A 56846-nucleotide genomic window follows, 5' to 3' on the forward strand; every position below is an offset into this window, starting at 1 on the left:
AGTGGAACAGAGAAATGTACAGCTCAATAAAATCAATAATACACACGTGTATGTATGTGTGTGTGTGTGTGTGTGTGTGTGTGTGTGTAAGTAAATCGAAGGCTAAAATCCCCAGGCCCCCATTGTGTCTGCAGATCTCTCCGTCAGAACAAGGTGTTTCCTCTCAGCACACCTCCTGTTCCATGCAACAGGACACCTGAGAACCAAAGGTTGGACAGCAGGCAAAAGAAAAGGTGACAGTCTTCGGGGATTGTCATTCTTTGCCAGGACAGAGTTCTGCTAACAATGTACAGGTTAACAAGAGAAAACCAAATCAAGTCGGCTACCCCTGCAGCGCACAGCACGCCAGGGAAAAGCCTGTCTCTTTGGAGAGCTCTCTCACTCCACCCAGCGGCACAGGATGATCACGGAAATCCTATTTTAACCACGAGAAACAGTGAGTCCCAGGGCAACGAGACAAAGGAGCAAGGGGCTTCAGACTAGAGAATAAAGCCAGCTGGATACCACAGACAACCGCTGGGCTCGCATCTGGACAGATGAGCAGCTGTCTCCAGCGAGGGAAGCTCTGCATCTCTCTGAAGGGGTGCGTTAGAAAGACCTTCTGTCTGTGCAGATCACCACTTGCCTCCCTGCTTGTCTGGCAGGCCCTTCTGAGCCCGCTAGCCCCATGCAGGCAGCACATGATAGCATCCTTTTCCTAAAAGGGCTCGCGAGCCAGACACAGATGCTTGCCCCATGCATCCTTTCCTAAAAGGGCCCGCGAGCCAGACACAGATGTTTTCCGTATCTTGTCAGGGGTCTCCACACAGCTTGATCCCCCACACTCAAAAGAGGAGCTGAGGAGAGGCTGAGTTATGGCTTTGTTCTAGGTGCCCCCACCGAGGCTGGCAACCCGAGGGCTCCCTGCAGAAGGCAGTGTAAATGGGACTGAGCGGGGAGCCAGTTTCCAGCTGGTTTTCAACTTTCAACCAGCTGAAGCCTGGACCGCGAGGGCTTCTCTCCACAGTCACTGTGCCCTCTGGCAGGCACAAGCTCTGAAGAGTTCATCTGTGCTTTCTCAGGAATCCCTGTCCCCAGACATTCTTATCAGGTTCCTAGTTTTCTTTTTTTTTCCAGCACCCGAACCAGCTGATTCGTTTAGAAACACTGTCCACACGTCTGTGCTTTCCCCTACTTCAGGCATTTTCTCTTTCATGTGAGATGAACAATTTCATTCTAGTTGGAGGCCAGCAGCTCTAGGAGGCCTTTTGTGGCATTGTCAAAAAAACATCCAAATTTCTAACCTTATGGAAACTGGTTCCCATAGGCTCCATGGTTGGTGTGTGACTAAGTCAGGCAGGGAGGAGCCAAGGAACCATGGCTGTAGGAAACCTCTACAGAGAGATCTGAGCCATGAGCTGTCAGAGTGTCTGAATCTGATACTATCTATAAATATGAATACGAATGTCTGTGTGTGTATGTATGTGTGCATGTTGTCTATATATGTGCATTGTTCTGTGTGGCTGTGTGAATTTGTGTCTGTGTATTGTGGTGTGTGTGTGTGTGTGTGTGTGTGTGTGTGTGTGTATGTGTATATCTGTATATGTGTTGGGTGCTGTGTGTGTGTGCATGTGTGTGTGCCTGTGCTTTGTGTGTATGTATGCATGTGTATATGCATAGATGTATGTGTGCATGTGTGTATTTGTATGTGTTTCTGTAGGCATGTGTTTTGGTGTGCGCCCATCAGATTTGTGTTATTATACAAAATACAGGAGACAGACCCTTAGTAAGAAGAGAGCTTTATTAAGTCCTCGGATTGAGATGGCCAGTGGCTAAGTGTCTGCACATGCTAACTCAATGTGGATACTGGAGGGTGGCATACCATGGCTGGAGTGCGTAGGCTAAGAGCAAACTCTTTAGCAGTGACGTGGAGAAACACTAGAGACTGGGATTCCACAGGCACAGTGTTCCCACCCACTATCATCCAGCCACGCTGGAAGCACCGCACTGAATGCACTTCATTCTTTCAAAGTCCGTAGGCAGCCTGTTTCCAACAAGAATGACATAATTTGAACGGTTCTTTAAGTAATCAGGCGGTTGATTCTCCAGCTAGGATCTGGAAGATGCCGAGATGAAGAGAAACGTGCAGGCAGGGGGCAAGACTCGTACAGAGCCTCTGCAGAAACGAGACAGCAAGTGACGACATGGACGGGTTGATGGAACATCTCTGTTGACCTAGGGGTGTCCATGGAGTGCACCCTGACTCCTATGGGCACTGGGTCTGGTTACTTAGGAAAGTGGAAGCCAGAGCTGGGGATTCAGGAAAGCACTACGTAAAGGAGAAACTGCTCGCTAGGGACTAAATTTTTACAACAATTATATTTCAAAAGGCGGGAATCTCGGAATTGAAGCAGTTTGATTTAATAGGCCCGAATATTACATTCACAGAGAATTTGTTTAAACCTGCAGGTTGCTTTCTGGCCTCCTGCTTGGAGTTTGAGGGAGACAAAGAAGTATAAAGGCGCCATCTAGTGGACAAATAACGAACTGTTAAAATAGTTACAGACTGAACAGCTTGCAGAGGAACTGTCCCTAATCCTCCGTCCCACCCCTCAAAATGGCTCTCTAATTGAAAGACTGTTCCTCAGCTGGTGGCTTCATGGTGGGATGTTCTGGGAATTTTATGAGGTGGGAACCACCTTGAAGAAGTAGGTCACTTCTTCCTGTCCTGCCATCTGATTCGGGTCCACCATGCCACAGTGTTGGGGCCAAGCAACAGTAGATTGGACTCAAAAGCCATGAGCCAAAATAAATCTGCCTCTCCCCCCACACCCTTGTTAATGTTGAGCATGTGTCTCAGGGACCAGAAAAGAAGCAATACATAGTTTCAAACAGTAACATTCTACAGGTGGAGGCATAACAATACTGCAGTGAAATTCATGTTCTGTGACAGACTAAAGAGCTAGCTCCAGGAGAGGGGGTTAGAGGAGACAGTGCTGGGCACCACACAGCTCCTGGTGTGTGGAGCAGTGAATCTTCTAGTACATTTTGTAGCCCAGAGCGTTTTAATGCATGAATCATGGGCAGGTACAAAATATTCAGAATTAAGATATTGCACATAGCTAAATACTGAAAAACTAAAATGTATACCTTTCTTAACTACTTCTCGGAGAAGACAGAAACACCTCCTTTCCTTCACAACTGCATCCTCACATTGTTCTATGTGAAATACAAAATAAACGGGGAATCAAAGATGCTAGCCTTTGCTTGCTGATTGCGAAGCCGGGACAATGTTCGAGCCCAGTTCCGTTTTATTCTAACAAGCATTTGGGATCCGTTACTTTGATCTTTGGGCCTTGTTGTCTTTGCTTTGGCCTGCTTGGAACCGTTTCTTCTTCATCACACGCTTAGCTTGTGCTTCTTTCTCCTCCTTCATCTCCTAGGACCCTTTGCATCCTACTTATTTCTGTCTGGGTGTGTATTTTGTACTATTTTCTGTGACTCATACTAAATAGACTCTGAGCTTCATGAAATGAGGAATAATTTACTGACAATGCCTAAATTTCCAAAGCTCCATGAGACACTGGCACACACGTGTGCTCAGTAGACGTTTGTCACTTTGCACAGCTTGTATAGTTATTGAAAATGATGTCATCTCAGTTCAAACACTACGCTATTGCCCCATGCCTAGACAAAATCAGGAATACAGGGAGCTGTTTGAGGATGCTGAAGACTACCCCCAAACCATGTTGGCTCCTAAATTACCTTTTACTGTACTACGCATGGTTTCGACATTCATTTCTGCAGAACACATTCATTACTCAGCTCTCTGTAGATTTGCACTCTCTGGTAGATCTCAGGGAGGCTTTGGCTTTCCCATCTCATCTCCATCAATCTGTTCTTTAGCAAAATATTGCCAATGGGAGCATAGGTTGTGCTTTTCGAGACAAGCACATCCAGATGAATCATCAAGGTGCCAGCTCTTGGGGAACTGCTCCTCCTAAGCACAGCCCTATGGAAATTATGGAGTCTGCTTTCACACCATCCACTGTGCCTGTCCAGACTAATTTGAGAAAATACAGAGAGAACATTGAAAAGGCCATGGGGAACTCCGTCTGTCAAAACGCTTGCTGGGTGTACTTGAGGACTGGACTTTGATGCCCAGCATCTGCGGGAAGCCAGGCCAGCTGGCTTGACACGTGGCTAAATCGGTACAGATATTTGCCACTGAGACTGAACACCAAATGCCCATCTCTGGATCTCACAGGGTGGAAGGAGAGAATTGGTTCATGAAGACCACCAAAGATTGTCTGTAAACCTCTACATACACTTTATGGTGTGTAGGTGTGTGTGTGTGTGTGCATGTATGTGTGTGTGTTGTGTGTGCGAGCACTTATATGCACACAAAGAGGGAGAGGGAAAAAATGAAGCTGGGCACGACGGCATGTGTTCTCGACCCCAGCTTTGGGAGGTAGAGACAGAAAGAACTCTGGACTTAGTGGGTAGCTTGCTTAGCCTAATTAGGTAGCTCCAAATTCCGTAAGACTCTGCCTCGAAATAACAGCGTGAATGCCTCATGAGGAAGAATGCACAGGTTGATCTTTGCCCCGCCTCCACCCCACCCCTACACATCCATGGACACATACAGAGACATATACACACTTAAAAATCTAACAGACAAAGATTCTAGGTTTTTTTTTCTTAAAACCCATCATTGAACTCTGTCAGCCTCCCTAAGTAGCCAGACCCAGTGCCCATACGGGTGAGTGTGCACTCCATAGACACCCCTAGGACAGCAGAGGATCTTCCATCCACCCGTCCATGTTGCCACTTGCTGTCTTGTTTCTGCTGAGGCTCTGTACCAGTCTTGCCCCCTGCCTTCGCATCTCTCTTCATTTCGGCATCTTCCATATCCGATATAGGCAGAGAAGAGCAGGTTCCTATAAGTGGTCTTTGTGTGCTCTTGTCTGCATTCCTTCTGATTGGGATTTTGCAGTCCTCAACCTTTATATGGTTTCTTGGCATTTCCCTCTGATCTCTTGGTGCCTGCTAAGGTTCGCATGTGAACTGTCTCCAGTCGGGGGTGCGATCTGGGAAGGAGTGGGAACTTTACAGATTGGGATGTCACCGGAAGAAGTAGATGAGTGGTACTGTTTCCTTAAAGGACCCGTCTTGTCCCCAGGACTTTCCTGTTCCCCTTTGCTTTCTGGCTACCATGAAGCAAGCAACTCCTCTTCCAGGCTCCTGTTGCTATATGCTTGCCTCACCTCAAGCTAAAGCAATGGAGGCCGTCAAGCAGATCACAGGCTGGAGCCTCTGGAAAGGTGGGCAAGAGAAGCTTTTCCTCCCCTGAACGGCTTCAGGTACTTGTCGCAGAGACTAAAAGGCCAACAGGACCTCTGCTCGATACTTTCTTAGGATATCTGCTGTATTTTTATTTTAAAAATCTCTCCCAGCTGCCTTTGTTTCATTGAGCAGAGGACAGATGTGGGAAACATTCTACGATTCTTGCAGATCAGGAGTTCTGAAAATAAATTTTCTTTCTGTATTTTCTTACATCCATCAAGCCCCTTCGGTTTGTTACAGCGGAGGATACGGTATGCCAGTGTCCTCGTCCCTGGGATCAAGCCCTCTCTGGTGGACTAATCTTCCAGGGCCACCAAATGATACCCATTGAACTCTTTCACAGCGTTTGAGTTTTCTCTAAAATCCAGTCCACATACTTGGCCACGTTGGTGTAGACACCTGGCCTTTCCCTCTGGCCACAGCCTTCACCCCAGCTTGTGATGCCCACCAAGTGCCAGACCCCATTGTGCTTACAGGACAGCGGCCCTCCAGAATCTTCCTGTGGAAGGCAAGAAGAGGAAACATGCACGGACCACTTCAGACACTTCTGAGTATTAAAAAAGCATTGTTCGCAGCAATTTCTTTCTTTTTCTTTTCTTTCTCTCTCTCTCTCTTTCTCCCTCTCTCTCTCTCCCTTCCTTCCTTCCTTCCTACCTACCTACCTACCTACCTACCTACCTACCTACCTAAAATTCTAGCCCTGTTGCAAGGATCTAAACATGCAATTGCTTACCTGCCTCCAGCTTTTCAATTTTAGGCATAACCTCCCTAAAACCCACCCTGTGTCCTGCTGGTGATGATGGCTAGTCTGATCTGTCAAGCTCACACATCTGAGAAGAAGGAACTCCAGCTGAAGAGCTGGCACCATCAGATTGGCCTGTGGGCATGTCTTGATTGCTAACTGATAAATAAATGTTTACAATAGAAAGTTGCCGAACATGAGTTTAGAAGTAAACCAGTAATTGTCATTCCTCCGCAGTCTCTGCTGCAGTTCCTAACTCAGGGTGCTTCCCTCTACAGTGGACTGTAGCCCGTGAGCGAAACAAACCCTTCCCTTCCCTGAGTTGGGTTTGGCCAGTGTTTCCTCACAGCAGCAGAAAGCAATCTAGGGTAGTGCTGGGTGTGGGACTGTTTTTTTTTTTAAGATGAAGTGAGCTCTCACCCCGCATCTGATGGAGCTGATTGCTTGAACACTCTTACCTTGCACGCGTCCTTTCCCCCTTCTTTGTAGCCTGCACAGATCATCTTGCTGGTTATTTTATGATTCCTGTATCTTGTCTGACATTCTTCATTTGACACCAATGGTATCTTGACTTTCTGAAGAGTATTTTGTACTTCACCTGAAAAAGGTCATTTTAGTGGAATAATATTGTATGTGTATATGCAATTATATTTAAAAGTCAAAATTTTACATAAAAATTACTAATCTTAATTAATTTTTATAATTATGGAGTGTAAAGAAGACATTAGGTCCAATATTGTATATATCATCTTATTAATTTTAGTAAGTTTAAAATTAGTTATGACACTAAGTAGAATTTCTTTCCATGCAAAATAATTAGAACCAAGCTAGATTTTTTTTTTAACGGAGAGTGTTAGTTCTTATACTAAAAGTATTCAGTTAAAATAGTCTTGAGAGAGGGCAATCATATTTAATATTTTTAATCAGATACATTGGTCTTTTTATTACTCTTCTTGTAATTGCTTAGGGTTCCTTTAATCACATTTTGGTCATGTGACTAGGGAGAAAGCTCCGTTACTAGATTTCAGGATAGAGCAGAGATAGATGAATTCTTTGTTACCTCTTAATCTGGCATACCCCCATCCAGTCACCCAGCACTCTGTGTACAGTATGTTCTCATCGCCTTTGGGAGGTAGGCATATCGGCCGCTGAGAATCTAATCGTGGAAATCATATGTTAGCTATCAGAAGCCGCTACCGTTTGGATCTGAAGTGTCTCCCCAAAAGTCCATATTTCCTAAACTTCACTCCAGTCTGTGACACTGCTTGGAGAGGGTGGAAGGTGGGCCCTCTAGATGGACTATAGGTCAGAGAGGGTGTGCCCCTCATGTTAGGACCCCAGCCTTTTCCTTTCTCTCTTTCTGCTTCCCAACATCCATGAGATGAAGAGTTTGCTCTCTCGTGTTCCTCACCAAAGGCTCCAGCAGAGCCCTCAACCCCAGGTGGGAGCCTCTGACCGTCATGAGAGCCCAGATTACCTTTCTTGCCTACAAGGTAGTTCCCCCAGGTATTTGATCAGTGATGAAAAGCTGGCTAGCCCAAATGCAAAACCAGCCATTCTCCCCAGAAAAGATGGCTGCTTTATTTGACATTATGTGTGCTTTCTCTATTTATGATATTCATGCTATCTTTTTCTCATATATTTTTATGTCTTGTGTTCAGTGTTGAATATAAAATATCCCAAGTTGGGGCTGGAGAGATGGCTCAGTGGTTAAGAACACTGATTGCTCTTCCAGAGGACCTGGGTTCAACTCTCAGCTTCTACATGGCAGCTCATGACTGTCTGTAACTCCAGTTCTGGAGGATCTGACATCCTTGCCCAGACATACATGCAGCAAAACACTAATGCACATTAAAAAATAAATAATAATAACAATATAATAAAAGCATCCCAAGTGAGAGGGGCAAGGAAATAATAAGACATGCATCTGTATATAAGCTTTCATTTTAACCAGGTTTAATATTCTGTGGCATTTGCTTAATCCTGTTGTCAAGTCGTTTGTCCCTAAAGCAGAATGTCAATCTATATTGTTCTTATTATTTCTGTATTTTATAAAATGATATCATTCTGTGTCCCTGAAGAAGCCCGGAGACAAATCTCTTCACCTGCACTGTCAGAGTGTGATCTAGTGTTCTAAGACAAGACCATCAGTCTCAACAGAGTGAAGTCGTCTTTCCAGCCCTTTCTTGGTCTTGCTGTAGCATGGCCCTGGCTGATGAGACTGTGATAGCTCCAACTCTAGGTTGCCTTTGTAGGTCACTTTCCACCAAATGTTCTATATACCTGTGTAATTCATGGATGACTCCAGTTTCAGCAGGGCAATATCATACCCACTTTCTGCCGCCTTATATTGATCATGAATGATGATTTCTTGAACCCTGAAGAAAGCCGTATCTTCATTTATTTCTGATTGGTGTACAATGTCACCATAGACACGCAGGTGCTTAGATGCCTCTGCCCTAAAGAACAAACAACAGAGTGAAAATCAAAAGATCTCTCGGCAGCCAATTCCCAAACACCGGTGCTTCATGGGTATCTGTGCTCTGCGATCGTTTCCACCTTTAGGTGAACAAAAGGTGATTTTATTCTAAAGCAAACTTAGTCAAGTATTTCCTCTACAAAGAAAGCCCTGGACAGTGTTTACTTTATATTGAACACATTAAACATAGGGTCTTTCCATCCTCCAGCATATCCACAAGCTCAGGAAGAGCGGGGTTTTAGTCTCAACTTTGTCACTGACAGAAAAAAAAAACACAGACTTTCTGTGTTTCCTCATATGAGTTCCTAAAAGGACTGCTGACCCCAAGTGCAGCATTAAGTTATGAGTACGTGTGTGCACGATGAAAAAAAAAATATATGAACAAAACCAAATAAATCTGCTAAACAACTGAGAGAACACTGAAAGCAGCCGAGAGTTTTGCTCAACCAGACTTCCTTGGGATGCACACACCCCCGGCGGGAACATTCCCATTTGGACGGTACTAAAAATAATGAAAGTAAGGGCTCCAGCTTGACGGTGTGGACGGAACTCGGTGTGTTTTGAGGCAGAGAAAGAGAAGGGAAATACGACTCCAAGAGCAGGAAACTGTGAGCTTCAGTCTGGCCCTATGCAGCAGGGTCGGGAAAGGATGTGGAGCCTTTGGGACTCATTCACATCAATGGTCTGTTCCGGCACCGGCTCCCAGGCTGCCAGATGAGGAGCGGTTGACTCTTCCGTGCAGCCCGCCCTCCCCACTGAGAGAGAATAAGTTTGGCAAGCAGGATCATCTGTATTTTCAAAGTATTTATTTACTACTATGAGGGTCCCAGATTTCACCCACATCCAACGATGGCGTCCCAAGGAGGACAGCCGCAGTACTAACCCAGAGAAGCAGTGAGCGGCTGTCAGTATCCACTGGTTTCCAATGATGGAGCCTCCACACAGGTGTCTCTGGGCGGGCGAGGTGATGTGCAGGGCCACCTGCCATGGCCACTCACCATGAACAGATGCACTTCCTCCCACAATCCTGGACTTGATTTTGGTTGTGCATACTACAGCAGAAAAAGCACGGTGAGTGGTCACCTATGGCGTCATTGTCGTGGATCCTTCTGTGACTTGAGAAATCTCTAGGGAACCTCCCATCCCATTAGCAGGAAAGCAGCCTTTAGGTTAGTGAGTGAGCAGTAAGTAGGACACAGTACCAGTAACTCAATGAAGCCCTTCAGTAAAATTTACATCTGAATGTCTGTTCCATTAGTTTAAACAGGATGATCAAAGTATACAGTGCTCAACATTGCATTTGGGATTAGGAAACACGTCTTTTAGTAGCGTTGCTAGGTGTCTTTAGAAAGTCAAATTACATTGGAGACCAACCACAGTGTAAAGATGACAAACACCTCAGTGAGATGTGCCCTCTCCATGAGGGTATTATGTAGAAAACATTGCATAGTGCTACCCGCTTCTCTAATTTACACCCCAGAAGGCAGACTGAAAGGGCATACAGTTTTATTTGTCTCCATACTTTCTCCTCTAGCTATCAATCTGCAGCTGATATAGTCTGTCACTTCCACAGGCCAGAGTCTATAAATTCAACAGAGAAGAACGTAATGAAGGCAGAAGGGGGTGAAAAACAGAACCTTCAATTTATCAAGGTGTCATATCTGGAACTCGGTTTTTAAAGCATGCCCACATCACTTAACAGTATTTTGTAATCGTCCTATCTACCTCGAAGAAGTAGAATTAAGACAATACTTGGTTTAAATGTTCCTTCTCATTAGGTAAATTTATCATGAGGAAAATAGAGGACATGTGAACTACAACTTAATTCACTTCCTTAAGAGTCTTGGGTCACTCGGAGATTGCCGTGAAGCCTCTGAATTCTAGGAAGGCGTGTTTTCTAGTTAGGACGTTAGAACATCTGAGTGTGCTATAAATCAGTTGAGCATCGAGTCACCTTCTAGCACAGCCAATGATGTGACACAGAGTTTGTACTTCTAAAACTGTCACAAGGAGGGAGCAGCATTGCGTTTTGTTCATGAAACCAGTTACATCACAATTTACAGGGCATCAATACTGGGCATTATGCAATACATATAATCTTTATGCTTCACTGAAGGATCAAGTGGGAAGAAAATGAATGATTTAATTAATGTACTGGTTGATAGCTTAATTAATGAGAATTACAACAAAGCAAAATTCTTGATATGTATAAAAGCAAAATTCTTTTGGTTTTGAAAATAAAAATTAGCCCTTTGGGTCTGTCTCTTCAGGAAATTCTTCTTGAAATGACTGAAAAATATATTTATATCTATATAGATGTAGCTATATAAATATAATGTATATTCAAATCATCAATTCATGTAAGATTTAATGGAGAATTGATTAATATACTTAAAACATAGGAAGGTTGGGAAAAAGAAGCTAGAATAAAAGAAAATTTCTAAATTTGTTAACTTCCAAATTATCCCTCTTCTGTGTCTATTTTCGTTGTCCTTTTAAATACAGGATCTTCTTATCTAATCCAACCTGGCCTCACACTCCTGATTACCCCCCCCCCCAGCCTCCTGAATGCTGGAAATATAGGCTTGGGCCACTGTTTGCACCCCTCTGTGGTGGTTGTTTGCTAGCTCTGTGTCGACTCATTCAGTTGAATATTTTCCTTCAGTTGTACTGTCTTTAAATACTCACCATTATCCATTTTGCACAGCCTCAAAGTATATCCAGAGATGCCTCCCCTCCCATGAAGTATTCTAGTTGGAGATCCATTTGAAGACAGTTTTAGGGAGCACCTGCCCCTACGGTTGAAAACATACAGATAAGCATGACACGGTCTACAAAGAGGTGCCCCAAACACACCCACCTGACTCGTGCCTTACTTCCCTTCATTGCGAGATCCTCCAAAGGGGGAATAGGTAAAAAATTGGCAGCGGACAGCATTGGTGCACGTTTTCTGGCAGGTTTCGTGGCCTTTCACTTCAACATTATCCAATTCTTCTCCCAAGAAATCAGTGTCGTGGTAGAAGGACGGATGGCAGAGTACTAGACAACAAAGCACAAGGCAGGTTTGAACCACGTGGCTTTCGCATTCATTCTTCTCCTCGGGACCTTTGAGAAGAATGCTCACTGTTTACCTGGGGTGCTGTGCTTGCAATGCTGGAGACTGAAGCCAGAAAGCGTATTGCTCTTTGTGATGCGCGAGCTTGGTAATCCACTTTCAGATGTTTTAAGGAGGCAAAGATGTCTACGGGGTAAAAGGAGGATGTATAAAGAAATCCTGAGAAATCGTGCAAAACATACTCAAGAGAAAGATCACTCTTACAGTGTGTTTGAAAAGTCAAGTCAGCTCATAGCATTTAATAGCAACCACGTCCCTACCACCTCTCTTGAAACACTGAATTACATTCCGTAAACTGTATGCCACTGAGAACTTATCAAAGCATCTTGGAATTTGCCCTATTGTGAGTGTTCTTGGAGTCCCCCCCCCCCCCCCCCCCCGCTCCTGGTGATGTCGCTTCCAACAAGTCCAGCCTATCTCAAAGGGCCTGTTGCTTTGAGATCTCCTATCTTGTGTGTGTAGCATATTTTTATTGCCCTGTTTAAAAGAGAACAAAAGTCACCCTTAATGGCGACTTCTTACCTTAGAGATTCTCTCGGCCACTCTTGGGAAAAGAATGTAAAAAACAAACAGGTGGGGTGATGCGTACAAATGCGTCGACAGACAAAGGCATCTGGGGCCTGCACTCTGTCAACATTGAGGTCGGCAAGCTCCGTGTTCGGGAAAATGTCCCTAATGCAAGCTGTACGACAGAAGAAGAAGCTGTGTTAGGATGTCAGGGGGTGGGCAACGTCATAGACACTCCAGACAGCGGTTGTTCATTTTATTAAAAAGAGAAAGTTCTTCCAAAGATCTTTACCTTTTCATTTATTAAAAATAAGCAGATTATCAGTGGAAATTGAAGAGGAAATTCTTCCCAGGACATAATGAACCACATCACATGAAGACAGCGAAAGGTGATTGGGTCTGCTTCAGCAGGGAGCATCAACTGTTTTCAAAGTTTGACCTATTGCACACACCCTCAACATTCTGCAGGCTTAATGTGCAAACACCTCATAGAGAAAACAATAGTTACCCGCGTTAGACAGTCCACAGGACTTCAGTGAAAATCCTGATACCACGTGATTGAGCTTTGTTATTCTGGTTGGTGTCCCCGTTTGGGTGTACTTCAAAAGACAAGTTTTGCTAAATAGAACAAAAACGAAAAATATTATTCTTTCCGAGTTTATAAGAGCACAAGAGGATAAGAAATTACCATCTGCAGGGAGGAAATGGCTGTAATAACAAAGGAATTGCTCCGAGGAGTGTTCACCTGCAGGGCTAGTTGAATTCTGGAAGCTCCTCTAACCACAGGGTGGCCCTGTGGACTCAGGAATAATGTCATCTCTTCCATGACGCCCTGAGAGGCCTGGTGTGGTGTGAGGGGTGGGGTGTGAAAATGGGTCGTTTCTCTAGACCTTTGCAACTTTAGCCCTCTAAGCGTGATTTTTTAGAAGCCCTTGGAATGTTTTCCTGACCTGCAGTTCACATTCTATTAAGTCTAAGACATAGAAACTGTCCTCTGAGGGAAGTACAGAGAACCACGGAAGGCTATTTTCCATGTTTTATTACTGACTTTTGAATACATCTTTAATGCTTTGCTTCCTTCCATTTCTTTTTCAAAACTGCAGAAAGCAGATTATAAATATAAAGCGTTAAAAAACCCAACTATAAAACAATAATGTTAATTGTACAAATCTGGATTATGACAGAGTCCTAAATCGAAAAATGAACGTTGGGAGTTCTGACCTCTACAGTTACCCATACATATGTGCATCTATACACACATTACCTACACACACACACACACACACACACACGCACGTGTGCAATCTTAAAAAAACAAATCATATAATTTTAATAAAATGTAAAAGCTAAACATGCAGATTTAGTCATTTAGTGAACAGATCACTTTTATATTATTATGCAATAAATTTCTTCCTGGAAGATTTCAAAACCCCACAAGAAACACTATAAAACTTTGTTCATGGGCTTCAATTACTTCATCATAGGGAAGGAACAGAGCTGTATAGCCAGCTAGATGGATAAATAGATTTTATTTCTGATTCTTTAGGTCAGAACGGCTACGTTTGTTAGACTGGGAAGAGCGCTGCCAATCAATCCACTTATAGCTCTCTCTGAACTACAAATGTAAAAATGTTGTGTTTTTGAAATTAGTTCGAATATAGGGTAAGCATATGTATGCTTTACAGCAGTGTTGTTAAAACACGGAGTCTGTGAGCCTGCATTATATGTATTGTGTATGATGTGTATGTCTGTGTGTGTGGTATGTGGGTATGCAAGCGTGAATGTGAAGTCTAGAGGAGGACTTTAATGAGAGATGGAATTCATTAAACCTGGCACTGGCCAGAGAGCCCCAATAATCCTCTTATCTCTGCCCCTTCACCCTATCCCCAGGCCCCAAGCACTGGGGTTAAAAGCAAGCACAATGGTATCTGGCTTTTATATGGGCACCGGATCCAAACCCGGTCCTCATCCTTGCACAGATAGAGCGTTTACACATTGAATCATCTTCCAGCCCTGAAACACACAATCTTGATCATGAATTAAATGTATGCTTATTAGACATTTGATGAACTTTTCATGACAAAGCAGTGATTGCTATTATGCAAATGTCTCAGGGGGGGGCTATGAAAATTTAGGCTTCAAACTGATGAAAATAACTAAGGAGCCTGTGGTTTTCTTGCTCCTGGCACTCCTCTGTCCTGGAACTCGGACACCCGTCCACTCACCGATGTTCCACACTGGGAAAATGCCCTGTTGCGTATGTGAAAAAGTGGCAATGGGCGTCATTGGTGCACCTCTCTTGGCACTCCTGAGCGTTCTTCACGACCGAGCTGTTGTAGTTCAGGCCCTTCATGTCTAGGTCCTCATACACATCTTTGCTGCAAGCTGGAAATGAAGGCAGGAACATGAACGGCGACAGAACCCGGGGGCAGCGACAGCAGTGTCTGCCTCCGCAATGGCCCCCTAGACTCAGACCTTTCCTTTCTTGTCCACTTTCCCAGCGAAGTCACTCGTTTTGTTTCACTCTGTGTAATGTAATTCCTACTTCCTCTTGGAGGTGTTTTGAGGAAGCTAATGTCCTTCTTATACTGGAACAACTTTAAGCTTGGAAATCTGCATTTTGTCTTTCTGACCTAAAGCCTAAACTGCACCAACTAATGTTAATTTATAGAAAGATATGCATTTCACTATTAAGACATGTGCCCAATTCAGTCTTTGGGATTTATTTTCCTTTTGATTTGGATTAGTATCTATAATCAGGGCTTTTGTGGACAGTTTCAGGCTGGGAGGAAGAAGTAAATAAGAACTAAGGACTGTGCGCTGACATGACTTTATGAATTGAGAAATGCTCATGACTGAGAGTGTGTGTATGCGGGCGAGGTGGGGGGGGATACAGATACCCACAAGCTCTACTCTATGTAAGAAGGTCATTCCTTAGTGAGGGAATCTTAATTCTGAACGGTAGTGTTTTATCCTATGCCCCAAAATTGTATCAGAAGCAATTCCATGTATCAACTATAATGGCTAGTATTTATGACATTTGCTAAGAAATCGTACCACTTAATTGCTGAGGGCACTGCTTGAACGAATATCCAGAAACTGCTCCTGTCATGTTTACTGTTGGCAGTGTTTCTGTGACGCTGTCCTTCAGGATACAAGCAAACCTGTTCTTTGGGAAAAGATAACATTCCTCAGTGGGAATTCCCATGTTTTGGAAGAGTGGATCCTTGGGTGAAAGAGAAGGAAACAAACCACTGGGTCTTGGGCCAAAGCAAATGTTTACTTAACAGGACTCTGACTTTGCTTTAATTTCAACATCCCGACGCTTAAAAGAACACATATGACCCTCCTCTCCAACAGGACACGAACAGGAGCAGTGGACTCTGAACTATTGCTAAACTGTCGTTAAAAATCTACCAGTGTTATCTGGTCAGTGAGCTAGAATGGTTTTCTGTTTTACAGGGCTACATATTATAAAGACTCCCCCCCCCCCCCTCTCTCTCTCTGTGTGTGTGTGTGTGTGTGTGCGCGTGCGTGCGTGCGTGCGTGTGCGTGCGTGCGTGCGTGTGACATGCATAAGGAAGCCAGCAGAGGGCAGTGGAACACTTGGAGCTGGAGTTACAAATGATTGCAAATCTCCACAAGTGGATGCTGGGGACAAACCTTGGGTCCTCTAGAACAGCAGCCAGTGACCTTAACCACTGAGCTGCCCCTCTAGCCCCTACATGATTACATTTTTTATGGTGTTAAAAATATAGAATGTTCTTCTATCTGCAACTGGTCCATCAGAACCTAAAGTTTTATGCCTGGCCTTGCTCATAATAAGAGGCTTGCCAATCTCTGTTCTAGCTTTCAAAAAAAAATAATTCATGTTTATGGTACTATGTGGAAATCTGTGAATCCAGCAAGAACAAACAAAGATAGTGTCAAGTTAGTTGTTTTCATAAAAGGTTATATATTAAATTTCAAGTTTGGCATAAAGACAGAAATGGATGGAATGCCCAAGATTTTAAAAATATGAATAGGGAGTCAAAACAGTCATAGGGAACCTGTGAAATATGATGAGAATTTAGCTGCTATAGATAATATTTGAAGTGTGTAATGGTGTAGGGTAACATTGTTAAGTTTCTTACACTTCCTCTGTTGTGAAATGTTTGTTGAAGTATTTAGAGGTGCAAGGCTATGCGAGTTTAAAATCATTTCCAGTATTTAGTTGTGAATACCCACAGGTTGGTAAAGCAAACATAATAGGATATTAGAGAGGGCAGGAGATTATTGTAATATTTCTTCATGGTATTCTTATAAACTTTTTTTATAATTGAATGGTTAGAAGACAGTTCTAGATGATAGTAGCCACTACCACTAACCAATAGCAGCAAAAAGACAAAATATAAGACAAAAACGCAGAAGAAGAGAGAAAATATGATCTTAACATTGAGATCTCAAGAGGCATTACAGTTTTTCACAAAGGTACCTAGACCTCATACTTCCTGTAATTTTTAATAATTCAGGAAGGAGAACTCATTTTCCAGCTGGTGACGTCACATTTCACAAACTGACAGGAGGGAATTTGTGTGCAGGTAATTGGCAATGGTAAGTAGTAACTGGCCTCTGAAATTAATTGCTCTTCAGAGAAATGTAAGGAGTTACCATTTGGTAGGATCATCCGAAGATGACTCAGCCATGAATGTGAAGAGCAGGCACCGTGGGTGGTATGTGCAGACCAGTTGGCAGTACTTGACACTCGGTGTGAAAACAGTACCAATGTCACCTCCTTGAAAGCAGGTGTCTTTGAAGAGCTTAGTGACACAGCCTGCGATGAGACACACACGACACACGTTACTGTGGATTTTGGGAGGCACTTACTGTTAGATAATTCGATAAAGTCAACGCTACCCTGCCTGCTTCCCGTAAACTATGCCTGAACTTGGACATCAGATCAATTAACACTGTTATCTTAGCTTCTGTAGTGAACAGCCCCAGATGGAAATAAAACCACAAACCCTTGGGGGCACGACCGTTGTGAGTGATTGTTTTGGGAAGGCTGCAGCAGCAATTCTATGATTTCTCAGATCTTTGGTTCATAAAACGTGATCCTCAGGAAAGCCCTCCTTCATTGCTTTAACACTGCAACATACTAAAAGCCAAGATGCATGGCCTCTCCTATGATGTCATGCTAACGTTAAAAATGGACTCATTTACCAGCGAGAAGAATAGAGCCCAGGAAAACCCGTTGAGTCAAATTGAGTTAAAACCTCAGATAAGTTTTTCATATAAAAAGCCAAAGTACATAAAAATTTAAAAGTCCTTTGTTGCTAGAAAGAGATACTTAATAATCCATAGGCTCTGTGTCCTTTGGGACTATTCCCTAGTGACTGCATAAAAGGTTACAGGTCTGCCGGGCGATGGTGGCGCACACCTTTAATCCCAGCACTCGGGAGGCAGAGGCAGGTGGATCTCTGTGAGTTCGAGGTCAGCCTGGTCTACAAGAGCTAGTTTCAAGACAAGCTCCAAAGCTACAGAGAAACCCTGTTTCTACAAACCAAAACCAACCAAACAAAAAAAGGTTACAGTTCTTCATGCAGCCATATAGTCTCATGGAGAGAGACTGCTAGTCCATTTTTCTTTGTAACATTGAAAATAAGTATTGAACTCTTGTGGAAATACTTCAGGAAGAATAAACTCTAACTCAAATATGAACTGTTGTAACCACAGTCAGTAAATGCCTGGAGAGGACTGTAGATGCATAGCTGTTGAAACTGTCACATGAGGTTCATAGGACTTAGACAGTCAACTAAATCACAAATCCTCACCTGGCTTTTCATTGATCCCTACGGAAATGCGGTACATACTTGTGTTATTAATATCAGTGCTTATCTAGGCTGCTATCGGTCGTGTGATGTATCTGCCACCGTGACAACAAATAGAATCCTTATGACTCATCGCCAGTTTGTCAGTCATTTCTATTCAGTTTTACAAAAATAAGAAATGAAACTTATGCCCTGGCAACACTGAAGCATGCATGGGCAGCCCGGATATGGTGGTTCTGATGAACTTGTCCATATTGGATTTTGTCATCTAAATTGATGAGGATGACTGACCAGGTCTCCTCAAGAGAGCATCAGATCTCATTACAGATGGTAGTGAGCCACCAGGTGGTTGCTGGGAATTGAACTCAGGACCTTTGGAAGGGCAGGCAGTGCTCTTAACCACTGAGCCATCTCTCCAGCTCAACACTACATCTTTTCACATAACATCCTACTCAGAACCACACCTAATTCTTTATTGAATATTTTCCATTTTAGCTGATCATATTTCGATATAACTAATTCCTCCATAAGCCTATCTATTTTCAATCCATGCATTTAGAAACATCATTCCACGAGTAGACCCCACAGCATGCCTGTAGCTGCTGAAGGAATCAATGAGGGGAAGAACATCTCCACCGCAGAGATGCCTCCGAAATTCAACAGAGGTTGGGCAGGGAGCATGACTCTCTCCATCTTGACAAGTATCCCAGGAGAGAGATGTGGAGCTGACTTTTTCCATGTTCCACATTGTCTCCTACCAAAGCACACTGTGGCAGCTTCCAGCTCACCAGCGGCCTGTTCCTACCTCACACTATGTTTGCTAAGCCTAGAAATTCAATGTCTTCATACAAAGCAGGCATGACACCTTAAAATGTTACGATCAAGAAGCATAGCAGGTTTGGATTAACTTTTAAAGAATTAATAAACATACAGTTTTACTTAGGAAATAGTGACTATTCAAATCATTTAGTTTGTCGTATTGATTTCCATAATCTCAGTATAGTTCCCAGTACTGGTGAACATTGGTTACTGTTTGTGTATCAAAGAGTTTGTATGAAAGGGCCTCAAATGTGCCCGCTACCTCCGTAGCTCTGAGATTGCAAGTATGTCGCATCTTCAGACTCTTTGCTGATCTACCTAAAATAATCAGTATGTTCATTACTTTGAATTTTTCTGTGTGTAATCACATTTTACAGGAACAATCCTCTGACTTTCAGTTCCTTTTACCTTCCTAGTGTGGCGAGTAGGATCTCTCTGACAATGTATACAGGAAGTGACAGTAGATATTCTCTCACAGCATTGATTGGCATAAATCCATTGTACTTAGTGATGGATCTCACAGACATTTGCATCAAGTGTATCATGTGTTTTTACTCTATTCATTCTCCAAACCATCCCATTTCTCTCCTTCCTCCTATTCTCCTTCATTCCCCTAGACTCCAGGGTGTAAAGAGTCTCACTTCAGTTTTCATGACATATATGCACAACTTTATGTGCTTATATAAAGCCTAGAATCCACAAATTTGAGGAAACGCGACATTCATCTTTCTCGATCGGATTTATTTCACTTAATATGATGATTGCCAGTTGGATACATTGTCATACAAATGGCATGACTTCATTCTTCATCAAAAAATGAGGACACAAAGTTTGGTGGGTTTGAGATGGAGGGTGGATGTGGGAGGAGTTTGGGGAGGTGGGGTGAATATGAGCGAAATACAATGTACAAAATTCTCGGAGAATTAATAAAAACTTAATAAACTTTCTCAGTAAAAAACAGAACCCTTCCTCTCAGTGTTCATATGTTCAGCATTTTCCTTTCACATCCATCTATTGGCAGAGACCTAGGCATTCTCCCTAGCTTGGTTGTTGTGAACAATTCCCCTGCTGGTGAGGCCATAGGAAAAACAGAAATCTCTAATGAGATTTCACAGAAAACTGAAAAAAGAACTGTCTGACTCCTGAAAATATACGTGAAGGACTCTAAGTCAACATACTGAAGATGATCGCTACAGCACCACCGCCCGGAACCTTAGCACACCTTCATTACACGCAGCACAAGAGGCGTGTGAGCTAGTCTTGGTAGGAGGTCATCAAGAAGAGTGAACACAGCCCATCCAGTCCCAGCTGGGTTGTGAGTGTGTCTGTGTATCTATCCTTTCTTCATTCCCTAGTCTCCCTGGTTAGTTTTCCAGGGCCAAGTCACGCAGGACCAGGCAAAGACATATTTAGACATCAGCATTTATTGCTGTTTTCTCTGTATATAAATAACATGTGTGTATATCAACACAATTGTTTAAGTGTTTAAGACGTCAAGACAGGCAGGGCCATGGTGGCACACGCCTTTAATCCCAGCACTTCAGAGGCAGAGGCAGGTGGATCTCTGAATTGGAGGCCAGCCTGGACTACAGAGTGAGTTCCAAAACAAATCAAAACAAAAGACAAAAACTAACAAATATGTCAAGACAGTACTGACAATTTACCAAGGGAATAAAAATGGAATTTCAAACAATGACAATGAAGGAATAACATGAGTAGCAATCTTATCACAAATAAAAACTAAATTATAAACTGTATAGTTTAATCTTTTGCACAGTGTTTATTTTATTAAATCCCTACCTATATTTGCCATTTTTCATATGTGCAACACCAAAAAGAATTTACTTTGGTTAAAGGCCAGTGACAGTCTCAGAGAGTCAATGTAACATAAATTACTTTTAAAAGAGTCTTTAAAATTTCATTTTAAATAAAAAATAAGCATGGGGTGAAAATATTCATATTAAGTTGTTATAACCAATATTAATTAAGTTACAACTGTGCTAATTAAGTCTACTGAATATTAAGTAATTAATAAACAAATTCAATAGCTAAATTAACCAAATGGGTTAGCTGTACATTAATATTTTGATAACATTTTCAGCCCAGAATTGGTGTGTGTGTGTGTGTTGCTGGAATGAATGCCTTATAGAAAACTAATCAGAGAGGTGACTCAAGCCTTTAGCTTTCTAATATTGCTCTTAGGTACCACTGCAATGTGTTATATAGGTAGATAAAGATGCAGGTCTATAGAGAGACATAACCATCACGCAGATGATATAGGCGTAGTCTCTTTGTAATCCTGTGCTTATATCTCTTTCTTTCTTTGGACCCCTTAAGTGGAAGTCTTGACTGGAAAATAAATAATTTTGCTTCCTTCCCTGGAGTTAGCAGTATGGAATTAACCCACAATATGTGGGGATTGGCATGCAATTTCTCTTCGTACGCTTATGTTGTTTCCCACTCTACAGGTCAGAAAATGAGCTATTTCTAGGCCATATTTAAATATTGAAGAGAGTCCTTAAAAACTGTGATTGAGATGCTGAAGTGTAGCTCTTCACAGTCGATGGCTTCTGCCAGGGAGTGGGGAAGGACTCGGTGTTCTTTAAAAGACCGGCCACTGCGAATCTGACCGTGTTCCAATGAGTACACTGGCAACACCAATTGGACTTGGTGAGGCTTTTTGGGGGGAGGTGATGCAAAGGTGTGAGGGTGGACCTGTGGGGAAGGGGAAGTAAGTGTGATCAGGGTGAATTGCATGAAATTCCCAAATAATTAATAAAAGTAGTATGTTGGGAAAAAAATAAAGCAACACTTACCATCAGAAACTGAGACAAAAAAGATAAAATATACCACTTGATGTAATGAGGTCATCCTACAAAGAGAAGAATGTCAATGATTTTAGAGCTTAAAGTGCAAATATATAACCCCCTCCCTACTCCAATTTTCCATCTTTATTTTCTTTTCCAACTCATTTCCTTTGTTTTCGGTTTTGAACTCTCTCTCCCTCTTTCCATACATATATGTATGTATGTGTATATATATACATATATTCACACATATATAAATAATTATCCTCCTTACAATTTCTATTTCTGAAAATACACTAAAAATTTGTTAACATATTGTCTTGGTCCCTTGTAAATATTACATGCCCTACTAAATACTGAAAAAGCTGTTAACACACACACAGAGACACACAAACACACAGCCTCATATCCAGTTCCTGTATTGCTCTTTAGTTTTTTTTTTTTCTTGAAAAAGACTTACTGACTACAAGCTACTAGTCTTCTATTTTGCCTCCTCTCTCAAGTTGACTGACTGTAGAGGGTGACTAATTGCATCTACAGTGTAAAATCAGATACCTTTTAAAAATCAATCTTTCCATACAGGAAAAGTTAAGCCCTCATTGAAGAAGAGGGGACACGTGGTTGAGAAAAATGTCCAGTTTTAAAGCCGTACCTGCAGGTCTTCGCTGCAGTCCTCAGTTGGGGTGATTTCTCTCTTCAATGTAGTCTTGTTCCCCTCTGAATGATCTTGCGTAGGACAACGTTCCTTAAATAATTATTTGTACTGGTTTCCTTTGTCGTGTGACATCCTGTCTTCGCACAGCATGCTCAGCGTGTCTGGTGTCGGAGAAGGTCCTTTCAGTCCCTGCTAATGAAACGTACCTCACCTACCTCAGGAGAGCAGCAAGCTCTTTCAACACACCAAATGTGTGCTTTCTTTCCACTGTGTACCCAAACAAGCAGCGCACACCAAGATGGCCAGAGAACCTGACCTTGCCTTAGCAGTTGGGCAAACTCAGATTAAAGGTGCCTGCCTGCCAAATGTATATGTACTCATGCTTTGAAACACCAGCAGGGCACCGTTAATTCTAACTCAACTGCAAGCTGAGCAGAGAAAGACAACAGAAATCAGAAGGACTTGGAGATTTGCAGTAAGCGAAGGGAGGAGAGACATCAGGAGTTAGAGGCTGGATGCTGGGGCCTGGAAACTGGGGACTGGGGGCCAGAGGCTGGGGGTCAGAGGCTGAGCACACAGATCATCAGTGAGTATCAGACTTGGACTTCCAGTTTTGTTTTTTTATGACATCAACTTTTCAGATGCCGACAGAGATGTGATTAATGCTGAGGAACAAAGCGCGTTATTGCCTTTCCGTGAATACTGACGATGAAAAAGAAATCTATAGTCATAGCCAGTTCTCACAGGGTTTCTGGCAGGGCTCACTGAGACTCAAATGTCAACCTCCAAGGTGGTATGTGCTGTTACGCGTATGCCACCGACAATAACAAAGCAGGGAGGTTCCCTGGAGGATGAGGGACTTTGTACACACAGGGGCTTCCCAAGGGTAGGGCTTGCTGCAGTTTATAACGAGGAAAGCCATTGCACACAACTGTATTTCTGCTAAGGGGTCCCCTTGAGCTGCAAGAAGGATCAAGTGTTCTTGGGAAAACAGGACGCTTTGTGTCCTCTGTTACCAGACTTTGGTTACGGGTCACGTCACTGGAGCAAAAATAAGTTACTAGAGCTGTGGTCTAAAGCAGTGGCTGATGGGTACTTGCCCATCTGCTTTGTTTCCCTGCCCTTCTTGTCTCTCATTTTTAATATTAAATACTAACTAGCCAGGTGCGGTTATACCAGCCTGTTAATCCCAGTACTAAAGCGGCAGAGGCACGTGGATCACTGAGTTCAAGACCAACTTGGTCTACATAGTGAGCTGGAGGACAGCCTGGACCACATAGATAGAGAGAGCGTATTTCCAAAGCAAAACAAAAACATGAGCTAGCTGTAAAGACTACTTCCTGGTCTCTTGAAAGCTCATAAACACACACACACACACACACACACGCACACATGCACAGGCACGCCCACATGCGCTCACACACACACACACACACACACACACACAGAGGACCTGATTCCTAAAGGTTGTCCCCTGACTTCCGAGGGTGCTCTGTATCAGATACTCATAAATAAATACACGTTTTGTTTTGTTTTTCTGAAGTCTGATTTAAGTGACTTTCAGAGAAAGATGATTGAAGGTTCTGGAAAGGCTCCCAATTTCCTACAGAAAATCTTAAGTATGAGCTCGTATATACTAATCCATCTTTAGTTAAAAAATCATTCTGAAGACCAGAAAGAAATGGGATCTGCTGAAGCCACATGTACCAGAGGAAACATGCACTTATTTCAAAGACAGTGCCAACATCAGCTTCTGAAACTGCCAACTTTCAGAATTTCAATATTTGGGGACATGGAGAACAGTCCCATTTTTGTGTGTCATAGCTGTGCCGCTGGGGGCTTTCTGAATAGATTCTAAACCTGCCAGATAGTCATACCTTTATGGAGAGATGAACAAGGGTATGAAATACTAGGCAGCCCTTTAAAACACTCTTACAAGGCCTGGAGAGAAGGCTCAGCAGTTAAGAACACTGACTGCCCTTCCAGAGATCCTGCGTTCGATTCCCAGCAACCACATGGTGACCCAGAACCATCTATATTGGGATCTGATGCCCACTCCTGGCATAAAGTCCATAGAGTGCTCATACACATAAAGAAAATAAATAAATCTTTAAAAACACACACTCCTATACAAAGAACAAAACAGGTGGAACGGAAAGGAAGAACTTCCTGGGGAAACATAAAAGGCATCATCAGCTTGATAGTAAATTTGAAACATTCTCCATAGAGACATGGAAACATTTCTGCTAGGGCAGAAAGTTAAGGTGAACAACTTCCTGAGGGTGTATGCTGTCTGTATGCATGCATGTGTGTGTATGTATGTGTGTGTGCATGCTTGTGTGTGTGTCACTTAGCAGAGATCATGGCATGAAGTGCTACTCCACTTGCCTTGCTATGTTAGAAACCAGTTGCATTTAACTCAGGAACTAGGTTTTGATCTGTTGTTGCCAGGCACCGCTGCCCACATAGCACACCATCACACATGCACATCAACAGAAATGATAAAAGGAAATCTAAAAGAAGATAATTGCTACTTCCCTAACCATGTGCTGTGCTGACAGAAGAGAGCAACAGACAGACAGACCCTTCTTCAGTTGCTAATAGTTTAGTAGAGCAGATAGGTGTAAACAAGAATTAGAAGGAAAAAAGATAAAGGTAAGAGGCAGCCCTTGGAGCTTTGGGCTGAGCTTTAGAACTCAATGAACAATGTGCTCTGTGTTCCCCATATGTGACACAGGAAGAGGAGGGTTCTTCCTCGGAGCTGACATGCCCTTTCTTGGGTGGATCTGCCAAAGATCTAGGGCCTTGTGCCCTCACTCTGCCTCACATGAAAGTGACATTATTCACCCTTTCTTTCTTTCAGCCTCTTAAGCACATATGAGACCCATGAGGCTCCTTTGTTTACTTTGCGTATGAACACATGATAAAAAATAAATAGAACATTCCAGTCCAACTGACCCCCAACTGGCAACTTTATAATGATACTTTATGCCACGGGAGAGCCTCATATTTTAAAACGCTGCTTTGCCCAAATGAGGCCATTCCTTGAGAATGCACACAGTAAGCTCTGCTGACACCCTCTAGAGTTACCAAAACCACAACCTGAGAAACAAGATTTTCACTACAAACCACTTCTTTCCTTTCAAGTAGAAAACAACTTCCACACAGCATAAGACAAAACTGTTTATTGTGTACAAAAGTAAAAGTTGAAGCTGTGTGCTTCAAAAGGAAATCATCTCATAAAGATCCAGTCAGATCTTACAAAAGTCATTTGCTCCTGGGGTAATTCCTACCTCTTCACTTTCCATCGCCAAATTCTGTGGCTAACCCATTAACTTTTCCATATTTTTTTTAAAATCAGAACAGTCTTTTTAAAAATATTTATTTATTTATTATGTATACAATATTCTGTCTGTGTGTATGTAGCTTTTCCATATTTAACCCCCTGAACTACTCAACAAGTCTTTCAACATGCAAGGAAAAGTTTAATCCTCTACAGAAAATTTCACTTTTCTGTTTATCTATTGAACTTGTGCAATAGTTTGTAAATGGCCAATTCCATGTAAATATTAATCAGCTTAACTAAATGGAGTTATGCACGTACAATCCACTCCAGGAATAGGTGGCAAGCTGGGAATTTGTATGACGTGAGGATTAATGGCATCTATTCCAAGACAGTATCTCTCCACTATCTCTCCACTCAGTGGCAAGCCTGGATTTTAGATAATACGTTATATCCAATGATACTTCATGAATTACTCCTGCATATACTGAATGCAGTATCAACGGCACTCCCAGGGTTCTCTTGGAGATTCTTATCAGATTCCCTGCCCGGAGTGAGCACTGCGTGATCAGCCAATGCAGGAGCTGCACACAGCAAGAAAAATACAGCATTACAGGTTTTGCACATACAGGTAGCCAAAACTATGTGGCAATGGCCAGGAAGGTGGTTTAGATGGAAAGGTGCTCTGTACCCTCATGCTCAGGTAAGCCATCCTTTCATTTAAAAAAAAAATGTCACAAAGGTCTCCTCCTTCCACCAGACAGAACCGGGTTCCTCAGTCCTTTGAGCCAGTTGAACAACAGCATTGGGGTCTAATGAACGAATGAGTGAGGTGGACAGAAGGTAACTCTGAGATCTGCGGGGTCTAGTCTGAGATCTGCGGGGTCTAGAGTCAGAAGTTAGATGAGAATGATCTCAGGCATTGTGCTAGAATCTTGTTTTCAACTGCTTCAGATCAACCATTGTACTACCTAATTAGAAAAAAAAACTTTGATCATTTTATTTCCAAACAAGCATGATGCTTCTTGTATGGTTCATGTTTGGAGACCCTGTTATTACTCAAGGCAGGAAACATTCTTCTGCAAGACATTGTCTTTGGCAACTGTATCTACACTGTGATTTTAATCCCATGGCCGGGATGTGAGGCAGACAGCATTATCCACATTCTGCAGAAGAGAATTCTGGGTCTCTCTGTTTGACTTGGGAGCAGGTGGTACAATGGTTGTCAACGGAGCTCTTCCTCGCTACCCAGCTTCCTCATGCGGGAGACACCCCCAGAGGGCTTCCGCCACTGTGTTGTGTCTTCTCCAGGATCCAGTCCACGTACTCGGCAACCTTAGTGTAGACTCCTGGGTGATCTCTGCGGGCACAGCCTTCACCCCAGCTGGTGATACCCACCAGCTGCCATATTCCATTGTGTTTGCAAACTAAGGGGCCGCCGGAATCTCCCTGGGTCACAGTGGGAGGAGAAAGGCAACGGTAGAGTTACAACAGGGATGATTCAACTTAGGAGCCAGCCCCTTGTTCAAAGACAGATGCTGCTAACATCTTCAGCACACTTTGCACACCACACATGTGGCTTCTGAATGTCCTGGCATCCCTTTAGCCATGAACAAGGCTGGTTACAAGGCTAATTTATTCCCTTTCCCGTTCTTGGATAAACCCAACAATCTTAGCATCTTTTCCGATGTTCAAATAAACCTACTTTTCTTGTATTTTAGCATAGCCATGACACATAAAACAAAATGTGTAGCTGTACTGCTTGTGACATGCCTGCCATAGTCAATACAGATTCGCATGCACCTATTATAAGTAATACATGATATAAATTATTATGCTTAATTTGTTAAAAGTTATTTATAAAGTTTTCAGATCATTTAATTCTGAACTCAAAGCTAAAACTAGCGGACTGTAACATTGGGAATTTGCTTTTGAATGAACTGTCTCTGGTGCACGGCCCTGTGTTTTTCACAGTCTGATACATTACCTTACAAGCGTCTGTCCCGCCTTCTTTGTAGCCGGCACAGATCATCTGCTTGGTTATGACATAATTTCTGTATTTTTTCTGGCATTCTTCATTTGGTACCAAAGGAATAGTTGCCTTTTGTAGAGTATTTTGGATTTCACCTATGAAGCAATCAAGATAGACCTTTAAAAGGAGAAAATACAATAAACAGAAAAAATAAGACCAAAGTTTTAAAGGAAGTCAAAATGGTCCACTTTCCACTGGGGTCATGTTTTGTTCAAAAACTGTCGGTGCTTTTTTGTCAGGGACACTGTCGAAGAGGTAGAATTATACATACAGAAATGAGAGGGAAGGGTAGAGAGAAAGAGAAAGAAAGAGGTGTAAGGAGAAGAGTAGGGGAAGAGGAAGAAGAGGAGGGGGAGAAAGAGGGAGAAGAGGAGCGACAGGGACAGGGAGACAGACGAGAGAGCCATCTGTATTTCTTTCCTTCTAATGAAGCTTTTCAGCAGCCCTATCACCCAAGCTACCACAGACATGGTTTCTATTGTCTTTACCATCCTTCTGTTGTGGAATATCCTAAGGTAACTTGTAAGCCCAACAGACCCAAGCGCTAGGTAACTTCTTGGGATGCTGGGAGTTGTAGTTCTTGAAAAATAACAACAAAGCCTCATGGGAAAGTATGGTGGCCAAATGGGTTTGTCTTTATAAGTCTTAAGAGCCACAGTCCCTTATGCAGTATCACCAACATAATCTCTATTATGAGTAAGATGCTTAAAGCTTAAAGCAAAACATCAGTTTTGTGAATCAGAAAACCAATATATTGGGATAAACACAAAGATCAAGAGAAAGGATGGTTGAGGAACTGATCTACTCCATGTGCTTTAACATTTAGGACAGGAACATTCCAAATGTCACGCTGTACCTCCTTCCTTTGTGTAGCCCCATCCAGTCACCCAGCAGTTGGTATAAATTGTATTTGTGTCATCCTTGGAAGGCAGGCATATTGGTTTTTGGAATTCTGGAAGGAAATTTCATGAATAGATTAGAATTAATTAAAGCCATAGATATTGACTTTAAAAATTAATCTCTCTCTCTTTTCCCTTATTCGTTTTCTACAAAGCAACACAGCAAGAATGAGCCTTCTGGGACCAATTGGAATGAAGAGTGGGAAAGGACCAGGGAGGGTGAAGGGAGGGAAATGCAGTCAAAACCCACTGTGGTCATGCTTGAAACATAAGGGAACTCATTACGAAACTAAAGAGTAACGAGAACAACCTCCAGCCTTCTGATCAACTTCTAAAGCCCATGATCCAAGGCAATTCTCACATTTTTGTTTGGTTTTCTGGCATGAAACTTCCCCCCGGGGAGGGGAGCTCCTCCACCAAAATTTCTTGACAAACATATATCTCCATTCTTGTGTTTTGTTTAATATATACTCTGGCAGAATTCAGAGTCAGAGTAAAAATAGCCATGCTGTTCCAGTGATTTAACTGAATACCTTACTTAACTATTGCAGCAAAGCAACAAGGAGAGCAGCACCCCTACAGCAGATATGAGCAGTGGAAGGAGCTGTCTGAGGTGACAGGGTTGACGCTCACAGTTAAGGTGTTGCCAGGTGTTTAGTTTCTGTGGAGTGGTGTACCTCCAAAGGCAGTGACATGCTCCACTTCCCCTATTGTCTATCCAGTGTGTTCTTAGCAATTAATTAGCTTAGGGATATAATTGTATATCCTAAGTCCAAGCAATGGTAATTCTGCCAATCCTGTCAAAAGATGCGCAGTGTCCCCAGACAGCAAGAGCTTTCCTATACCTCTTTCATTAGCATACATGTAGCTCCATACCAGGCTGAGAAAGTTACTAAGATTCCTTGCCCATTAAGAAGCAGAGATTGCATGGCAAATCTCAGGATCTTCACTTCCCAGGCAGCCTTGCCTCTCCCTCAAGCCCACCAACCAGAAAACAAAGGCGGCAGATCTGTTTGCTCACTCAAACTGAAGCGGGAATTGGCACCGATACAACTCAGTTGTGCAGTCTTCCCTTAAAATGTGCTGCATACCAGTGTAATTCAAGGGCGTCTGGAGCTTTATTAGGGCAATATCATAGTTGCCTTCTCCGACCTTGTAGTTCTGATGAATAATAAGGTCTTTTATTTTCGAGAAAGATGTCTCTTTTGTGATCTCTGATAGGTTAAGAATCCCACCGTAGATACGCCACACATCTGGGTACGGAATCCTGGGAGAGAGACATGCAAACCAAAGTAACGTTGGCATTGTTCCTTGTTCATTTTTCTTAGCACTTTTTCTTGTGGGGAACAAAAAAAAGAAAGAACATATTCCCCATTACCTAGTTCTTCCTCTGCCAATTTATCATCACTTAGAGTTGGATTTCTGAAGATTTAGTTTAAAATAAAACTTCTTTAACTTTTATTTAAGACCGCCTTTATATTGAAAAGGGTTGTGTGTGTGTGCGTGCATGTGTGTGTTTGTGTATGTGTGTGTATTTGTGTGTGCGTGCATGTGTGTGTTTGTGTATTTGTGTGTGTGTGTATGTGTGAGTGACTATATGATGCAGGTATACATATTAAACATTTCCTGATAGTATATCATAAAGAAATTTACTTCAAAACAATTCTTTGGTATACATATAGTTTTACCACTTATTAATGATGAAAGCAAATTCACATATTAATGGAATAAATGTGCTTCTATTATAAATAATAAAAACATGTCTGAATATTTCCTACTAAAAGGCAAAGAATATCTTCAATGACTTTAAGAGTTCCTCAATATTTTGATTTTGTAATCAACAATACTGAGAATGTCACTTCATACCAAAAGGCAGATGTAGGCTTAGGACCACTAAAAAAAAAAAAATTGGAAATTCTATCCAATACCCAAGCTAAAGTTCATTCAATGAGTTTTTTTTAAATAAAACTCAAGTAATCAGTTCAAACAACAATATTTAAAACTAAAGTCTAACACTATACAATCCAAAGCAGACTATGACAAGAAACATTTTTAAGTTTGTGGTTTTTTGTAATTGAACTGTTATGTTTCTGTAAGAGTAGAAAGCTCTGTGCACACGGTACACACACTGTGATTCACAGCATCGAATAGTCTTCAGTCCGAGTTGTGTTTCGGGTACCATCTGTTGGTACTGCACGGCATGACAGCATGCATAGTGCACACATAGTGCGAGATAAGCGTGCTATGTTTTAGGGAAAAAGGCTGCAGTGGAGTCCTGTGACACAGCACGGGCTAGGACTTCCAGAAGGCCTTGGGTTTGCCACGTGTTTCGTTTGAATTAATTTTGGTCAGTGTACATTCAGGGACCTTTTAGTGTTGCCAGAATTTCTGAGAGCCCCGTATTCTGTTGCCCTGAGTCCATATAAGGTTACACCTCACAGTACTAGAAGTTGTGGCTGAAAATATTATATATATATTATATATAAATATTATATACATACATACATATATATGTATATGTATGTATATATAATATGTAATTACCTCATGTTTATTACAAATAAAATATGGGACTGCTTCTGTCACTTTCCAAGAAGCTGTGGGGAAATCAAGTTCAGTTTACCAATCCTGAAAGCAATTGTTTTCATTACATTAGAGTTATCAAGTTGCTTTATTAATTAAGATGAGCCAAGTAGGAGATTGAATTAAAGACGCTTTGTGGCTTAACACCTGCCTACCCATCGTTTGAATTTTAACTTAACCACGTAAAAGATGTACAAACTAAATTTAAAATAATAATTTTTAGGCAAAGACTTGGAAACTTTTCTCTTCATCAAAACATACGTCAGAGCCAAGGACATGGCTTGGTGGGCAAAGGGCTCGCTTTACAAGTACAAGGATCTGAGTTCAGATTCCAACACTCCAGGAGACAGAGCAGGCAGATCCCTGGGAGTTGCTGTCTAGCCAGTCTGGTCAAAGGGGTTCAGTGAGAAATGCCGTCTCAACAAGTAAGAAGGACGGTTGTACCGGTTTGTTTCTTTTGGGCCACAGACCAGCTTCCAAATCATGACACAGTGACTTATTATTAGTTATGAATACTTGGCCAAGCTTAGGCATGTTTCTGGCTAGTTCTTTTAACTTATATTAAGCTGTTTCTCTTTATCTACCATTTGCCTCAGGGCTGATTACCTTTCTTACTTCTGTATCTCTTACTTTCAGTGCTTCCCTATGTCTGCCAGGCTTCTTGTCCTGGGTCTGACCCTGATTCTCTCCCCCTTCTTCCCTTTGGGTTTAGATTTCTCCTCTTATTTATTCTCTCTGCATGCCAGCCCTGCCTTTCCCTTCTTCTGCGTAGCTATTGGCTGTTCAGCTTTTTATTAGACCAATCAGGTTCCTTGGGCAGGCAAGGTAAAACAAACATAACATACCTTTTCATAATTAAACAAATACAGCATAAACAAAAGCAACAGGCCTTTACAAAGTAAAGGTAATATTAGGCATAAAAATGTAGTTCAGGCACATATGGAGGGAATGTTGTATACATAATAAATAAATAAATCTTTTTAAAAAATGTAGTTCCTCTTTGCCTCGTTAAAATACTATTCCACAACAGACAGCAATGTAGAAAAGACACCTGACGTTGACCTCCACGTGAGCATGCACACGTAAACATGTACACATGTGCACACACACACAATGGATCTGAAACTTACCCATCAAAGCAATGGGCAGCCGTTATGATCCATTGGTGTCCAATGATGGTCCCTCCACACAGATGATTCTGAGACACCACTTTCACCTGCAGGCTGACCTGCCATGGCCACTCCCCTAAAGAGGAGTTTGTTCCTCCCACAATTCGTGAGTTTACTTTTGTTGTGCAAACTGAAAAGCGTTGAGATGCGTGGTCAGAATTAGACACAAATGAGCATCCCCTCCATCCAAGGAAACAATATAAATAGCCCCAATCACGTGAGACCAAGCCATCAGTCACCACAACCCAGACTTCCATACAGTTTCGGAACCAATGATCTTCACTCACTAGAGCTGTCCACAGCTTTACACAATCGCAAAGAATACCCAGAGATCTTCTGTGCACTGCTGGTGATCCTAGTTGGAGAGCCATCCACAGATAACCTTAAGGAACATTTACACCTGGACAAAATGAACAGAAGAAAATCAGACCCGCAAAGAAAACTATAAAATAATTTCCTTGCCGGTGATCAAAGAAGCGGCCCCCTCACCCCTCCACATTGCAGTCTTGTGGAACCGATGAGTGGGTAAAGAACTGGCAGCGAATCATCTTTGTACAAGTCTCTTGACACACATTTGCTCCTTGTACGAAGGTCACGTTCAGCTCTTCTCCTCCAAAGTCAACTCCGGAGTAAATTTTGAAATGGCAGGGTTCTGCAGCATGTAAAAACATCCAAGGATATATAATGGGGCAGGAAATAAGCCATAATAAGAATGTTCCTAGTGTCTTGAGAATAGTTTCATCAACTTTTAGAAGACCCCAAGATCTGATGCACCCAGTGGTGGTTAGTGTTTGTCAACTTGACACAAAATAGAGTCACCAGAAAAGAGGGAACAGCGACTGAAGAGCTGTCTCCATCAGACTGACCTGTGAGCATGTCTGTGGGACATTTTTTTGAATTAAGGATTGAAGGAGGAGGACCCAATGCACTGGGGGGCAGTGCCACCTCTAGGCAGGTGGTCCTGAATTGTATTAAAACAACAACAACAACAACAACAAAAGGTAACTGAGCCCATCACAGGAGTCAGTCAAAAAGCAGCAGTTCTCCATGGTCCCTGCTTCAGGTCCTGTGTCTGTTTCTGCAACACAAACTTTCTTCTTCCCCAACTTGCTTTTGGTCATGGTGTTTGTCATGGCAACCAAGAGGCAAACTAAGACAATCGTCATTCACCATCATTGTCAGTCATTACCAGGGCGAGCTTTTCTGCAGGTGAAGAGACTGTGTCCAGACATAGCATTATCTTGAGGAACAGAGGGACTTGGAGTACCACTTTTAGACATCTTAAGAAGGCAAACATTCCTATTTAAAAACAAGTGAAAAAGAGAAAGAAGTGTTAGAGGTGTCAGACAGATTACAAAAATGCAGCTCCCTTTTCTTTTTATTAAAATGCAACTGAGAAGATTGTATTCTGAGAAACTCTCTTCAGTCAATCAGATGGCAAGATTCCAAAATACCACAGGGATTAAATGTAAATGGAGTCCCTTCTCCCTCTGGCAAAAACCAGAAGGCACGGACAACCAGAAGAGGTGAGAGGGTAAAATTCCACCCTCTAATTAGAAAAAGAAGAAAAAGGATCCAGAGAACAAACTGTTCAGAGTTAAGCTGCCTGCGGTATTGTATCCACACATCCTTCTGCGGGCCCCATGTTGTACATAAAGGAAATGGGAAGCTGCCGAAAGACGAAGAGGTCAGACTAGAGCCTAGATCAAGATAAACAGGGCTCTGATTTCTCACAAGATTAAAGGGTAGGCTGAAGCAGCAGCTCTTAATTCAAGCCAATCTAAAACCTTAATGCTAGTGAGAAAGCTGTCTGATCCCTTTGCCGGTCCACTGTTGTTTAACTCAATGGTATGTTTGCTTTATGAAGGGAAAGTATGTAGATGGATCTGCTAATCTCTGAAGCAACTTGCCCCTGGCAGGAAAGCACCCACTTAAACTCCAGGCTCTACCGCTGTCAGGGAAACCAGCAAGGCACCTGCGAGCCTCCGCTGGCGACTGGAAAGGCTAGGAGCTGGCACGCTCTGCTCACACTCACCTCTCGGATTCTATCTTCCTTTCTTTCGTGTAGAATGTAAAGAAAAGGCAGGTGGGGTGGAAGGTGCAGATGGTACGACACACGAAAACATCGGGGGTGATGACCCGGCCCACATCGAGGTCTGCAAAGGCAAAGTGCTGGAACATATTCATGGGGCAACCTGTGAATTCACCGAAGAAGAGCATTCCTCAGTGACACAATGCCGAATTTGCTTGTGCTTTAGCATAGTAACCAGGGCAATGACAATTGAGTATTCGCAGCGCTAACATCCTGAGTTTAAAATCTCCCACTGAGAGACCCAGGCGCATGCACGGGGCCTGCACAGGTCTGCACCAGGTCCTCTGCATACACAGTAACGCTTCCAGTTTACTGGGTTTTACGGGATTCCCGAGTATACGAACATGTGACTCTCTGAATTTTATGCCATTGATATAGAAAGATTCTCTCAATTGGAATTGCTAATAGTATTGACTCACTAATCGGGGCAGATGTGGTTACCTCCAATGCTTTAAAATCCATGAAGGAAACTGCTGAGAACTAGTCTTTAAATACAATTCATTTAGAGTCGTTAGGCAAGAGGCTGAACATTTTAAAGGGAGGGCAGGATATTTGTGTGACTTTAAGTGACAGGACTGCTATGTGACCTTAGCATATGATTTTATCCCAGGAACTACCATTTTTCATCCCTAAAGCTAAAGGCGTGCCTGATGCCATTAAGGACAAGGGTGTGGTGACGACTAAAAGTCACCCCTGCCTTATGAATTTAATTTAGGCCTGTAGGCCGAGGACAGCCTTTCTGGGGCTTTGGTTGGCACGCAAGGATTGTGAAAAGACCGGCCTCTTAAAAAAAGAAAATCATGGCCGTTTTCTGAAACGTGCAGGATTGTTATCACTCAGTGAAGGGACGTTCAGTCAGAACGAAGAGATGTGTGACCTCATTGCAGCTCAAAAAAGTCAAGTACAGGGCAGCCTGAGACTGGGCATGCATGATACTCTTTGAGGCTGTGGGCAGCGCCTGGGATGGGCTTGAGGCGGGACCAAAGAATCTTGTCAGTTTTTCTCTATGCATAAAAAAAAATCCTTGCAGCACTGTGCTGTTAAGACTGCGGCGTGGTTTGCACCCAGCAAAATCTCCTAATGTTGCTTGTTCTCCGGCGTGGCAGTGTTGGGAGGTATGACCTAGTGGGAAGTCATTGACTAATGCTTCTTGCGCGAGTGAGTTCCTGCTCTCGGGGAACTAGATCAGTTATGCCAAGGGCAGGTTGTTTTAAGCCAAGCTTCTACACGTGCTCGACCTGTGTTTTTGTACCGTGCTGTAGTGCAGCATAAAGTCCTATGATGATGAAAATTATGTCCAGAGGATAAACTGACTGTGCTAGGCTTGTAAAACCGAAATTGTTCTTTTAACTTGTTCAATCCAAGTTACTCCTACCTTGAACGTACCCTGTCAGCTGGCCCGAGATGGACCACTTCCTGGAGCAGTTGGGCTATTCTAAAGAAATTTCTGATTGTTACAAAATATTTCACTGTCTCAGCTATTCCTGCAAGGTTAACAGGCTACCTGCGGTGTTCTGCCTTTGTCTGAAACGCTTGCTGGCTTGGATGGCTGACACACCTGCTGGACGTCTATTACAAAATCAAGCTTTGCCTGCACCCAGATGGGGCATGAGTTAATTTGGTTTTCCAAAATTATAACTCTGTGGCTTTTGCCTTTAAAATTCCTTGTCTAACAATAGCCAGGCCTTACCTCGGGAACTTTCTCTGGTTTGATCCTAGCCAGTCCTTTTAATATATAAAAAAGTCTCTATTATACTAAAACCAAAACTTGAGTCAGACTGGCGATGAATCTCTGAATGCCCCCCAGACTCACAAGAGTCTTGGTCAGATACGACCATCCCTTCCTTAGATTCCTGGCCTGCAGAATCATGAGCCAGACGAGCCTTTTTATCTTTAGATATTTCCCAGTCATCTGGCATTCAGGCACAGTTGCAGACAAGCAGTCTAAGATAAATATGTTATTTAGAACAGAACACATTTAAATAAATAGCCCTATCTCTTGTAGCCAAGTTTTCAAAAGCTAGAAAAAAAATGGATATTAAAACTAAATAACTAACACATTGGAGCCAATTGGATGTCACAGCACGCAGAGGATACTTCGAGAAAAGAAAAGACAAATAAGAAAAGAGTTAAATTGTTTTGGACTTCTCTGTCTTTCATAGAGAGGTCGTATTCCAGAACTCAGACCAATACAGGACACGACATAGAGCAAGTATTCCGTATTTGGCATGATTTACTCTAAGTGATCTGATTTCAGTAAATCTCACCACTGGTACCTTGATGTATTAAGTATGGCACTTGTCTGGATAGTTCAACTGAAGCTACCTCTGTGTCTGAAATTAGAGGGCTTTGCTGACTCACGGCAATATCCCCTTCTAGCCAGACATGGACACTGTCGAATGACCTCGTGACTTTCTCTATAGTGGCAATGTACTTTCTTTCCTAATGCTATTTATTGCAAGAATATTACAGTAAAACTAGAGGTTTAAGCAACACAAATTCATGCTCTTTTAGTCCTAGCGATCAGAAGGCCAAAGTACACCTTACTAGGTGCCAGTCAAAAGGTTGGCTTGGCTCTGTTCCTTTGGAAGGGCATGTAGGGAGACCTGTTCCATGCCCTTTTCTTTTCTCCAGGCCATGGCATCCCTTCACTTTAGGATTCTTCCAGCTTTAAAGGCAGAAACAACCCTTTCAAGTCTTTCCATCTCTGACTTAGACTCCTCTGCTTCCCTCTTCACCGTATAAGGACCCTTGAGCCTGGATAGGGCACATTCTGGTGATCCAGAGTAATTCTTATTTCACAGTTTTTCCATCCAATCACATCTACATAAACCCTTTGGTTTATATGCATCGTATTCCCAGGTCCCTGGGCGTGGCACATGGATATGTCCGGGCCCTCTCGTTTAGCACATCACAATCACAGTAGAACAGTCATCCTCTAATTACCGATCTCTGAAAGGGCACAGGCCTTCAGTGAGAATCCGGATACCAGGTTATCCAGCGTCTTTATGCTGGTGGGCGTTCCACTGGCGCTGAGCTTCAGCAAGCAGTTGTTCCTGAAAGTCAGCAAAAGATGCCACGCTTCTTAAGGTGCGCAAAATTGTGCGGGTAACATTTGCTATTGAAATGATAACCAGCGTGGTACATGGGTGGGATTAATCAACACACACTCTTCCCTTCAGCAAAGGGCCCTTTAGGGTGCGAACGGGATGGCAGACATCATCGTCAGACACTACACTTTACTCCGTACACAGCTTATAGGTAGACCAGATGGAGTTTACTATCTTTGGAAATGCCATTGGAATTAAGTATATACATAAGAAATATATGCTCAGGACTACCCTCCCTTTGCTCTTTAGCTGAAGGAGAAACAGACTTTTTTTTTTCATGAAGCTGTTGAATCATGGTGTGTTCTCATGAGACCCATTCAGCCACACTCACCGGTACTCGGGTCTATGAAATGCATTTGTAGCGTACGTGAAAAATTGGCAGTGAATATTGTTTGTGCACAATTTCTGGCATTCTTCAACACTGTTGGCCTTAGATATATTAAAGTTGGACCCTCTCATATCAAGTCCTTCATATAGGTCTTGGTGGCAAGCTGAAATGAAACACATAGAGACATTTGGCCAAATTTCTTAGCGCATTATCTAAATTATCAAACCCTGCTGGACATTAGCACACCCCAGTGTGTTTACCTGACCTCTATCACACCACCACTGAAAGTGGGTCCATTTTGCTTCCTAACCTGCAAGGTATATGCAACAGGACAGTTTCACATTGAAGTTACCAGCGGCATTGATAAAGAAACAAGGCAGGAATAACAAGGTCCGGACAGCAGGTGCCAGAGATTCGAAGGATTTGACAAACTGGTGTACCTTTAACTTCTGGATCAAACCAAAACCAAAACCCCCAAACAAACAACAACAACAAAACAAAAACATGATCTATATCTATTTCCTTCCTTCCCCTACTCTGGTCTGATTGTGATTTCTGACCGCAGGTCTTTTTACCGTTGGCATCTGTGTTAAATCTTTTACAGAGGGTGGGAATTTATTTATATGCATGACAAAACCATTTTCCTTGTTGCTTTATAATTTTCTTAAATTCTACCACTATCACCACCACCGCCTTGCCCCCTACCCTGTCTTGCCTTGTAGACCTGGCTGATTTGGAACTCCTGTGGCTACCAGAGGAAGTCCTGAGTCAATGTGTAAGGAGCTGATGAAGTCTATTAACGCGGGCACAGCCATGTGCAGGACCAATGCTTCAGACCCATAGAAAACTGGCAAAGCCTTCCCTGGTGTTCAGGAACAACTGACCAGTGTGTGCAAAGACCAGCAACTTCAGCATCCTCCTCAAGGATGTTGACAGCCTAAGGGGAGAGACTCCCTGCCATCGGAGACCTCCCTCTGAGACTAGTGAGCCCCTCCCCTGGGCTGTACATAGTTTGGGTTTGGGGGTTCAATGCTTACAATTGAACTCCCTTCTTTCGGCATGTTGGCCCGTGTGTCTGTCCTTTCTTATTCCCCTGATACCGCTAGTCAGTTTTCTAGGACCCAAGCCATGCTGGATGTGGCAAACTCCCATTTCAGACAAGATGAACTTGAAATAATGACTTTGAACTTGAGATGATCTTTGCCTCTGCTTTCCTAGTGCTGGGATTCTAGCCATGTGCTAGCACACCAGGTTTAAAAATGTTCTTCAGGGGCGGCGGAACGCGGCCGGAACACCGGGCGGTGGAACGCGGCCGGAACACCGGGCGGCGGAACGCGGCCGGAGGACGCCCAGTGCAGCCGGCGGGGACCCACTGGGACCAGAGCGGCAGCAGAAGACACAGGCTGCTGGCAGCGGGAACCGTCCCAGCAGCAGAAGCAGGCTGCAGGGACTGCGCGCAACACCAAGAACAGATCGCCCCACTACAATTAAACCAAAGAGGTAGGCCTTCGGTTGGGGAGGTCCCTGGCAAAGGAGGAGCCGGGTCCTATTCCTGAAGACCTTTCTGAGGGGTGAGAGGGATCTTGGCCCCCGGCAGGAACCAGGAAACAGAGCAAGGGCATTTTGTAAGAGGAGCCCCTGGCCAGCAGGGGAACCTGAACCAGTTTTAAAAGACCCCTTAGATAGCATTGATAGGAGGAGATGGGCAGGCGCCAAGGAAAGAATTCACCCAATAATCTGAAAAACAACATGAAAACACCAGAACCCAACGATCTTACAACAGAAGGTCTCCAACACCATAACACAGAAGAAGTGGAAAAAATTGACTTTATGAAAGCTGTAGAGTCCCTTAAACAACATGTGAAAAATGCCCTTATAGAAATGGATGAGAAGTATAACCAAAAATTTGAAGAAATGAGTAAATACGTACATAATACCCTGGGAAACCAAGAAAGAACGATCAAACAGGTAATGGAAACAGTTCAAGAATTGAAAACTGAAATGGAAGCAAGGAAGAAAACACAAACTGAGGACCAGCTGGATATGGAAAATCTAGGTCAACGAGCAGAGCCTACAGAAACAAGCATAATCAATAGAATACAAGAAATAGAAGAAAGAATCTCAGATTCTGAGGACAACATAGAGAAAATAAACGCTCTGATCAAAGAAAACTGCAAAGCCAACAAATTCTCATCACAAAACATTCAGGAAATATGGGACACAATAAAAAGACCAAATCTAAGAATAATAGGAATAGAAGAAGGAGAAGAGTCACAGCTCAAAGGCCCAGAAAATATTTTGAACAAAATTATGGAAGAAAACTTTCCCAACATAAAGAAAGATATTCCTTTGAATATTCAAGAAGCATATAGAACACCAAACAGACTGGATCAAAGGAAAACATCCCCTCGCCATATAATAATCAAAACACAAAATATACAGGTTAAAGAAAGAATACTAAGAGCTGCAAAGGAAAAAGGCCAAGTAACTTATAAAGGTAAACCGATCAGACTGACACCTGATTTCTCTATGGAAACAATGAAAGCCAGAAGGTCCTGGATAGAAGTACTGCAGAAGCTAAGAGACCATGGATGCAAGCCCAGACTACTATACCCAGCCAAGCTTTTGTTCACTATAAATGGAGAAATCAAGACATTCCAGGATAAAAACAAATTTAAACAATACGTAGCCACGAATCCAGCCCTACAGAAAGTAATAGAAGGAAAATCGCAACCCAAGGAATCCAACATTGCCAACACTGCTTACAATAACTCAGGCATCTAGCGACCCTTCACTAGCACAACTCAAAGAAGGGAGACACACAAATTCTACTTCCAAAAACAATAAGAATATCTGGCGTAAACAACCACTGGTCATTAATATCACTTAATATTAATGGTCTCAATTCACCTATAAAAAGGCACAGGCTAAGAGATTGGATACGAAAACAGGATCCAACATTCTGCTGTTTGCAAGAAACACATCTCAACCACAAAGACAGGCATCTACTCAGAGTAAAGGGCTGGGAAAAGATCTTTCAAGCAAATGGTCCTAAGAAAAAAGCAGGTGTGGCCATATTAATTTCTAACAAAACTGACTTCAAACTAAAATCAATCCGAAGAGATCAAGATGGACACTTTATACTCATAACAGGAACAATTGGTCAGGATGAAGTCTCAATCCTGAATATTTACGCCCCTAATATAAAAGCACCCACGTATGTAAAAGAAATATTACTAAAACTCAAGGCAGACATCAAACCACACACACTAGTAGTAGGAGACTTCAATACACCTCTCTCAGCAATGGACAGGTCAATCAGACAGAAACCTAATAGAGAAGTAAGAGAACTACTGGAGATAATGAAGCAAATGGACTTAACAGACATCTATAGAACATTCCACCCAAATAGGAAAGAATATACCTTCTTCTCTGCAGCCCATGGAACCTTCTCGAAAATTGACCACATACTCGGAAACAAAGGAAACCTCCACAGATACAAAAAAATATCAGTGTCCACCTGTGTCTTATCAGATCACCACGGATTAAAGTTAGAATTCAACAACAATCCTACCTCCAGAAAGCCGACAAACTCATGGAAACTGAACAGTCAACTACTGAACCACACCTGGGTCAAGGAAGAAATCAAGAAAGAAATTAAAGTCTTCCTTGAATTTAATGAAAATAAAGGGACAACATACTCAAACCTATGGGACACTATGAATGCAGTGCTAAGAGGAAAGTTCATAGCACTAAATGCCCACTTAAAGAAAACAGAGAAAGCATACATCGGAGACTTAACAGCACACCTGAAAGCTTTAGAAAAAAAAGAAGCAGATGCGCCCAGGAGGAGTAGAAGACTGGAAATAATCAAACTGAGGGCGGAAATCAACAAAATAGAAACGCAGAAAACAGTCCAAAGAATCAATGAAACAAAAAGTTGGTTCTTGGAGAAAATCAACAAGATCGACAAACCCCTATCCAAACTAATTAAACGACAGAGAGAGAACATGCAAATAAATAAGATCAGAAATGAAAAGGGGGACATAACCACAGACACAGAGGAAATTCAGAGACTCATTAGATCTTACTACAAAAGCCTGTATGCCACAAAACTAGAAAATGCAAAAGAAATGGACATTTTTTTAGATAAGCACCACATACCAAAGCTAAACCAAGACCAGGTAAACGATCTAAATAGACCTGTTAGTCGCGAAGAGCTAGAAACCGTTATCAAAAATCTACCTTCCAAAAAAAGCCCAGGACCAGATGGTTTCAATGCAGAATTCTACCAGAACTTCCAAGAAGAGCTAATACCTATACTCCTTAATGTATTTCACAATATAGAAACAGAAGAGTCATTGCCAAATTCCTTTTATGAAGCTACAGTTACCCTGATACCAAAACCACACAAAGACCCAACCAAGAAAGAAAATTACAGGCCGATCTCACTCATGAATATCGATGCAAAAATTCTCAATAAAATACTGGCAAACCGAATCCAAGAACACATTAGAAAAATTATCCATTATGATCAAGTAGGCTTCATCCCAGAGATGCAGGGCTGGTTCAACATACGCAAATCTATCAATGTAATCCACCATATAAATAAACTGAAAGAAAAAAACCATATGATCATTTCATTAGATGCTGAAAAAGCATTTGACAAAATTCAACACCCCTTTATGATAAAAGTCTTGGAGAGATTAGGGATACAAGGGTCATACCTAAATATAATAAAAGCTATTTACAGCAAGCCGTCAGCTAACATTAAATTAAATGGACAAAAACTCAAAGCCATCCCACTAAAATCAGGAACACGACAAGGCTGTCCACTCTCTCCATACCTCTTCAATATAGTGCTTGAAGTTCTAGCAATAGCAATAAGACAACATAAAGGGATCAAGGGGATTCGTATCGGAAAAGAAGAAGTTAAGCTCTCGTTATTTGCAGATGATATGATAGTATACATAAGCGACCCCAAAAACTCTACCAAAGAACTCCTACAGCTGATAAACACCTTTAGTAATGTGGCAGGATACAAGATCAACTCCAAAAAATCAGTGGCCTTCCTATACACTAAGGATAAGGAAACAGAGAGGGAAATTAGAGAAGCATCACCTTTCACGATAGCCACAAATAGCATAAAATATCTTGGGGTAACTCTGACCAAGGATGTGAAAGATCTATTTGACAAGAACTTTAAGTCTTTGAAGAAAGAAATTGAAGAGGACACCAGAAAATGGAAAGATATTCCTTGCTCCTGGATTGGGAGGATCAACATAGTAAAAATGGCAATTCTACCAAAAGCAATCTATAGATTCAATGCAATCCCCATCAAAATCCCATCAAAATTCTTCACAGATCTGGAGAAGACAATAATCAACTTTATATGGAAAAACAAAAAACCCAGGATAGCCAAAACAATCTTATACAACAAAGGATCGTCTGGAGGCATTACCATCCCTGACTTCAAACTCTACTACAGAGCTACAGTATTGAAAACAGCTTGGTATTGGCATAAAAACAGAGAAGTTGACCAATGGAATCGAATAGAAGACCCTGACATTAACCCACAAACCTATGAACACCTGATTTTCGATAAAGGAGCTAAAAGTATACAATGGAAAAAAGAGAGCATCTTCAACAAATTGTGCTGGCAAAACTGGATGTCAACCTGTAGAAGAATGAAAATAGATCCATATCTATCACCATGCACAAAACTCAAGTCCAAATGGATTAAAGACCTCAATATCAGTTTGAACACAGTGAACCTGATAGAAGAGAAAATGGGAAGTACTCTACAACACATGGGCACAGGAGACCACTTCTTACGTATAACCCCAGCAGCACAGACATTAAGGACCTCATTGAATAAATGGGACCTCCTGAAACTGAGAAGCTTCTGTAAAGCAAAGGACACTGTCACTAAGACACAAAGGCAACCCACCAACTGGGAGAAGATCTTCACCAACCCCGCAACTGACAAAGGTCTGATCTCCAAAATATATAAAGAACTCAAGAAACTAGACCGTAAAAGGCTAATCAACCCAATTATAAAATGGGGCATTGAGCTGAACAGAGAATTCTCAACAGAAGAACTTCAAATGGCCAAAAGACACGTAAGGTCATGCTCAACTTCCCTAGCGATCAGGGAAATGCAAATCAAGACAACTTTAAGATACCATCTTACACCTGTCAGAATGGCTAAAATCAAAAATACCAATGATAGCCTTTGTTGGAGAGGTTGTGGAGAAAGGGGTACACTCATCCATTGCTGGTGGGAATGCAAACTTGTGCAACCACTTTGGAAGGCAGTATGGCGGTTTCTCAGGAAATTCGGGATCAACTTACCCTTGGACCCAGCAATACCACTCTTGGGAATATACCCAAGAGAGGCCTTATCATACAACAAAAGTATATGCTCTACAATGTTCATAGCAGCATTGTTTGTGATAGCCAGAACCTGGAAACAACCTAGATGCCCTTCAATGGAAGAATGGATGAAGAAAGTATGGAATTTATACATATTAGAGTACTACTCAGCAATAAAAAACAAGGACTTCATGAATTTTGCATACAAATGGATGGAAATAGAAAACACTATCCTGAGTGAGGTAAGCCAGACCCAAAAAGAGGAACATGGGATGTACTCACTCATATTTGGTTTCTAGCCATAAACCAAGGACATTGAGCTTATAATTAGTGATCCTAGAGAAGCTAAATAAGGAGAACCCAAAGAAAAACATATAGGCATCCTCCTGAATATTAACCTTCAGCAAGCGATGAAAGGAGACAGAGACAGAGACCCAAATTGGAGCACAGGACTGAAATCTCAAGGTCCAAATCAGGAGCAGAAGGAGAGAGAGCACGAGCATGGAACTCAGGACCGCGAGGGGTGCACCCACACACTGAAACAATGGGGATGTTCTATTGGGAACTCACCAAGGCCAGCTGGCCTGGGTCTGGAAAAGCCTGGGATAAAACCGGACTCTCTGAACATAGCGGACAATGAGGACTACTGAGAACTCAAGAACAATGGCAATGGGTTTCTGATCCTACTGCACGCACTGGCTTTGTGGGAGCCTAGGCAGGTTGGATGCTCAACTTACTAGACCTGGATGGAGGTGGGGGTTCCCTGGACTTCCCACAGGACAGGGAACCCTGATTGCTTTTCGGGCTGGGGGGAGACTTAATTGGGGGAGGGGGAGGGAAATGGGAGGCGGTGGCGGGGAAGAGACAGAAATCTTTAATAAATAAATAAATTAAAAAAAAAGAAAAAAAATGTTCTTCAACTCCATTTAAACACCTCTTTCATTGAAGTTTCAAAGGGACTTTAGCCAGCCCAACCTGTCCTTTCAAGTTTATCTCATATGTCAAAAATATAGTTAAAAAAACATAGTTAATTCTTTTAACAGAAAATAAGCCAAATAAGGCTCTTGTGGGTTTTGTTTTTAAGACAACTTAATTAGATTAGCTCTGTGTTTGTGTTAGCACAAAAAATATTCTATTGTACATAGCTGTAAGTGTCTAAGAATCTTAAAATTAATTTATACATGGAGACTATGTATACACCGACTAATAGAGAAGTATTATGTTAGGGTGTAGGGTGCTGAACACTCCCGGCAGTTGATACAGGGCAGGAATCTATAAATCAGAGAATGAGGTTCCTTTAAATTTGCTTCATTCAAGACAGGAAATGAGGCAGTCACAAATAAAAACATTTTCTTAATAACGATCTGTAAATTTTAAGCCTGCCTCTCAATAGTCTTGACTAAAATTGCTTTCCGACACCATGTTTTAGCCCCACCCCCCACCCCCGAGACAGGGTCTCTCAGTGTAACCCTGGCTGTTCTTGAACTCACTCTGTGGACCAGACTGGCCTTGAACTCACAGAGATCCACCTGCCTCTGACTCCAGAGTGCTGGGATTAAAGGCCTGCACCTTGCCTGCCCAGCCTGGGACCACTTTTTAACTTGATGATATTTGGGAGAAAGTTAGGAAGGAACTTTAGAGTCAAACTCGGTGAGGAAGATTAAGCAGGGGAAAAAGATAACAACTAAGCACCTATGGAAAAGACACAATATTTCTATTTTTTAAAATCGTGTTATCAGTCACAATCACAATATATAAAATTTAATCAAATAATGTACATTATAGTAGTATATGGATTTGGTCGTATACCATAGGAAAAGTATCTTGTTTCAGGTTAACTGTAGCTCTTACACTGGTGGGGTACTGTTTATATTTAAGCCATTGTCACCCTTCATTAATTACCTAAAATTCAAATTGCAGACCAAGACTGTATGTTATTGGGAAAAAATGAGGACTCTGGAAATTTGAACCTAGGGAGTGAACTATGAAAAGACAATAGCATAGTTCAGAACGTTTCTTAAGATTCTTCCGGCATGCCACCTCACTCTTTTTAGTGAGTCCCTGTGGTATTAGAGAAATGTCTTCTTCTTTGTATGAAGCCTTTAAGATAGTGTAGAAATTGTTTCCTATCAGTTGCAACGGATGTCAGAAATAAAGCTTTCTAACATACTAGTGTTCATATTCCTTGTAAGAAATATTATGCTAAGCATGATTGACAGACCTCAATCCTTCAGTCTGGGCTGAATGGCAAACAATATGATTTCTTAAGTCAGCTGACTTTAATGTGTAGGCCACAGTTCCTTTCAGGGCCAAATGATCCTTTCACAGGAGTAGCCAAAGACATTGGAAAACACAGATATTCATGTCACATATCACAATTCATAACTGTAGCAAAATTACCATTATGAAGTAGCAACAAAAATAATTTTTTGTTGGGAGGTCATCACTATGTGAGGAACTATATTAAAGGGTCATAGCATTACGAAGGTTGAGAATTACTGTCTTAGACCCTCATCAGTGACCTAGTTGTGGCCAGACAGTTCTGAGTTGTGACTTAGTGCTCTGTGGCCTGGCAGAATGTATTGCACCAACTCAGGCCATTGCCATAGAGAGTACCAACTTCTCTACTTGTAAGGATCTAAAATGTCTCTAGACTTTGACAAATGTTCTTTGAGGTGAAAAGGACAAAATCAATTCTAGTGGGAGGCACAAATTTCCCCGAAGTGAACCCGGGGATAGTTTGTCCCCTGAGTCTTCTCTGAAAAGTCTTTTCTGGAAACAGGGAAGTTCTGTTGTTTGAAGGGGGGCATTCCTTTATCCAAATCTTACATTGTATGTGAGCACCATAGATAACAGAGGCCCATCAAAGCTGTGCATTATAACTAATAAAGAAAAGAACATTATCTAGATGTATGGAACCTCTTCTTATGACAAAGATGCTGCTCCGTCTTCATTATGTTTCTTAGTGTTCTCTTTTAGAAGTCCGTGATAGTAAAGTCTATGAGCAAAAGCTGCTTTGAGTAAGAGTGTCAGTAGGCAGTGGCGGGAAAGAGACAGAAATCTTTAATAAATAAATGAGTGTCAGTAATTCAAATTTTGTTGGAAGAATTCACCTCTTACCACTTATTTGATGGCCGCACTGCTTTAAAGAATAACCAGAAATGGCACCTGCACGATGCAATCTTGGCAAAGTTCCTGTAATGCTGTCTTTCATGAAGCAACCAAACCTTGTTTAAAAAAAAAAGGTTCATTTTTTTTAAAGGAAAATGTAATGACAAACACACATTAAGACATTATCCAGCATTTTCGATGTGCTAATAAATAAAGCCTGGGGTCAGGAAACTGATAGCATTTCCTTGATACTTGCTGAAAAGACATTCTTAAGACAATTCCACTCTATCTACACTACGGGTTTTCTTTGTGTTCATGCCTTATGCCAGAGAGCCAGCCATCTTTAAGAGTTGATGGCTATGCCTGCATTTGAGCTTCCACAGATCCTCTTCCCAAAAGATAATGGCTTTTGTTTCTGTTTTATGTGGTACTGAAGAAGAAACCCCGGGTTTCAAGCATGTTAATCAAGTGTTCTACCCCCAGCCAGTTCTTCCCTCCCATTCCACCCTGCAGCTTTTATTTAGTTTATTTTGAAGCAAACAGACCTTAAACTTATGATTCTCCCATCTTAAACTTCTACATTTTCTAAAGTGGCAATTATTTTTAGAAGTATTTTAAAAAATTGAATCGCCTTTGAGCTGGGGTTGTATGTGATATTCACCTTGTTTATTGATTCCTGGTAGTTTCCCTCTAGTGGGAGGATTTTTCTATCTTCAATATCAACTTTGTGTTAGTTTACTATATATAAGAATCCTAGTGTCTAGTTCAATTTTCAATTCAGCGAATGTCACATGTAGTTTGTGTTTTTCTTCAGGTTAGCACGTAGGGATTAGAGAATCAGTGTCAAATTTCTAATTCTTAAAATCAGATAGAGTGAGAAGGCAAGTTATAGGTATGGAAACAGAAGCAAAATTTACACTTTGGCTATTGATTAAATGAAAGAAAATTAAGGTAAAACTTCAAACTATATTTTTAATACTTGCATTTGTCAAAATTTCCAGTTAATAGTAATCCACACCTATATGCACACACACACACACATACACACATGCACACACACACAAATGTACGTTCTAAATGTGCAAACTGGGTCACTTCAGGTACTATTGAGATGTGTCTACTAGATCTTAAGTCTATTATCGACAAAATTCCTGGCTTATATATTCTCAACTTTGTTACTCAAAAATATAATAAGTCAAGTAAATATATTTCTTTATGCAGGACAAGTAACATTTTTGAAAGCAAAAGAATAAAGTCCACTATGAAGTTCTATGGCTTCCCTTTCAAGTGGCTACTGTAACTGAATAGAAGTCCACTGACTTGTACAGTCTTTGGGTCTGGTTAATGGGTTTGTGATTGTTTTATGTGTGGCATTTGTAATACATTTTAGTTAATGTATAATAAATAATGAATAAGACAGAAAATATGTAAAGAAATGATACTCAATGCTGAAGAAAAATGAGAAAATGGATAGACCTTGAATATCTAATATTAAGTAGAATCACAAAAAACCACACATGTTGTTCCTCATATGCAGAACCTAACCAATAACATATTTATATACATAAACAAATGTGTATGTGGGAACATGTTGAAAGGTGAACCAGAAAGGTTAAATATTATGGTATGAGGACGGACCCTTTCTTGTTGCATGCTCTTCCTTCTGGGCCCTGGCTAGAGCATCACTGCCTCCCTCTGCTGTGAGCGAGAGGTGTGGTTGTTGAGGATGTCTGTGTCTGTGGTCAGTAGTCCAGTCGTCTGCTTTGCAAAGAAAAGATCTAGGAACTTTTGATGAAAATGGTCTTTGATCTCTTCGAGGAACCTGACACCAATTTTGCAAACGACCGGAAGTAGCTTGAGAAATGTCTGACCGGATATGACAAAATACCACCTCTTACCTTTTATTGGGATCGTTGGCGGGAGCGACTGGGAGGAAGCTGAAGAGCAGGCACCTGGGGTGGAAGGTGCACATCTTCTGACAGTGCTGGGCATCCGGAGTGTAGATGGCAGCTATATCCCCACCTCGGAAGAAGCTGTTTTTGTACAGTTGATTCAGACATCCTGGGATACAACCATTAAAAGGAGATTTAGAGAAAAGGGTTACAGTTTCCATCTGTTTTGTTATTATTTTTATTCACCCCAATGACTGCCTAAAGATCTTTACAAATACAGAGCTGGAATGAAACAATATGCCAAGGACTTTAACAGCACAGCTATTTAAAGTCATCTTATGGGAACTTAATGCGGAAAACTTGATTCTTTTTTATTACCTACATAATAATTTGTACATAAACTATCCCTGCTAAAATAAAGTGTGAATTATTTTCTGCCTGCTGTATAACATGGTGTGAAAACATCTCACCTTAAGAACTGATAGACAATGTTTTTTTTAAAACCCTTTAGGGAGCAACAACACCCTAGATTCCTTAACACTTTAAGGGGAGATTGAGATCTGGACCATTATTTTCATGAAAGAAGTCAATAACTGAACTTCAGAGTTCAGCCATGATTACTATCGCACAGTGAAAAGCATCTTGGGACATAAACTCATTCCGACTCTCAGTCCTGTCTGTCCTTTGAGCATGCAGTGTTATGCGCTGCTGTCTGCCTCGGTCTTATCCAAGCAAGCTCATTATTGAGTATTGATCCCTTACCAGTTTGTTTTTGGATAAGGAAAATGCATTTGCAGAGCTCCACACCCAGACATTATACATACACAGAGAGAGTCCTTGGAACACACCACTCTGAATGGGAAGTCTCCATTAAACCCCTCCCCTCAGGGTTTAGGGAATTCCACAGAAGAGGAAGCAGAGAGTGCAAGAGCCGGAGGGGATGGAGAACACCACACCAGGCCCTTTGCATCTATTGAGCCAGGCGCTTATGAATTCACAGAGATTGAAGCAGCAAGCAGAGGGCCTACATGGGTCTATCCCCAGTCCTCTACATACATAGTTTAAGTTTAGTATTTGTGTGTGTGAACGAGTGGGTCTCTAATTCTTGTGCCTTCTCTTACGGTTCTTCTGTTGGTTTGCCTTGTCCAACTTTGATGTGACGGTTTTTGTTTTATTATGTGGTATTTTGTCATGTTTGGCTATCATCTCTTAGAAGCCCACTCTTTTCTACTGAGAGGCAGAAATGGGGGTAGATCTGGAGAAAATGGGAGATGGGAAGAAACTGGGAGCAGTAGAGGGAAGGGAAACTATAATCAGGATATATTGTAAGAGAGAAGAATCTATTTTCAATAAAAGAGAAGAAAAGTCTAAATAAATAATTTTCACATAAGAAACATGGAAGAGCCCTCTGGAGCTAACTGGAGAGCAGACCAAAACGCGCTGCTCAGGCTGACTCACGGCTCTGTTACGTGCAGTGTCCGCATCCGACATATCATTAGAACATTGTCCTCAATTGATTTAATCATGAATTTGTGTTTACATGAAAAAAATCAGCCCAAATCTTCTACTGAGTTTTCCACCTTAGGTAGCCTGTCCGTTTTCACCAGTCAGGTTTTCATTAACTACGTAGTATCCCAGCGGCAACCTTGTCCATCTCTCTCTAACATCTCTCTATGTGGCCATTACTTTTCAAAGAATAGGTGTTTAGACAACATGTATTTTATTAAGCACTGTAGATTTAATATCTTTAATGTTCTCTCTGTCTGGAGATCCTAATGCTAAGTCCCATTTCGATTGGTCAAACTAACAGTATTGCTTCTCTTATCAGAGTTGTTGCCATGCCTACCTCTTGAGTCAGGTTTATATTTGGAAGGAGCAGATTTTCCTGGGTAGGTGCCCCTGGGAATATGTGTTCCCAAGTGGACACCCTGAAGTGTCCCATTTGTACAACACAATAGTAGGCCCAGCGGTAATGGTAGCTATAAAGAGACTTGTTTTTAATGCGGTTAGCATTTCATAATTATTGAGCAGACACTCTCTGCCATTCATTGCACAGACATAGAAAAACACTATCTGCAGCCAGCGATGGCCTGGAAGTTCCTGTCTTGCATTGAGTCTTGGTAGACAGGCATGTGACTCAGCAAATGAAGAAGAAAGACTAGAAATGTTCCAGTTGTAGACTTGTTTATCCTCCTCAGTTGTTAATGGCAACGATGATGACGGTGGTTGCGATGATGACCAAGACAGTGTTGTTATTACAGAGTCTATGTAACTTAAGTGATCTACAATAATCACAGCTTTCAGGTTTCATGTTGAAATATCTTTCATATTTCATGTTTCACGGACATTGGGCATGTAGTTGGTCATATTAAAAATGTACATGTTCAAAAAAAAGAAAATGAAAAAAATCACCAATAAGGAAAGAAAAGCATCTTAACTTTAAAAATTCTGGGTGAGTGGTAGAAAGAAACCTCAGGAGTCAGCGATTGCCCTCAAGACTAATAACTTGAGTCTGATCCCCAGAACCTGCAGAGTAAAAGGAGAGAACTAGCTTCCACAAGTTGTCCTCTCATCTCCACGGCAATGTGTGTGTATGTGTGTGCATATGTGTGCAGCATATGTGTGTATATGTGTGCACGTATGAGTGTGCATATGCTTATGTAGACATAGATATAAGATAAATGAATGCTAAATTATTCTTATAACAAATGGCAGGTATGGAAAGACAATTTACCAAAGGAATATAAGTGACTCTGCCTGTATGAAAGCCGCTGACAGTGCATTAACCACGTTCCCTACATAAGTGTGGCTGTTACCCCTCATCATAGAAGCCTCTCTCTACAGCGAATGGAGACCATCACAGAAAACCACAACTGGTCAACACATGTGAGCAAACAAGCCACAATGGCTACATCTAAATCACACATCCTGAATCTATGGCTAAGGGAATATCATGACAGAGGGCATGGGAAGGTGATGATAGTTAGAATATCAGGGAATCTGCTGTGAAACAGTCTCCTCAAAACATCTGCATAAACAAGACCAGAACAAAGATGGTATCAATGGAAATGGTAACATGGAAGAGGGATATTTCATGGGGTCCAGCTCCTGGACAAAGATCTATAGGCAACTCAGACTTCTGGGAGTAGGAGAATTAACCTCTCCCAGAGATGAGCCACTTACTGGTTGTCCAATGTACACATACACACACAAGCCATGTACACACAAATAAAATAAACTTCGCAAGGCATACGTATTTATACACGTTTGTGTACATAGATACATATATATGCAACAAGAATAATAAAAAGAGGCAATCAGCTTGAGAGCGAGAGGGACATGGGCGAGGACATGTGTTAGTATCAAGACGCATGACAGCAGCAAGAACAGAAGCTCAAGTCAAGTGGAAATAAAAATAAACCTGAATCTTTCCCTAGGAACCTAAGGAAAAACCTGTTACAGGACTAACTCTGGTTAGCTCATGACTCTAGCACTGCCTGCGGCTCTGGCTCTGGCCTGGCTGAGTCAGGAGCTCCAGCCTGACCATCAGCAGCAGAAGTAAACCAGAACTTGGAGATAGTTCCTTGGGAAGAAATCTGGGCCCTGTTTGCAGGAAGCTGACCGCTAAACTACAAAGCTAAACTACAAAGATAACCATTTGCAATGTCCCGAGTGAGATAGTTGAACATTCTCAGAAGCTTGTCGGGAAAGCCAGAGATTGGCCTTTCAGGAAGGCAATCCCATAATGCTGCCATAAAAACCTTCAAAAGTATTTATACCTTCATATCAAACATTTTTATTCCCCCAAATTTAATTTATAAAATGATTGAATATGTTCATAGAATGTACACAATAAAGAAGAACAGATAACAAAAATGTTTGTTTGGATTAACATTAGCTATAAATAGCAAGTAAGGTAAACAACACTTTATAGCAGATAGAAACATACAGAAAATATGAAAGACTAAAATAATTTAGCAATAGTTATTTCATACTTTGGGACTATATAAAATATTCGATTTTAAGTATTTATATGTGCTTGAATCTCTAAGTTTTCTATCGTGAGCATAAATTTTAAATCACTTTTTTTTTATAATGGCGAAACTAAACACTGTATTTATTATCTGCGCTCCACACACATCTGTTTTGAAGTCATTTTTCTTATCTTAGCTATGGTCAATAGCATCTCTGGCTATCACTCCTCCATATTTGACTGGTTTGGACATGGCAATGCTTGTGACAGAAGAGCAGGTAGACAGGGTGGATGGGACAGATGGAGGGAGGTGTAATTAGCAGATGGGGAAGAAAAAGGTCTCCCCCCCCAACGAAATGACTTCCATTGACAAGGATAGGCCTTCATCAGGGCTCTTTCTCTTTGCCAAATACTTGAGAGTCAAGAAAACAATCCGTGTGATGTAGTCATATTACAAGTCACCCCTGACCCGGAATCTCCCCCTCATTATAGGCAAGGGGAAACCTCACTCTACACTGACTGATTAGAGGGGGTGTTCAGAGACATGATGAAGAAGATGATGATGATGATGTATACAGCATTCTGTCTGCATTTATGCCTTCAGGTCAGAAGAGGGTACCAGATCTCATTAGGCATGGTTCTGATCTATCATGTGGTTGCTGGGAATTGAACTCAGGACCTCTGGAAAAACAGCCAGTGCTCCTAACCTCTGAGCCGTCTCTCCAGCCCACCATTATTATTCTCTAAAATCTAATGGAATACACAGAGAAAGACAGAACACTGACACCTAGAACCGAAAGCTCTCCATCAGGACCACCCAGGGGATAATACACTAGTTACATCTGAAGTCTTTACCTTCAGTCTAGAAAGAGTTCCCTATGCCTTATATTAAAAATATCACACACTAATCAGATATTTGAATTGGACCCAAACAATGTATAGAGTCTAATAGTTTTCCTATCTTTCAGGTAGAATTTGTTCTCTGAAGGCCGGTAATAAAAACAAGGAACTATGGGGGTGGGAGGAACTCTGGCAGAGAGTAATGTCTAAACAGAAATGTCTGCTAACAAATGCACAAATAGATTGTTGCCCCTCTGTTTCTCCTACTGTTTGTGGGTGTTGGGAGCAATGTAGCTAAAGAGAAGTTCTTGCCCTGAAGCCTCGGCAGCTGCCTCCTTCCCCAAGACTGTATGGCTAATGGTTTTCTCCAAGAGTGTTATGTTTTACACAACTCTTCCTCTCTCACACACTATTTTTTAACTGCTAGAGAAGATACTTACCACAGGAAACTGTAGCAAACAAGGAAATGAAATAACCCACTTGGTTGAATAAAATCATCCTTTGAAAGGAAAAAATATCACGTAAGTGCTAGGTTTAGATCCTATTGACCATGTATTGAATTTAATTTAATATACAGACTTTGCTTTTTTGGTAAATGTCTAAATTTCAAACCAAAGCACATAATCAGGAAGAGAGTGAGGATTTGGGGGGAATATTTTGTAAATAGAAAATTGAAATATTTATCATGCTTCCTGAGATACAAATTGAGACCTCTGGACTACTATTAGTGCATTTATATATTTTTATATTAGTGTACTTATTGTTAATTTTGTTTCTATTAATTCTGTAAGGAAAGTTAATAAAGATAATTAAACACTTATCAATTTTCTTAACTCACACAAAATTATTATAAATAAGGACAATAATATCACCGACAATCCCTACATACAGGAAATCTTTGAAAATATCCAAGCCAACTTAAAACTTTTAAACCAATCAAAACCTTAGTCTTATTTTCTAAAATGTTGTATGTCAAAATATTTGTGCAAACAAAGAACAGTCCCTTCTAGATTTTCCAAACTCTCAGGAGACTAATGCATTATGCCAAATGACACAGGAAATGATTGAAATAATAGAAAGTGGTTACCTGGAAGGACAACTGCTTCTGTGGCTCTGGAGGAGAGGGAATCAGCCTCCACGCTCCCCGAACATGCCGCTGCAGGCAGTACTTGCTTGGCTCCAGTGTTGACCTGCGCTCTGGTATCAGTTGCAACTGTTTAACCTGTCAATACAGTCCGTGAACAGCCCAGTCCAGGTTCGGCCGTTTAATATGTTAACGATTCCGGGAAGTTGAGCAAACACAACATCGGAGATGGCGTTTCCAATGTGCCTCCCTTTGCAGAGGAATCTACGTGAACAGTTCTCGACACACAATAAAAGGCCTTCCCAAGTGCTAAGGAATCCAAGTGATGGGTTACAGCACCTGGTGAGAATGTAGACCTAAGCAAAGATGCATTGAACAATGGTAGAAGTTCCACATTAACCCGAAACCTCACCACCAAGCCTGGGCAGCAACGCATGGAGATGTGCTCTTCATGGATAAAGAACAGTGATGCAAAGATCAGTGTTCACAGGTCTTGGCACCAAAGCTCATCCCAGGAAGCACCAGCATCAGTCCAGCAAACCCCTGCAGTCCCAGGCTTCAGGATGATAGCTGCAGGCCCAGTCACAAGGTCCACTTCAGTGGTACCTTTTCCTGGGCAGTCATTGTAGATTCAGGAACAAACTGTGCCCATGGGTTTGAATATATGGGCATGACCCCTGGAGGCTCAGTTTCCAGGCTTATTTCAATGTTAGGATTTTAAGTCAATCCTCAAACATAAAATCCTGGCTCCACTGAATTGAGGATCCAGGTATGAACCCTGTGGACTCAATTATCAATGCAGTTCCAATGGACACCGATGCCAGGATATTTTCTGTGGACCCAAGATTCAATCTTAGCCTCATGCACATAACTCTAACTCCACAGTTGGCTAACCCAGAATTTATTGGTTATCTATCTGACTAACAGACTTGCCTGGTGAAACGAGCTTTAAAAAAACCTAAAATATTTGTGGGGCTTGAAAAGTATCTCAGTGGATATGAGTTCAATCCTCAGAACCTACACAGAGGAGGGAGGCAGTCAACTCCCAAAAGGTGTCCTTTGACCTCCACACCCACATGTCTGTGTGTGCGCATCTGCACACACATATTTGTATAATAGATGAAAAATGAACCTAAAAATTATTTCAAATGGCTTTTCATTTAAAAGTGCACACATCAGCACACAGCCAGAAAAATCATTGATAATCAAAAAAAAAATATCACCCAAAGGGAAAAAAAGCATAAATAAATGAGGGTCAGCTGATTGCCTGATTACAAACTTGACATAGGGGCTGGGGAAATGGTTTGATGATTGAGAACACGCACTGCTCTTGCAGGGGCCCTGAGTTCAGTTGCTAGCACACTCAGGATGAGGCTGACAATCTCCTGCACCTCCCCTCCAGCAGATCTGATGCCTCTACACTCATGCGCATGAATACCTACACAGAGACACACATACACAATAATCAAAAATAAAACCTTTAAAATAGAAATCAAAACAAGTGAATACAGTCAATGACTCACCAAAATAAAATAAAATCTTTTAAGAAAGATTCAAAACTGTCTAGAAGAGGTTCAGCGAACTGCAGGTGAATACAATCAATCACTAAACAAAATCAGAAAGCAGCACACAAATGAAAAGGGAATTTTGTATAGTAAAGAAAACCTAGAATCCATACACAACACCTCCATGCAATTTTCCAGTCTTATAATCCCAGAAGAAAGGATGGAAATCTTTGGAGAAACACAAACCAAAAAGATTCCTCAAATATGACAAAAATTATCTAGATATAAATAGATAATTGCAAAAATGTCTC

General features: G+C 41.8%; 2 protein-coding genes across 3 annotated transcripts; both read right to left on the bottom strand.

The window, feature by feature from the left end:
- Nucleotides 1–5386: 5386 nt before the first annotated feature.
- Nucleotides 5387–22433, bottom strand: F11 (coagulation factor XI). 2 transcript variants are annotated; one of them, XM_075984544.1, is made up of 15 exons: nucleotides 22257–22433; nucleotides 21614–21669; nucleotides 16819–16981; nucleotides 15226–15332; nucleotides 14394–14553; nucleotides 12677–12786; nucleotides 12184–12343; nucleotides 11678–11787; nucleotides 11423–11585; nucleotides 11235–11341; nucleotides 9430–9598; nucleotides 8351–8526; nucleotides 7128–7223; nucleotides 6526–6665; nucleotides 5387–5824 (listed from the first exon to the last, which is right to left on the bottom strand). In XM_075984544.1, exons 2-15 carry the CDS (start codon nucleotides 21666–21668, stop codon nucleotides 5663–5665), a joined length of 1878 nt encoding a protein of 625 aa, XP_075840659.1. In that variant the 5' UTR covers nucleotide 21669; nucleotides 22257–22433; the 3' UTR covers nucleotides 5387–5662. The 2 variants fall into 2 exon arrangements, with proteins under 2 accessions (XP_075840659.1, XP_075840660.1); XM_075984545.1 differs by lacking the exons at nucleotides 15226–15332; nucleotides 16819–16981 and having other exon boundaries at nucleotides 22257–22286.
- A 3984-nt stretch (nucleotides 22434–26417) lies between these two features.
- On the bottom strand, nucleotides 26418–55137 carry Klkb1 (kallikrein B1). Its single transcript, XM_075984546.1, has 15 exons — nucleotides 55034–55137; nucleotides 54387–54445; nucleotides 49140–49302; nucleotides 47251–47357; nucleotides 37759–37918; nucleotides 37264–37373; nucleotides 34261–34420; nucleotides 33415–33524; nucleotides 32715–32877; nucleotides 32513–32625; nucleotides 32187–32355; nucleotides 29565–29740; nucleotides 28431–28526; nucleotides 27530–27669; nucleotides 26418–26991 (listed from the first exon to the last, which is right to left on the bottom strand). Exons 2-15 carry the CDS (start codon nucleotides 54442–54444, stop codon nucleotides 26800–26802), a joined length of 1917 nt encoding a protein of 638 aa, XP_075840661.1. The 5' UTR covers nucleotide 54445; nucleotides 55034–55137; the 3' UTR covers nucleotides 26418–26799.
- Between the last annotated feature and the right edge of the window lie 1709 nt (nucleotides 55138–56846).

This window comes from Microtus pennsylvanicus, chromosome 9 (assembly GCF_037038515.1).
Source record: "Microtus pennsylvanicus isolate mMicPen1 chromosome 9, mMicPen1.hap1, whole genome shotgun sequence".
Taxonomy (NCBI): domain Eukaryota; kingdom Metazoa; phylum Chordata; class Mammalia; order Rodentia; family Cricetidae; genus Microtus; species Microtus pennsylvanicus.

Excerpts from the sequence above, each read along its gene's own strand:
- Klkb1 (XM_075984546.1), bottom strand. The coding sequence starts at position 54,444 with ATGATTTTATTCAACCAAGTGGGTTATTTCATTTCCTTGTTTGCTACA. Across the intron at positions 32,356-32,512 it reads TAAAGCTGTGGACAGCTCTA|TTTGCACAACAAAAGTAAAC; the intron begins GTGAGTGAAGAT and ends AACGCTTTTCAG. Across the intron at positions 29,741-32,186 it reads GCTGCCCATTGCTTTGATGG|GATTCCGTACCCAGATGTGT; the intron begins GTAAGTTTCAGA and ends TCTCTCTCCCAG.
- F11 (XM_075984544.1), bottom strand. The coding sequence starts at position 21,668 with ATGACCTCATTACATCAAGTGGTATATTTTATCTTTTTTGTCTCAGTT. Across the intron at positions 11,788-12,183 it reads TGGCCGAGAGAATCTCTAAG|ACATCTTTGCCTCCTTAAAA; the intron begins GTAAGAAGTCGC and ends TTTACCCCGTAG. Across the intron at positions 11,586-11,677 it reads TTGCAAGCACAGCACCCCAG|TACTCTGCCATCCGTCCTTC; the intron begins GTAAACAGTGAG and ends TTTGTTGTCTAG.